The sequence below is a fragment of the Hypanus sabinus genome, chromosome 12 (genome assembly GCF_030144855.1).
Source record: "Hypanus sabinus isolate sHypSab1 chromosome 12, sHypSab1.hap1, whole genome shotgun sequence".
In the NCBI taxonomy this organism is placed as follows: Eukaryota; Metazoa; Chordata; class Chondrichthyes; order Myliobatiformes; family Dasyatidae; genus Hypanus; species Hypanus sabinus.
Window position 1 is genome coordinate 65,113,377 of NC_082717.1, and position 72,089 is coordinate 65,185,465.

General features: G+C 40.8%; 1 protein-coding gene across 9 annotated transcripts; it reads left to right on the forward strand.

Annotated features, from left to right (window-relative positions):
• Window positions 1-1,472: 1,472 nt before the first annotated feature.
• Window positions 1,473-35,106, forward strand: LOC132402960 (uncharacterized). 9 transcript variants are annotated; one of them, XM_059986118.1, is made up of 12 exons: window positions 1,480-1,781; window positions 5,234-5,270; window positions 10,261-10,311; window positions 15,026-15,126; window positions 15,197-15,258; window positions 15,863-16,023; window positions 16,189-16,341; window positions 19,501-21,063; window positions 21,395-21,504; window positions 21,602-21,666; window positions 25,375-25,535; window positions 34,288-35,106. In XM_059986118.1, the coding sequence occupies exons 1-12, from the start codon at window positions 1,650-1,652 to the stop codon at window positions 34,548-34,550; spliced, it is 2,859 nt and encodes a 952-aa protein (XP_059842101.1). In that variant the 5' UTR covers window positions 1,480-1,649; the 3' UTR covers window positions 34,551-35,106. The 9 variants fall into 9 exon arrangements, with proteins under 9 accessions (XP_059842109.1, XP_059842101.1, XP_059842102.1 ...); XM_059986119.1 differs by having other exon boundaries at window positions 15,908-16,023; XM_059986126.1 differs by lacking the exon at window positions 25,375-25,535 and having other exon boundaries at window positions 1,473-1,781; window positions 34,288-34,451.
• The last annotated feature ends 36,983 nt before the right edge of the window (window positions 35,107-72,089 follow it).

Here is a 72,089-nt window from a genome sequence, read left to right on the forward strand (position 1 = left end):
TCACCTCTATAGATGTGAGCACTACTGGACATTAGTTGTTAAAGCAGTTTACCTGCTCTTTTCGGCACTAGTATGATTTTTGCCCTTTTGAAGCAGGTGGGAACTTCCAATGTGGCCATTGAACGATGGACTGAAAATGTCTTTGAACAGACCCATCAGCTGGTTAGCACAGTTTTTCAGAGCCCTACCAGGTACACCATCCGTTGCCTAGAAAAGGTTTACCCTCTTGAAAGATGTTCTGACATTGGCCTCTGAGACTGAGATCACTGGGTCACTGGATGCTGCAGGGATCCTCATAGCTGTATTTCTGTTCTCCCTTTGAAAGTGTGCATAAACGGCTTCGAGCTCATCTGTGAGTGAAGCAACAATGCCATTCATCATGTTAGGTTTATTTTATACGAAGGCCTGAAACCCTGTCAGAGTTGATGTGCATCTGATTCTACCACTAACCTCAATCAAAATTGTTCTTTTGCTCTTGAGATAGCCCTCCATATGTTCTACCTGGCCTTCTTGTGTATTCCTGGATCACCAGACTTGAATGCCTCCGAACACTGCTTTTGATTCAGGGTCTCCAGTCCGCTCCCCTGGGCACACACTCATCTGCATAGGTTTTAATGAAGTTAGTTACAGCTGTGGCATATTTATCCAGCCTTGAAGATGAATCCCTGAATACTGTCTAGTCCACCGACTGAAAGCAGTCCTGTATCAAACATCAAGGTCAATTTTAAGTATGATGAACAGCATGTTTCCAGCCTTTACACCCCGAACATGTGCAGATATGTTCTCTCCATGCAAACAGAACTGCTGTTGTGTTTCTTTCTCTTCCAGTTTAACGTGACCCCCGTGCCTTTTCTTTATCCACACGTTCTCCCTGGAGAGGGAGCATGTGGATTTGCTGCAATAATGGAGGCCTTCCACAGTCAGTGGGCAGGTTGGGATCTAGTCTGTGTGCATTGTCCTCAGAATGAGAATATGTAATTTGCACATCTGCTTTCTTGGGTTGCTGATACTGAAGAAGCAGACAAGGCTTCAATGACATCTGGGTCGGTCCATTCTTGTAGCTGCCGAGGAAGGAGATGTCGGAGCCAGCTGTATGCTGCTGGATTGGAGGTCAGCCCCTCCCATCAACGCTGCTTCCCAGTGTTCGCTCCCACGATTGCCTTTGTCTGTAGCTGCACTATGTGATAATAGGAACCGCTCTGAGCTGTTCTTGCAGAGCTGTGGCTCCAGGACAACATCCATTCACCATCAATCTACAGACCACAACACTCAGGGACTTGGCTACATTATTCTTAATTTTTTAAAGTATGTTTTACTGCTATCCCAATTGTACGTGTTATATTTGCTGTGTGCTTTGTGTAGCTGTTGGTTCTATGTTTTGCACCTTGGCCCCAGAGGAACGGTGTTTTGTTTGACTGTATTCATTTGCATGGTTGAATGACAATTAAACCTGAACTTTGAACTTAAGCCTCTCTTCATGCAATGAGGAGTTAAACATTGAATTGTTTTTAATTGGCATTCCTCTAAATTAGTTCCTGCTGACTGATCTCATTTATCAATTAGTCAAATCATAATTGGGAAAACAATTATATAAACCAGTTCAGTGGTGTGAAATGTCACCTTGAGCCTTGTAGTTTCCAACTGCTGGGATGGGCAGTTTGGCTTGTTCTAGTTTCAGTTTGTTTGTGTTTTGTGTAGTTGTTTCCAAGTCTGTGGCTGATCCTGGTCCTAAATGGCAAAATGAAAATACTGCAACAGAAAGCAGAATGTCTCCTGTGGAAGTGAGTTGGTCTCTTTTAAACCCTTCTAATGATATAAAGATCAGTTATTAATGAAAAGTAATTGTGTCAATACTTGAATCTAATGGTAAGAAAGTATTAACAAAGCATGAACTAATTTTATAAGAGTATTTTATTGAACAATTATGTGTTCATTTTAACTATGTTGAAAAGAATAGAAACACAGAATAAGTGTTTAAATGCAGACTGTGTAAGGGGATGTCTATGTATTTATACACAAAATGAAGTATGTAGATACCACAATCAATTAGGAAGGGACTGGAATGTTGGCCTTGATACTTCACAGGTGATGAAGCAGTAAACTAGAATATTTGCTGCAAACTTACAAGGAACTTGTGAGATAACATATTGGGATTATTAGTGTTTTGGTTGCTTAGTTGAATAAGGATGTGTTTGTTTTCTGAGGTGGAATAAAGTTTAATATATTGGTTCCTGCAATGTAGTTGGTGCTTGGAGATGAAACATTGAACATGTTAGGAATATTTAAATTGAAGATCTTAAATTAAAAATCTTCTATGAGTTTCTATTGTCTTCAAATTTCATTGTATTTGTTCTAGAGATGTTAGTTTTGCATTGATTTATATGCAGTTATGGACCTGATTGCCACAATTGAAGATAAAATTCAGAAGGAATCCATCTTGGAATAAACTGATTTAATTTTTGTACAAAATGCCATTCTTGTCTTGATACAATTAGTGGAAAAATATTCTGCTAATATTTCCGAACGCTTTTTCTAACTTTCTGCAGTTTTAAAAAGAGCCTATGCAGATGGAAGTGGACTAATTGTGACACCTTTTTGTCTCTTTAACATTGCATGGAATATGAATGTCAGTGATTGGAGTTTTGGGTTTGTACAGAGTCCAGGGGTCAGCAATTATATAAAGTATATATGAAGTCCTGCTTATGTTTCCATCTATTGAGTTAATTGCAATGAAGAGGATGGAATTTCTTTGAGCTTTGCTGTTTAGAATTTAAGTGTTAATGGTATTTAAGAAATCTTAAAGAAAATTAAGCTTTTGGTTTGTAACTTTGAAAGTCGGGTAAGCTGTGGCTGTGTAGAATCTTGTTTAGATCATATTGGAATATTGTGCAGGCTCTGGTATTGATCTATTAAAGTTGGGGGGGAAATTAGAGAAATGAATATTTGCATGGATAGCAATACTCATGCATGTGTTAGGAAAATTTGAAATTGGTTAAGTCTTCCATGTAGAAGTGTAGGCTGTTACGAATTCCCGTAACAGGATCACTTACCAGCAAAGATAGAGGTCCGTTGAAGTCTGATGGTACTATTTTAAAAAGTATTTATTGATAAAGGGCACAAAAAGATTAATGCAAACATACAGATAATATATGTCGTCAATACTAAATCTGAACACGAGTATAATAACCAATAAGAAATAGCTCTTATCGTTGTCTAGGGATTACTGTCTTGTCCGATGGAAAGATAAGTCACTATCAGTTCGTTCAAGCTGCAGTGTTGTTGGGTTTAAAAGTGATGTAGTTTAAACTTGCCCCAGGTCTTTTAAGATGCCAATCCATTGAGTCAGGGGAGCGGGCTTCCTCGTTGTTAGCTAAAAGCTGTTTTCCGTGGTTCCAGCCACCAATTCCAGCCACGGAATCGGACGCACGTGGCTTCCTTCAGATGACTTCCTGCTGTTACGTGGTCGCTTAACGTTTCTTCTGGTGCGTCTGAGGGGCTGTTCCCCAGACCCTCTTTTATCCTGACTCACAGGGTCTCAGATGTCAATCAGGTTGAGATGATGCAATCTCTCCACCAACCTCCCCCTTGGTTCATCGCACAGTATGCAATACACAAGGCCGTCTCCAAGAGACAATAGCCGGTATCAATGGGTCCGCCTCTCGGAGGCCAGGACACATTCCACTCTTTGTGAATTCTGCATGTCTTTCTATCATTTCCTGGGGCTCCTGAACGGACTCAATAGTGATCTTGTGATTCTCACAAAGGAGGGGGCTACCCCGCACCCTTCGGCCCCTCAGAGCTGTGGCACATTCATAACAAGGCCGAGGACCTGAAAGTAGATGAAGGGTTTCAGATATCGTATTCTTGGTGTGCAGGGCAAAGGGCCATTACTAATTCCACCAAACAATTGTATGAAACACTTGACTCAAATGGCAAGTATGTGGATCTCTTATCTGAAGGTTGTGGACATAGGAAGGAAATGAGCACAGGAAGAGATGTGTGGATACTAATACTAGTATTGACCAACTGACTCGTTTGTTATGTTGGCTTTAAGTAGTCCCACATTGTTGAAGCATGATTAATATCCCAATATCAGATTGATTTATTTTAGACCAGCTACTGAATTTAAAAGGTACTAATTGGGTTAAATAGTATCTGGAGATGGAAATGGAGCTGATGATTTTTCATTAGAACTGAAGAAAACTTCAATCAAACTTTGTGGGTTACAGAGCAGTGGAGGGCAGAATATAGCAATGTCTGTAAATGGTTGAAGACCCAAAAACTGAGTGATGCACCATCAATAACTCACTCTGAGACGTAAAGGCGAGATATTGGCTTTTATTGACTGGAAGATGGAACAAGTAGTGAGTGACCACCATACTACATCCTGGAGACTGAGAGGCTGGGCTCAGGCCTTGATCGCCTTTATATAGGGGTCTGTGGGAGGAGCCACAGGAGCAGTTAGCAGGGGGCGTGTCCAGACAGGTATATGTAGTTCACCACACTGAGTGACAGAAATGAAAGTGGTGTAGACTTGTTAAAACATAGCTTGTGTTTCAGTATGTCCCACTTGAACAGCTATTGACATATTTTGGGAAAAAAAAGTACACATTCCCTGCATCAAAACACAAGGCATTGCGTAATAAAAAGATGGACTGCAATTTGGTTTCATTGTTTTCAATTTGCAATGGTTTTGGATAATATTGATAGAATGGAAGCCTGAGGGGTAAATGTAAATGTTTCAGTAGAGTTTTGGACTGTGGACTGAAACAAATTAGTTTACAACTGTTTTTGGGGCATTTAGGTGCCAACATTGCTTCCTGTGAGTTTTTGACAAATAATGAAGTGGTTTAGACACAAGACCTTTAGTGCTATTGGTGTGGAACAGTGATTGCGGTCCACGTGGTGTGGTATGTATGCTTTTGAAGTAGTTTCAGATGTGCGCTTTCTTGTACTGTCAATTAAATTAGATATGATTACCTTTTAATCTGCTGCGGGTTAAAATGTTGTTTTCAAATCTATCTGGTGAATTTAACTGTAAATTAAATGCTAGAAATGCTCATGAATACCTATGGAGAAAAATTGGTCCTGAAAAGTCACGTAGCACTTCATAAGAATTTATGATATCTCCATGGAGGTGTTAACATTGTGAAATTAAGATGATCTAATTTAATGTTGTATTGATGCAATTTTAGTTAAGTTTATAGAATTGTTTTTTAACTTTTTTATTCAGGGATTTTTGAACAACTGGACTGCAAAACCAAGGCATGGTAAGAGTTTAATGTGATTTCTAATCTTTAATGTGATCTTCCGGTTTAGTTGTTTCCTGAGTGTGGAAAATCTCAATTTGTTCCCCTTGGACTGTTCAGTTTGGTTGATCCTAGGCTTGTGCCTCCATTGTTGCTGCTGGGCACTCTGTGGGGCTCTGACTCCTCCTATCAGAAATAGGAGTTTTGCTTCTAATCTTTGCTGTGAGATGAGCCTTTGTTTGGGAGAAAGAGTTCAACTGTCAAAGCATATGTAGTGACGTGGGTATTTCCGAGCATAGATTCATGGTAATGATGGTCTTGCACTCAATGTTGGTGACTGCACCTTGATCACTTCATCTAGTGGAACTCTCAGCACCCTGTGTATCTCCTCATACATTAGACCCAAGATCCATTTGATGCCACCACAGGGAGTGGATGGTTTTTGGTTACGCCTTGATGTTTGTCTCTAACTTTGTGCAGCATTTTGTCGTCTTTCCCTCTGCCAAACATGTTGCCTCACTCAAGTCGTTGCTGAATCCTATAGACTGGTGAGACTATAATCTGATGGGTCTTGGTAAGTGGTAGGAAAGCTATTGGAGATGATTCTGGAAGATGTGAATTGGTATTTGGGAAAACTATGATCTAATTGGGGACAGTCAGTATGGCTTTGGGAGGGGAGGTAAGTGTCTTGCATCTTGAGCCTTTTGAGGAGGTGGCAAAAGCGTTTGAAGATAATTTTGCAGATGTTACCAAGCTTCATTTTGTGAAAACCATGGAAGATTACCAAAGTAAACATCGGGATATAAGCCAGCTGCAGATATGGGTGGAGAAATGGCAGATGGTGTTTAAACTGGCCAAGTGAGGTGCTACACTTTGGTACATCAAATGTAAATCACTGCTAATGCCAAAAAAGTGTAGATGAACAGGTGGGTCTTGGGGTTGGAGTCCATAGCTCCCTAAATGCACAGGTTAACAGTGTGGTCCATGGGCAATGACATGCTTGCCTTTTAGTCGAGGCATTGAGAAGTAATGTAGTTTTGTATACTGTACTTGTGTTAGACTGCATTGGAGTATTGCATTGAGCTCTGGCTCTCCCATGAGAGGAAGGATGTGGAGGATTTAGAGGTTGCAGTTTGTGTAGGGTGAAGTGATCACTTTAGCTGGGAATTTAAGTACTTGTTCAATGACTTGGCGTAATATTGTAGGCTGAACAGTATTCCTGTGCTTTGCTATTCCATGTATTCTGGAGAGCAAAGCAGAAAGGTGTTCTGAATGAGGCAAATTAACCATTGTCTGTCCCATGAAATTGAATACACTGGTCCAAACACTTGTAGTACTGCAAGCTCGGTTTTGATGTGTGATTAGCCATGATTATATTTTGAACATAACGAGCCTGCACAAGCTGATATTTTTATTATTGGGTAATGGTAGCTTGATTTAAAATATAAATAATAAATTGCTGGAAATGGCCAGCAGCAGCATTTGTGGTGATAAAGACCCAATCAATGCAATACCATCTAATTTTTTTTTGTCTTTGTATTGATTTGCACCAATTAACTTCAAGCCAGATGCTGAATCTGAGGATCAGATTTTGCCTGAAGGTAACTTGTATTGAAAAATGTTGTTCCTGTGGTTAGCTAGAAAGATTTGTTGGCAAATGCATAAATTGCTCTGGCTACTTGAGGTCCAAAGCTAGGGTACTTTGGACTGTTGAATAAAATGTGATTCCTATTGGAGAGCACTGGTGCATTAAATGTTTACACATAACAAACATTTTGAGGTGAATGGATTATCGTTTGTTAGCCTGATTGGTTAATTTATGACCTGCAGATGAATGGGAACCATGAAATGACAATGAAGACATAGGAAAAACAAATTGGCTGTCCTAGTCGACGAGTATTTTTTTAACTAGTTAAGGCATTTAGTTTTCAGAATTTGAACTGTTGCAGATTGGATTGTCTCCCAGATGCTTGCAGAGCAGCTGAAAATGTAGATGGGATTTGCTCTTCAGAATAAACTTTATTTGCCATTTATATGCATCAAGAATTTGCTGTGGTGTTGGCACAGCATACAGCAAAGAATGACATTCAAACATTGAATCTCCAGCTTCAATTCTTTACGATCATGGATATGGAATGAGTATAATTAGCAGCATGTATTTACAATCTAAGCAATGCTATAATGTGGTTTAGTGTTTACAGTGCAATGCATAACTGGGATAATATGGGTGGGTGGTGGGAGCTAGCTCAAATGGTTGATCAGATTAATTACAGGGGAGAGAAGGAATTTGTAAGATGGTGTATAGAAGCTAATAGCTGCTGTTCAAATAGTGTTGGATAACTTTTTACACCTGCCATATTTGTCTCTTTCCTCTTGATTGTTTATCAAGAGGATGTTGCATATTGGTGGAAAGGGTATAAGAGGAATGGGGGGTGCTTGGGGGTAGTTTCTGGGCCTTGCCAATGGGCTGGTTTCAAACACCATCACAGCCCCTCCCACTGATCTGTATACCTAACCAGTATTGTAATGGTTCTGTCTTAATGAATGATGCTTTGTCATTTGAAGTAGGTAATTGGTATTAGTCTTTCCGCCTGAGTCAGAATGGAAGACCTTTTGTAACAAAACATTTGAGGATGTTGTTGCTTTGCTCTTGAAGTCCAGCACAACCTGTGAGTGCAACCATGGAACTTCCTACGTCATGAATTGTGTGTGTTTAATGCTGCCAAAGCTTTCTATTTTGTACTTCATATTTAAACATCCTTGCTTAGATATAGGAGGAGAGAATGGGTTGTCAAGTGATCATGAAAGGAATTCCCTTTCTCTCTGACTGGAAACTTGCCCTGAGTATACTTCTACAAGAGCATAAGATATAAATATGTATTTTTATCAGAAATGATGAGAATCAGAATAAAATGACCACGCACAGGAAATCTGCAGTATTGAGAATCAGTTATTGACATTGGCTTGTAAACAAACTCACTCACTCACCCCCCCCCCCCCCCAAAAGGCATTAATGTTGCTAACTTTTTTTCTCTAAGACAAACTTTCACTTATTAATGGAGTTTGGATTTGTCAAGGACGACAAAGTACAATATCTTTGGTTCCCTCACTGAACTCTGAGCTGTCATGTGTATTGAAATGAATGTATCAAAATGGTTCTGGCTTGTTTTGAATTTGTTACGTACCCCGTAACTGTGTTCCAGCAGAAATGGAATGATACGTTGGAGTCTGGTGGCACTGTAACTAAAGGTGTTTATTAGTAAACTAAGCAATAGAGTATCAAAAATGCAAATATACATATAAAACAGGTTAGTAATGACAAACACAAGTGTAGGAATAAGAATCAAAACCAAGCTCTATCAAAGTCTAGGGGTAAAAGAACTGTCATAAGAGAATATGGAGTTCAGTTCGTGTTGAGGTAGTTGTGTTGTATGTTGGAGAGAGAGTGAGCAAGAGATGAGCAGCTGCAGCAGGCAAACCTTCTGTCATCTTCCTGTTCCGTTGTACTGTTGGGGTCACTGACAATGACCCTTCTGTTCCAGGCTAGACCCATCTTCAGTGATGGACTCGTCCCCCAGGCAAAGGTGGACACACACAAGTCCCCACTGGTCTGTCTTCATCCACTGTGCTCCGGACTGTTTCTCCAGGCCCCCACCTTCCTGTGGGTGCACAACACTCCTTCAGTGTCCACTGGGGTGTCTGACGCTGTCTCCCCAAACCCATCTTTTATCCCCACTGATGGGGTACCAGCCATCCATCAACCCAACATGACCATGTCCATCAAACTAGTCCACTTCCTGCTATCTCAGCAAGAATGTTAACGAGCAAAGAGGTGTCCTTGTAGCAAAAGATTGTTTACCTTTCCATCAGTGAAGAAGCCATAATACTAAATCATCTGTCTCTCTCTCTTTCTACCCCCCCCCCACCCCAGTGGCAGATGCCTTTTCTCTGTTCTTCATCTCTCTCTCTCTCACATCAGCAGCATAGTTCCCAAGGTTTTGGGGGGGGGGGGGGTCAGCTCTGTGCCCCATTTCCATCTGGCTTGTTCATCACACATAACAAATTGAAAACATTAATGCTTTCAAAATGCCCAAATAGATTATTGGGTCCAGCATTTGCTGATTATCATTGGTTAAAGTTGAGAAACGGCACAGAACAAAAATGAAGTCAATAAAATGAATCCTTTTTCTGCATAAGGTATATTTCACTGCAAAACGCAAGGCAGTTTTATCTTGGGGGCAGTTCTCAAGCCATTCCTTACTGATGTGAGTGAAACTAACCTCCCAGAAAGGAATCTTTTCACGTTAATACAGTCAGAGGATGGGTCTGAATCCAATAGACTTCCACAATTATTCCTGTCATCATTTCTGGCTGCCCAAATTTAAAACAAAAGGCAAATGTTAAGTTGTGAAAGTAATTACTCGCTCAGACACAGAATTCTTGCCCTTTATGAATCTTTCTGACTAGTATTTGGTAAAGTACCTGCAGAATGACTAATGTCATTTTCATTTCTTCACAGTAAGGCTAAATTCAGTTTTCAATCAAGTGCTTGTGGAGGTAAACTTGTGTTTTTAGATTTGGACATGCCTAAAGTGTAACTTTTGATGCCTTGTTCACACTACCAGTAAGTGTGAAACATGACAAATGGTCATTTTACATATTGTACCTTTTTATATTCCTGTAATGTGTTGAGTTGGCTCTAATTGTGACATGTTAACAATGTGAGCTTTTAACTGCCTTCTGAAATGGCTCGGTAAGTATCTGGTCCTCTGAGGAGAAATAAATGGAGCGAAGACATTTTGATTTCAGTCTAAGACTGCTCTTAATGCACTTTATTTGTTTTGTCATTGTGCAGTAATTTATTTTTGATTCAATGTAACAATCTGGAAAACTTAATTTTGCTTTTTAAATGGCCCTCTTGAAGCAAAGCCACATCTTGGCAGAATAATGTTTTGTCATGGTAACCGTCTAAACTCTGCATTAAGTATTGTCTGAAATGGTTCTTTTACAGATGGAGAGATTGCTCATGAATTATCAGATCCACTGAAAGTGTACGCTGGAGGTAAATGGATGGAATATCAGATAGTCCACAATATTGTAGCAGTCTCTAAGATTTTTACAGGATACATGGTTGTCAAAATATTGGTCCAAATCTTAAATTGGGAGTGATGATATTTGATGGCAAATTGTGAAACTGAATTCAATGTATCAACTTGTTTGTAGATAAATAACAAAATAATTGTTCCTATTTATAAGCAAGGGAAGTCCTGGATCTTGCAGAATTTGTGGAGGGGAATGGACAGTTGATATTTGAGGTCATGGCCCTCCCTCTGCACTGAAAGAGGTGAGACGAAGGGCAAGTGTGGGACAAGAGCTGATAACTGAAAGGTGATTCCAAGTGAGCTGGGAGGTGATGGGCAGATGGAGGAGGGAGGAGTGGAAATAGAAACAAGCTGTAAGGTAATTGGGGAGAGAAAGTACAGGGAGAAGTGGGTAACCTGAAACTGGAGAACTTGTGTTTTTGTCATAGCTTTTTAGATATGAACTCGAGCTGTCTGCCTAATTCAAAAATACTGGAATTGTGGAGTGTGTTCAGTTCTTAAAAACATCTGAATGACTTTGTCCATCTTGTCTGATTCAATAATAGACCATTTAGGAGCAGAAGTGGGCCATTTGGCCCAATGTGTCTGCTCCACCATTTCATCATGGCTGATCAAATTTTCCTCTCAGCCCCAATCTCCTGCCTTTTCCCAATATTCCTTCATGCCTTCATTCATTCCCAAGATCACTTCAGAATCTATCAACCCCTGCCTTAACTATTCATAGAGTTGGCCTCCACAGCTGCCTGTAGCAAAAAATTCCACAGATTCACCATTCTCTGGCTAAAAGAAATTCCTCATCTGTTCTAGACTCGTCTGTTTTGAGGCTGTGTCCAGAGGTGTTGGACTCTTCCACCATAGGGAAATCCTCTCTATATCCACTCTATCAAGGCCTTATACCATTTGATAAGTTTCAGTGAGATCACATCTCAGTCTTCTGAATTCTAGTGAATATAGGCCCAGAGCCATCAAATACTCATATTTCAAGCCATTCAATCCTGGAATCATTTTTGTGAACCTCCTTTGAGTTGTAGCTCTTGGGTTTCGCCGGCAGCATTAGTCTAGGGAAGACTGTCTCTGGCTCTGCCAAACATGTGAAATCTGAGGTGCAAAACCTGCTGCGTTATGTGTTACCCTGTTTAAAAATGAGTACCATGAAATAATAAGACAGTACACCATGTGCAATTTAGCTTTATAATTAATTTGACTAGAGGGTTAGTATAGAAAAGAGCCCATTTTAATGGAACAGTCTAACTTGCACATCGGAGCTCAGTCTCCCATCCATTAGTCCTCCCTCCACTGTCACCCCCCCCCCCCCCCCCCCCAGGACTTCATTCACTCCCAGCCCCACTCCAAGTCCACTCTGTCCTGTGGTCTATGACCTCCCCTTCCTCACATCTTCTCCATCTCTCGCTGAACGAAAGACCTAGAACACCTCGCTCTTGGGCAGATAAGGAAAAAAACACTCCCTTCATTGGAAAGCACACATTCCAAAGTCTGATATTTCTTGTCATAACTTGGACACTGCTGCTTCAGAAAAACCATTGCAGAAGCAGTAAAACCTTTCCCAGGTTGTTACAGAACCATCTCCGGTTTTAGCACTGTTATGAATGTACCACAGCTCTGAGGGGCCGAAGGGGCGGGAGCAGCCCCCTCCTTCTGGAGAATCGCAAGAGCACTATTAATTTGGGTCTCGGACCCAGGCAAACGAGAGACAATGTAACGGTTTTGGCCATTGCTCTTAGAGACAACTGTGTGAAGGGCATGACCCTGATCCGTGGTAGCTGTCACGTAGATGGACACCCTCGGGCAATGTGGGGGTGGGGATTGCATCACCCTACTTTGATGGACATCGACAACTCTGCAAGTCAAGATAAATGGGGACTGCAGAAGGCGGTACCCCCAGAGAGACGCACCAGAAGGACTCGATTGCTCAATGCTCCCGTGATAGCTGGAAGCCATTCAAAAGCCACGTGCGCTCTGTAACTCCTTTGCCTGGGGAGCGGGTGGCTGATAATACTGAGAAGGACTTCAAACTAATAACAGGGAAACAACGCTCCCCTGATTCAACGGAGTTGCTTCATCAAAGACCCGGGCAAGTTTTTCAGTTTCTCCTCAATCTCTCTAAAACACGTGAAACCCAGCGATTCCCCAAAAAGACTGAAGCCTGCAGTCTTCTGAGTGACTTTTATATTTCCAGCGGACAATATATATTCCCCTAGACAACAGTTGAGATTATTTCTTAATGATGATTATTGCTATACCCGTGCTTTAGATTGAGTTTTGCCGATGTATATGTTCTGAATGTTTGTATTAACCTTATTTTTGTGCCCCCCTTTATGAATAAAAACATTCGAAAATAGTGCCATCAGACTCCAACAGACCTCTCTATCTTTGCTGGTAAGTTACCCAGTTATGGGATACGTAACAGCGCATCCTAAGATTAAGGGGCACAAACCTGTTCACAATACTCCAAATGAGACTGCAGTGCTTTAAGTTTTAACATTGTATTGTTTTATATTCTAGTCCTCTGAAATGAATGCTGAGAATGCATTTGTTTTTGTCACCAGACTTAACTGCAACTTAACCTTTAGGGAGTCCTACACATGGACTCACAAGTCCCTTTGTGCCTCAGATTTTTGTATTTTCTTTCCATTTAGAAAATTGTCAACCCTTTCATTTCTTTTACAAAAGTGCATGGCCATACACATCTGACACTGTAATCCATCTGATAGTTTTTTGCCCATTCTCCTAAGAAGTCCTTCTGTAGCCCCTTTACTTCCTCAAAACTACCTGCCCCTCCAGCTATATTTGTATTGTCTGAAAAGTTTGCAACAAAGCTATCAATTCCATCATTCAAATCATTGACATGTAATGTAAAAAGTCTGTCCCAACAGAGACCCCTGTGGAACACAACTAGTTTCTGGCAGTTAGCCAGCGAAGGCTATTTATTGCCACTATGTGCCTCCTGAAAATCAGCCACTGCTTTCTTTATCCATACTAGTATCTTTCCTGTACTACCATAGGCTCAAGCTTGTTCAGCAGCCTTGTGTGGCACCTTGTCAAAGACCACCTGAAAATCAAAGTAAAATAGATGAGTATTGCAGAAACCTAAGTGTGAGGACTAGTTGTTTTAAGAGTAAAATAAAACTGCAATCCATTTACTACAGAACATAAACATCAATACAGAATTCCAATGGTCCAGTTTTATTCTCTACCTGTCTTGTGATCATGAATTGGCCCAATTAATCTTGCTCAATATGGCTATATGAGGAATATTGCCAATCATTATGAACCCCATAACTGGGTCACTTATCAGCAAAGATAGAAGGGTCCGTTGAAGTCTGATGATACGATTTTTAACAGTATTAGTAAAAATACACAAAAATATCAATGCAAATATACAGATAATATACGTTGTCAATACTAAATCTAAAAGTGCGGGTATAATAAGAAATGAGCTCTATCGTTGTCTAGGGGATAATGTATTGTCCAATGGAAATATAAAAGTCACTCAGTTCATGCAGGCTGCAGCCTTTGGGGAACTGCTGGATTTGCAATGATTGGGTGGAGAGAGAGATTTTGAGAAACTTGCTGGCTTTCCTTTTATGATTTCGATCTGTTGGAGTCTCGTTGGTGTGGCTGTTCACTTGTGGCCTCTCCTTTAGCTAAGCTGTTCTTCCGTGATGAGCCCGCCACCCTGGCAAGGGAGGATGCACACACAAGCCCTCACCAGCGTTAGCTATAAAATGCTGTCACTGGATTTCCAGCGTTTCTCCTGGTGTGTCTAAAGGGGTTGGTCGCCAGACCCTCTTTTATCCTTACTCACGGGATCTCGGATGTCAATCAGGTTGGGATGATGCAATCCCTCAACCAGCCCACTCTGGTCGTCCCCTGAGGGGCTTCAATGAATAGTACAGTACTCAATACACAGTTCTGTCTCAAAGAGACAATAGCCGTTATCAATGGTTTTGTTTCGCTGAGGCAAGGACACATTCCAAACCTTGTGGATTCTCTCATTTCCTGGGTCCCAGACCTGAATTAATAGCGATCTTGCGATTCTCAAAAAGGAGGGGGCGACTTTGTACCCTTCAGCCCCTCAGAGTTGCGGCACATTAGTAACACAATAGATCAGGTCCAAAAACTAGCTCTGCCAACACTTCTGGGAAGAATGAAAGGTAAAACACTTGTCTGAGATGCCATTAGGGATCTGACTTAATTGTGAGAATAAATTTGGTTTGGGGTTGCCTTTCATTAGAGGAAAAAATTGTAATCTAAAGCCCAACAATATGAGCAATATGGTTACATTTATCTACTTGTAACAAATTGATTGAGTAAATAGTTGTTCGAAGAACTTGTATTACAATGTAAGCAAGAGGCAAATTTGGATTCAAGATGTTGGAACTCTTTAATAAACCTTCAAGCCGTGGGACATTAGCCTTCACTGAAGTTGAAAGTTAATGTTGGCTGTTGCCTATACAGTCAACAGTGTAATCAGAGCTTCTAATCAAACAACACAAGCAAATTGATAAAAGGAATTTGATATGAAGGCAAAAGAATGAGCTAAGAAAAGATGCCAGCTCTTTGAAAAATTTGGCACTGGCTGAGGACATTCTGAATGTTTGTTTCTTTTGCAGTATTCATATGGAATATATTTGAATGTATTTCTATCTACAGACAATTTGTTTCAAGTGTCTATTGAAGTAAAGTTTGTTGGTGCAAATTTCAAAGAATTTGAAGGGATGGACAGAAGAATTTCAAGATCGCTCAAAAGGCTGGTGAGTTGTTTACTTGCTGCTGTGCCAAAATCCTTTCTCCTTATTAATTGAATCATTTACTATTTTTCAGCTAATGGAAAAACTTTCAACATTTTCAACATTTAAAGAGTTGTTCCCGCTAACTGTTAAGAGGTAAAATTCAAATGATTTCTATGCATTTTGTAATTTTCACACATTGAGATACTGTGTGCAATAGGCCCTTCTGGTTCTTCATGCTACCCAGCAACCCTTGGCCAAATCATGGGACAATTTACAGTGACCAATTAATCCACCAACTAGTATGTCTTTGGGCTGTAGGAGGAAACCCATGCAGTCACAGGGAGAACACAGAAACTTCTTGCAGACAGCAGTGTGGATTGGAAATTGTATTGATCAGTTTATGATTCCAAGAGATTTTGAAATGATTTAAGAATTTCTATACACTACTACACAAAGCTGAGTGAAGTTTCATCATGTGCTTGTTTAGCAGAACAATTTGAAGTCCACAATGCTTAATTGGAGTTGCTTAGTATTTGCCTGATCAGTTTTCATCCTTTTTAATTGGATTGATGCTGGGCAGAATTTCACTTGGAGACTGCTGTTTCTCATGGAGCACCAGAAGTTCTGAAACTTGCAAAGGGAATTAATTATTGATATCTGTTGTACAGGATGTAAAGTTCACTCTCCAAGAGTTTCCTGATTTATTTTTTTCCCCCCAATGTGTATTTACTATAATTTACTTGTCCTTCAACTTCAGGATTAATGCTCCAGGCTTGCTCTTTGCCTATTGGTTATATTTCAGTCCGGGGCAAGAAAATGTCTACATTCCCCTTGAGAATAGGGTGAAGCAACTACTGTCTGAATCTGTATCTAATTTGCGCTATGGAAAGGCTGCAGTAGTTTTGACATCTGTTGAAGGTAAAAGAAACCTTTCTCAAAATCAATCTTTTAATAAATAATGCAAAAGATTTATTATTTTTAGTTTATGAACTGGTTGAACATTCAAAACAATTGATGGTTGACTTGCAAGTAACTTGAATTTTACCATTTTGAGAATCATTAACTGCTTGATACATCCTACAGATGTGGATGAATGTGTCTCTGGGCTTTCCATGTGTGATCCTGAAGCCAACTGTTTGAATACTTTTGGTTTTTACTTTTGTCAATGTGCCAAGGGATTCAATGACCCATCTTCAATTGCTTCTGGCATCAGCTGTGTCAGGAATGTGAAATCAGGTAGTTATGAATTGGATCTATGCAAGTTATTATTGCTCTTGGGTTCCTAACGGACATCCTAGCAAGTGAATTCCATTGCTGTGAATTTCTTTTTTGGGGAAATTGATATTAAAATATAATGGCTTCCTAGATGGGTTAGGCTTCTGAAGAGCTTGAGTAAGTGTCATAGAATTGTAACTTAAGACAATTTTTAATGCACTTTGAAGATTTTGTATTAACAATAGTTGCCACTTGAAACATCTGTGCCTATTGGAGGCTGTACATGTTAATGTTGAAGATTGTAAATTAACACTGCAGTGTTATTTAGAGGAAACCCCATTCTTGTAAAAGGTAGAACAGCGAGCTTCCCCGCAAGCCTGCTAAGTACTAGTTTTCTGTTGTTTAAATTAACTTTTGCAACAACTTGGATGCTTTCCTGCAGAACTTAATCTTCTGTTTTATTGACATGCTGCAAGAAGATCCTACTGGAGATGAACAAAAATACTAATGATGACAGAATACTGTTATGTGGGAAGGTTGGAGAAATTGGCTGAAATTAGCTTGGTTATATTTAATATCTGATGCACAATTTGGATCTGTCTGAATCTGTAGTATTCTGCCCAGTATTTTCAGATTCCTCACATGTAATCTAACATAAAGATGATGCTGCTGGATTAATAGAATCAGTCTTGGATGTTTTTTTTAAACGAGTGTATTGTAAAGTTGTAGGCTGGGAGGTGGGGTTGGAAGCTGTTGCCAACAATGTACCTGACTGGAAGTATAGAATAGTGGAAACTATTACATTTGTATTTCAATATGCTATTTGGAATTTGGTCAACCATTTTCAGTAAATATAGACTTTCTCTTTACAGAAGTTGGCATTATGTCCTCACTTGGTTTACACAAAATCCTAGCTGGTGTTACCACGTGTATAATTTTGATCCTGGCAATAACTTTAACTCTCCTTTTTGTGATGAGTAAAGGGCAAAGTAAAAGAATCTTATGACTGGAGTTCAGATGACTTGCTCCCAATGGTTGAACCATTTTTCCCCTCAAGAAATGAGAAGTGAAGAATTAGTAGTGCTTAAATCTGAAACAAAAAATAGCAGAGTTGTCTTCAAGAAAGTTGAACAAGTTGACGTTGTGGTTGCACATCAACTTGATGGCTCTGAATGTAAATCAGTGCAAAACAATTGATTGTGGAAACTCCATGCTTAAAAACAGAAAATACACCCCAAACGCTGGGGTGGGCTGGTGGGAAAAGCTTGCTATATGCTAATTGGTTTTCCTAACTCATAAATGCATTATATCTTGATGCCTTACAGCAGTGCTTTTGACATTTACTATTCATGTTCATTTGTGCTAACTGTAAAAAAATATAGATGCAAAATTGAAGTTATTACCAATACTGTAAATTGTGTTCTAACTTCCCTTAGATGGTCTTTGATTATAAAACTTTTTAAACATGTCTTCAAACATTATGAAAACTTCATGTGTCAAAAGTCAGAATATTCTTGACATGGGTAATGTTAGTATGCTGCAACTGCTAACCTGAGTTGGTGAACATTGGGGAAGAATGGTATCAATGAAGGTTGGTTAATTGCTAATGGTATGGAATAATTTCACTGGTTTTGATTATGTAACAGTCAAGAGCTGGTGTTGAACTTTGGATATATGTGCTTCTGAGTTGGTTTTCAAAATAACAAAGCTCAATAATGCATCCAGGAGGCTGAGAGCCAGAAAATCTTCTGTGGGCATGTCTTGTACCATTTCATTGTGATTTTTTTGTTTTAAACAATTGAATATAATGTTGAATACATTCCTGTTCAGATTGGGAATTCTTGTATTAACAATTCCAAATGTTAATTTTCAAAATGTATTTCTGGAAATGAAAATAAATTGCATTCATCAAAAGACTTGTTTGTTTTTACTTCTGAGTCATCCAATTCTGTCCTGGAGTATGGGTTTTGTTAATCCAAGTATTTATCATTATTGCCTGCAGTGAGAGTACTTGCATTTCTAAGTCAGTTCTTTATATGGGTCTCAAGTGAGGTAAATTCAATATTTGAGTTGATTTACTGAGTCGCAACTCTTCTGCTAATTTGTTTTTCATAATTTAATATTCTACTTGTGATATTATCCAATAAGGAAGTTGCTATCCTGGTAGCCTCTAGTTTTAAAAGCTCACCTGTACGCACTATAATAACTTTTTCAAGGCATGGAAAAGTAACTATTTTGTAGATAATTTGGTTCAAGTCCAGTTTTCACTGCAACCTACAGCAAATACATGAATATTAACTGACCAGTTTAGAATTTGTCGAAGCCTGTACTATGAAAGAACTAGGACTGTCTTTAAGAAGAGCAAGTTCTCATGACCAACATGAAAAATAATTCCATTTTCCTTCTCTGCTGTTATCGGTATTTTATCAGATGTCCATTCTCAATTTTAAAATTGTTGCTGCACTTAAAATCTATGAAGAAATTTTAAGATGAATTGTACTCATCACAGGCTCATGAGAATTTATAAACTTGTAAATTTTTTCATTCTATTCAGTTTTAATGTATGTCATTTGATGAGTGAAAACAGGCCTGGAGAAATAAGTGGTGTATTTAAGTTGTCTGTGGTAAAACTAACTACGCTAAAGGTTCTTGGGTGAATGATTCTTACAACTTGCTGTAGATCTATAACGAGAGGAGGAGATACTTCCATGCTTTTGATTTCCTTGATAACAAGTTACAGATGCATTATCTTGCTCAGTAAAGTCTTGAGGTTTTGCAGCGTATCTTGTAAATGGCAGGCACTGTAATTACCTATGATATAGTATTTGGCTTGAAAATACATCAGTCCCACCTGTCTCAATCCAAAGTTCTATTTTTGTAGAAGTTGACTAGTGTGCTGTTCTCTTAATAGCCTCTGACTTGGTTGTACTTTCTGGGTTTTTGGAGATTAGCTGCATCATGCTAGCCTTCTCCACACAATCACAATGTTGATCTTGAGCTGTTGTAGGAAAAGTCCAGGAATATTTACATTTGGCCCAGATTGAACATTTGTGGAGCTCTTAGTGACAATTTTAGTGGGGGTGGGGACCTGCTAATTAACTAGAATCTCCACAATTATTGCTCAAGTTGAAATTTTTAGAGAAAGTATAATGTACATCTTTTGATTTTTTTTCATTTCAGAAATAGAAAGGCTTTCTCAATTCATCTCTGCATTGAAGAACTGTTACATGACCATTGAGGGAGACTCTGATAAATGTCTCTCTCCAGTCTACCCTTGTATATTTGAATACAAATGGTGCAACTGGACTGTTGTAGCAAGTCACTGGAAAGGTGTTGTAGTGCAAATACATGTCGTCTTGTCACCAGAAGACTGCAACCAGAATAAGGATGAAATTTTAATTTGCATTTCACAACAAATTGTTCAAGTGGCACAAACCTGTCTCAATAAAACTGAAAACTTTGCCACTAGTGTGTTAGCAGTGTATGCCACCTTTGAGCAGGGAAGCTCAAACCAAGCTGGAAAATGTTTCCAAGTTGAGCATCATATGTTGAATGAGATTAAGACTTCAAGCCCTTCACTTTATGCTGTACTGATGCTATCTAATTTTGGATTATCCCAGGAAATTAATGCTGCTCCTGACAGTGAAGATGATGAAAAGTCTCACGTGATCCAGCCCAGCAATTTGCTCAGCAGTGAAGCTGCAGAACTGGTATTTTGGAACTGTGAGGGAAGATGGAGTGATGCTCATTTTCAGGTGTTTGCCCAACTAATGGCTAAAAAACACGGAGTTTGGAAATCCACTGAGCAAAGTGATTACTTTCTGGTTTCCAGCCATGGAGTGCAGTTATCTGCTCAACAGCATGCATCAAATTTAGAACATGTCCATTTGTGGAATTCTCTTTGTGCACAGCTACTCAGTAGGACCTCCAAAAGGCTTCCTTCTGCTCATTCTGAATTCTCCAGTCTACTGAGCCCATCACTTGTAGGTTTTCCTGGAAGCACCCCTTCAGAGGAAATGCAATACAGAGGGAATTCTGTGCAGTTAGATGTATCGGGAGGAATCTCAATGGGTCTTGTGAAATCATTTGACCCTGCTGACAGGTGGACGGCACTGGAAAGTAATCTTGTATCTGATGACTGGGTTTCACCTAGCTGGGATGTGTTTGAAAATCCTGAAAGTGGACATTCTGTCTATAAAAAGACATTGCCAGTGCAAACATTACAGACATATAAATGCATGCAAACCAAAACTGATCATCAGGAGCCAAGGGAGCCTCAGAGTTCAGTGGAAATCATCAATGCTGGAATGAGGGAATTTGAAACGGTCTACTCCATTAGTCTGGGTCGAATGGTACTCTCTTCATTAACTACCTCATTTCATGACCAAGCGTGGATGAAAACTAAATCCCAAAGTTTATTTGCAGTTGAGGGTGGTTTGCAGACTTTGTATCAAACTGATGAAACCGTGCCATTGATTGCACCAAGCCACGTGTACACATCATTGGAAACAAACTCCAGCGTGGTGACTGAAAATGAACCCAGGAATTCTGAAGTGAAGTGGCTAAAAACACAAATGTTCAGTAGCAGGACTTTCATTGAGCCAGTACAGCAGGATACTGAAGCTACTGAGAAGGAGATTGATAGGACCAGTTTACTTGGTGCTTCACAGACAATTAATCCATCTATTTCACAGCCACCTGTGTGGATGACATTAGTACCAAAACTTCAAGATGAAGATGTAGGTAAGTGGTGTTTATTGGCAGAATGAAACGTTGGGGGAGTTTATCCAAAGAGGTTTAATCCCTTTGCTGTTTCTAATAGATATTCAGATTAGGTATGATTTTTCCACAATTTTTTTTCCAGCCACAACTTCATTTTCTGTTCTGTAGTGTCCAGCAAAAATGTAGGTAGACCTAGCAAGTCCAAATGGTGGCGCAATCCTAAATTGCTGCAAAATTATTGAACACAGGATAATGACATAACAGATGAGAGTATTAATGGTGGAAATGAATGCAAATTACCACTGATGCAAACTATTGCCCTCTGTTTATTTTTAAACTTCAACTTTTTTAGAAAATACTGGTCATTTATTGGAAGTTTCTGCCAGAGTGGACTTGGCAAATCTTGTTTACAAGAATCTTCGTCATTTGGAAAAACGGCTCCTGCAATCTGTTCAGAATCTGGTAGGAATAATTGGGACTTGTTCTTTTGACTCTGCTAATGCTCCCAATTGTGAGACAAGGGAAGTTTGTTAAATGGTCTTTATTTTTCTCTGTGCAGATTATGAACAATCTAATGTCATTTTACCCACCTCTGCAGAAAATTCTCCCCAAAGGAACCAAAAGGTAAAGATCAATATAACCTGAAATGTTGCCTTCAATGAAACTAAAGACACAGTGGAACATTAAGGTGCTACACATATGCCTGAGAGGTGTAAGACCCTTCAGGATTCTTGGACACTAGCAGAGGTTTAGGAAGAACACAAATTCTACATCCCCACCTCAACCATTCCTGTAGATCCCAGTATTTTGGATTTCTAAATACTTGTGTTTGGTTCAGATCAACATGGAAGTATGGGTGGAGGGAAAAGAGATAGAAGGGTTGGCAGAAATGAGCAGCTTGAGGCTCAGCGGATGGACTTGGAAGTATCATTTGTAACACATTGCCAAAAAAAAGTACAACTGCCTTTGTTGCGTATTTAAACTCCCATGAAATGCACAAAATGGGAGCCAGGAGTTGGCCATCAAGCACCTCATGGCTGATCTATGCTGGTGTCAACTTTTCTCTGGTATTTCTCCACATTGCCCTCTCTCTTGATCCACCAAATATTGAACAACCTCCCTTTTAAAGACTTTGAATGCTCCAGCTCCCACCAACTGCTCACAGTAAATTCTAGCTTGGGTATAAATTTCTACATTGATTTTTAAATGACTGGCTCTTTGTTATTGTGTCGTCCAGTTTGAGACTTTCCTATTAATGAAAACATCCCAACATTTAACCAATCAAGACTCCTGAGGATCTTGTATGTTTGAATAATGTCACCCTTTTGAACTTCAAGGACAGGGCAAAACAATTTTCTCTTCAGAGGACAATGCTCCTTTCCAGGAATTCACCTGATGGACCTCTTGTACTGTCTCCAACTTTACCATTTTTTTTTACATAAGCTGACAACTGTAGGCAGTATTGCAATGGAGGCTTGCCCAATTGCAAAAATAAAACCCACTGCATCCTTTGCAACAACTGCTAAAAATGGTGTTTGCTGTCTTACTACTTTTTGGACTTGCCCTTTAGCTTTTTGTGATCCGTACATTAGAACAAAAAGCTCTCTGTACTTTGTCTTTCTCCATTGAGATAAATATGGTTTGAGCAGTAATGCAGGAGAGGGTTTTGGATTCCTGGGGCATTGGAAATGGTTGAGAGAGATGTGAGACCAGTGGAAAAACCAGATAGTCTGCACCTGGGCAGGACTAGGACAATTTCCTGGGGAGGGGGGAGTATTTGCTCGTGCTGTTGAGATGGGTTTAAACTACTATGGCAAAGGGATGGGAATCCATGCACTAAAAAGCAATGCAAAAGTTAAATGAGAAAAAGGAGTACAGAAAAGTCAAAGGCAAAAAGATTACAAGATGCTTGTAGACAATGAGTGTAAAAACTGTCTGTAACTCCTGACTTCCATTTCTGAAGTCCATCAGAATCAGGTTTGTTTATCACCAGCATGTGACATGAAATTTAACATGGCAGCAGTTCAATGCAATACATAATCTAGCAGAGAAAAAAATAAAAATTAAAATAATAAACAAGTAAATCGCATATTGAATAGATTTTAAAAAAATGTGCAAAAACAGAATTTTTTTTAAAGAAGGTGAGGTAGTGTCCAATGAGTCAATGTCCATTTAGGAATCAGATGGCAGAGGGGAAGAAGCTGTTCCTGAATCACTGAGTGTGTGCCTTCAGGCTTCTGTACCTCCTACCTGATGGTAACACTGAGAAAAGGGCATGCCCTGGGTGCTGGAGGTCCTTTATAATGGACGCTGGCTTTCTGAGACACCGCTCCCTAAAGATCAAATAGCCAAGCAGGCTCTATGAGAAACTGCTCTAAAAATAATTCAGTCAAGATTGTTGTACCATATTCTAGCCAATTTAGTGTCCAGTTGGTGTGTAGATTAAAATCTTCCATGATAATTACTGTTTCCTTCAGTTATGCCCTTGATATTTTGTCATTCGTGCTCTGACCTACTGAGAGTCACATTTAAGGGCTCTATAGGTCACTCTGACTTGTCTTTTTAAGACAAAGAATCAGAATTAGGCCATTTGACCCATTGAGTCTGTTTTGCAACTTCATGGCTAATTTATTATCCCCCTCTAAACCCTCCACCCCTTTCTCCTGCCTTCTCCCCATAACCCATATTTATTGTAGGTTTATTTTCTGTTCTTTAAGCTTAGTGTATTTTTATGCTGTTTTGGATCTGGAGTAACAATCATTTTGCTGTTCGTTTACACCAGTGTACTGAATGACAAGAAACAATCCTGAATCTTAATTCAAATATTTGAAACCAACCATTGGGCTAAACTCGTATGCAATGCACAAATGTATTAAGGGATAATTGCCATCCTAAAGAGAGAACACTCTTTGGAAAGAATAGTTTAATGACAACTATTTTCCTGAGAGTCTGACCTACACCAACATAATGACAATCTTCATTCAATTTCAACCCAAATGTGACTTGGCACAGCTCTGGCCTCTTTAGTATGCTATCCCCTTGCTCTTTAAGTTCTCTTCCCTTGTTTGCCACTACTGAGTGGACATTAAAATCATAAAATTTGGAATCGGAATCTGTTTATTTAGCAATACAGTGTAAAGTATGCTCTTCTGGCCCTGGAGCCATGCTACTACCCCTGCAGTCCCTGACAGACAATTTTACAATGGCCAGTTATCCTACCCAGTATGTCTTTAGCTGAGAGGAAACCAGAGGACCTGCAAAAAATCCACCCATCCCACAGGGAGGATGTGTAAAGGCTCCTTACAGAACGGCACTGAAATTGAACTGTGAGATACCATTGTGCTAACTGCTAGATACCATAGTGCCCGATCATCACTGATGTGTCGTTTTGTGGCAGTAGTACTGTGCAGGAGATGAAAGTTGCGAGAAGTTTCAAAAATGGTGGAAAAGACAAATAACAAAGTGGTGGTCATGGGCTGTTCAGGAATCCTTTAGTGCCAGGGAAGAAACTGCTCCTAAAATTGTATTGGGCTTCTGTGCCATCTCCATGCACAATTTTCCTTAGTCATTTTCTGTTAATCAGTCAAAATGTGTAGACTGATTAGTAATAATTGTCAAACAACAACATGCCTAACATTTCAATGAACTCAAATATTTGCTGTGCCAATCTTGTTAACTGCTATGGGAAACAGTACTTCAAAGTAAAACTAATCTCGATTAAACTCGACTGGTGAATGGTGTCTGGCTCCATTGCCTTTGCTTGTTATAGGCATATGCAACATGTATGAACATTCTATGACTCAAGAATAATTGATCAAAAGCTTAAAGTTCTTGCTTCAGTCCATTCTCGCAATTTGAAAATTTACCTGCTCTATGGAAAATAGGGAAAACTGCAACTGTTCTTTATTTTTAGCTCACTTAGTCTAATTTTGTTAGTTCTTTGACTAGTCACTGTTTGACTAATTTGGACCAATTAAATTTTATTTTTGAAGTCAAGTAGATCAGCAGTGAGCTAGTGAAAGAATTCAGTAAGGTGCTGTGCAATGATTATAAATTAAGATGCGAAATATTTTTTATGAAGCATAAACTAGTATTGATCACATTAAGCAATGTGCACAACATCTTAAGGTGTAGGAAAAAAATAACAAGGTTTGGAATTTAGTGAGGAAGTAAATGGACAAAAAACTTAAGTGTTGGCCAATCCAGTTTTACAGTGACTGTTAGCAATGCAATGCTGGAGGAACTGAGCAGGCCAGGCAGCATCTATCTGTGTTGCTTTGGATTTCCAGAATTTGTAGACTTATTCATGATGTTAGTGATGGTTCATTGCAGGATCAGTCCTTCAGGATTCCATTTTGTCTATGAACTGCACTTTGGTCCAGATGGAGAGAATGTCAAACACAATCTACAGATGCATCTGAACAGCTTGTCAAATAAGTTGGTAGCTAACATGCATAACGGACAAGTCTACTTGGTGTCGATAACAGTGAAAGGTAATTAAAATATGCTGCTTGAAAGCTAGGAAATGAGTTTAAAATTTTTGGTGCCAAAGTAGCCATAGCTGCTGACTGTACTAAAGACACTCATCTATTAGATATAACCTTGTTCCCTTGTATTGACAGGCTATACTATTCCACAAAACTGAAGTCCTGAAATTCTCCCTTTGTTTTGTTCTATGGGGGCACAGAAATGAACTAAATCAGATCTTTGTGTCTGAAGTGAATGGGAGGTGATATTGGTCTCGTTCTGTAGTTTTCACTATTACAGAGGCTGCGTATGGAGGAACTAATTGGAATTCAATAGGTTGAGCAGTATCTATGGGGGAAGGGTGGGGGATGGGAAGGAATTGTCGATGTTTTGGGTCAAAAACCTGTATCAGGACCTCCCAACAGCTTCACTCCAGATTCCAGTATCAACAGCTTTTGGATTGCTGAAGTATGAATTGTTCATATTGCAGGGTCATACAGAAAAATTAATCTTTTTGGGGCTACATAAAGAATCCAATAATATTGATACAGTCTTGTAATTTGGGAAGGAGCTTCATTAGAGTTTGAATACCAACAGGAAATGGATACTTTTTTTTGGTTATCAAATGTGGAATTGAAAGCTAGTCTACACACCAAAGGTCAGTGTAGAGGGATGTGGAAAGACTACTTTCTCATGGGTCTGTCTCATTACATTTGTTTTTCCTGTTCATGGTGATGACTAAAGCACATTAATTGTGACAATATTTCAATTTGTATGTTGGTGTGAAGCTGTAGGTTTTTAAACTCCATTTTTGTTCAGATGATGCATGTTTTTCCAGTTCTTTAATTAACCAACAACCTCCGTTCTCTAAGTGCATATGTAAAGTTGAATAGATGTGATCTTTCACTTAAGGATTATCAACATCTTTACAGAGCTAACTTGAATTAAGAAAACAGTCTCCTTTTAATGGTGGGGGAAAATGTAGCAAGGTTTACTGCTACAATATCAAAATATTAAAATATCCATGGTGCAATATCAAAACAGCATTTCTGCCATTTGCTTGTTTTACACCAAGGGCACTTGTAAACTACCAAAGTCAGAATAAGTTGCAGGAAATAACTGAGTAGCTGGAAAGCAATTCCTGTTCTGGGACTATGGTGGGGTATTGTGTACAATACAATGAAGTACTCTGCCATTCACTGTAGTATGGAACTAGGTATGAAACGAGTATAAACTTGGACCACATTATATGGCCGTGAAACTAATTGTCAAAAATCCTTTGCACTACATGAACAAATGTGTTATTGTTTGCACATTTTCATGTGAAAGTGGTATAAATGTTTAGGATCACTTTTTAAAAACTAATTTTATACGGTGTTTGACACTACCAATTGGATTTGTTCAGCTTTTCTTGCCTGCCAGTTCTGCTCTTCACCTGCCTGACCAAAAAAAAAAATCCCCATGCTTCCATGTGTGCACAAATATCAAATTCTACCAAATGTTACAAATACCCTGTTCTTCACTGGGTCTTTATTCAAAAGTAACTGGTTTAAATGTTTTGCAAAATTCTGCTTGAGGCGGCTTGGTCGGCAGATGGTAGTACTGGGGGAAATTTTCTCCTTTTGGAGAAAACAACTACTTTCCAAGAAACGTGAGTGGAACTGTCAGCTTATTTAAAAACTTGGTCTGTAGTCTGCTTGAATCTTACTGTGCTGTTTGCTAATTCAATAACCTTGTTTTCAGAAATGTTAGTAAAGTACTGTGCTGCTGCTAATTTTCATGGTATTTATACACGAGTATACAAAATTGAGGGTATAGATGGGGTAAATAGATAGGGCAAGCAGGCTTTTTCCACTGAGGTTTGGAGGGATGACAACCAGAGATAGTTTTAAAGGTGAAAAGTTTAAGGAGAACTTGAGAGGTGACTTCTGAGTCATGAGTGTGGTACAAGCTGCCAATGCCCAGTGGTGCATGTCAACCATTTCAACATTAAGAGAAGTTTGGATAGATACATGGGTGGAAGGGATATGGAGGGCTGTGGTCCAGGTGCAGATCGATGAGACTAGACATTTTAAAAGTTTCAGTACTGACTAAATGGACTGAAGAGCCTGATTCTGTGTTGTACTTTTCTATGACTCGACGTATGCATGCCCATCACAAAAACTTGAACTTGATTAATGCCTTACGATTTTTCATCATAGTTTTCCTTGAGGACGCAATCAAATGATGTGGTAAGAGACCATAAAGGAAAGTTTATTGAAAAGGGCATTGACTTTTTTCAGGGCTTTATGTTCTTGGACTGAAACAACGAATTTGAATTAATCCTTGAATCAAATTATTCATAAGTGAGTAATCTACAGAGATTTATTATACTCATTATGCAATTGGGTGGCAAACCAAAGGCGCACATGCCCAAGTTGACAGAGCTGCCCTTGCATTTTTTAAGCCCCACCCATAATGAAAAGATGCATGGCTATCCCTCTGCCAAATTAACCATTTTGGAGTTGGCAGCTCCGTGCATGTCGTACAACACTACACCACAACACAGAAGCTGACCCTTCAGCCTGTCTAGTCTGTGCTGCACTGGTCCTGCTGTCTCATCCAATCAACAAGATGCAGACCGAAGACGTCCATACCCCTTTTGAATATACTTATCCAAATGTGTCTGTTGAAGTCCAACCTGGTTCTACTGCTCCTTGGCAGCCTACTCCACACTTTCTCCACCCCTTGAGTAGAGAGATTCCTCCTTGTGTTCCCCTTAAATGTTTCACTTTTTCAGCCTTAATAGATAACCTTTTTACTTGACCTCAGTGGGGAAAACCCTGCTTGCATAAATTCTGTCTATATCCTCTCAATTTTGTACACCTTTTATCAAATCTCCTGTGCTTCAGGGAATAAAGTCCTAACCTACTCATCCTTTCCCTGTAACATGTGTCCTGGCAACAGCCTTGTAAATTTTCTCTTGTCTCTTTCAATCTTATTGATGCCCTTCCTATTGGCATACAGGTGATCAGAACTGCAAACAGTATTCCAAATTTGGTCTTGACAACATCTTGCACAATTTCACATGACATCTCAGTACTTAATTTAATGTAGGCCAGTGTGTCAAAAGCTCTTTACAACCCTATCTGTGATGCCACTTTCAAGGAATGATGGATCTGTACTCCCAGGTGTGATCATCAAGCAAGATGTGGGAGATGGTCTCATCTGTGAGCAGTGTATCAAAGTGTAGCTTCATACAGACAGTGTTGGAGAACTGGAGCTGAATGGCCTTCAGCTTGGGAGAAGAAGGAGGTGATGGACAAGAACTTACAGGATGTAGTCATACCCAAGTTGCAAGAGGCAGACAGCTGGGTGACCATCAGAGGGGAAGGGAATAGGAAGATTGTGCAGAGGACCACTTCGGATAGTGTGAGTGGGGTGGTGGGAATTGCATACCAGAGGAAAGCTACAGTGACCAGTTATCTGAAACGGAGTCTGGCTCAGAAGGGAAGGGAGGAGAGTGGTGACAGGGGAACAATGGGACATCCTGTGGACATGCAAGACTCCTGGATGCCATGTTGCCTTCCAGATTCTATTTGGGGGATGTCTTGGGTTAGGGCCACAAAATTCCTAAGGGGGAGGGTGAGCAACCAAATGTTGCATGTATTAGCCCCAATCCTTTGGAAAGGAAAAAGGATGCGGTCCTAATAAGGAGTTGGGCAGAAAAGCAGTACCTCAAGCATAGTAGTCTCTGCATTCTTGCCTATGCCACAAACTGCTGAAGGTAAGAATAGGCAAATGTATGACTGCAGGGAAGGATTTCAGATTTGTGGATCATTGGGATCTCTAAATGGCCTGTGAGGAAGTGGAAGGGTGGGTTAGCAAGTTTGCAGATGACATGTGTTGGTGGTGGTGTGGATAGTGTAGATTAGAAGGTTGTTGTATGGTAGGTCACAACAGAACATTGACAGAATACAGAATTGGGCTGAGAAGCAGCAGATGGAGTTCAATCAGGAAAAGTGAAGTGAGGTTGAATTTGCAGGAAAATTACAAGGTTATTGGCAGGATTCTAAACAATGTGGAGAAACTGGGATCTTGAGGTTCATATTAACGGCAAAGTTGCAGCACAAGTTCAGGATCAGAATCGGGTTTAATATCACTGGCAAATTAGTTCACTTGGTGATAGCAGTACAATGCAATACATGATATAGGATTTACTGTAAGTATATGTATATTAAGCAGCTAAATTAAAAATATTAGTGCAAAACTAGGTAGTGGTCACTGGTTCAATGTCCATTTTGGAATTGGATGGCAGAGAAGCTGTTCCTGATGGTAACGATGAGAAGAGGGTGATGAGAAGTTGATCAGGTGGTTGAGGACTGCATAAAAGCCAAGCCAAGGGCAAAAGTTAGCCAAAATGAATGGGACATTGGATGGTTTGGAAGCTTTTAAAATCTAACTAAAAAGCTGTAAGTGAAAAGATGAAATGAGGGGAAAACTAGCCAAAATAAAGCAGGATACTAATTTTTTCAGTTGTGTAAAAGGGAGGTGAGAGCTGACTGGAAAATGATGTTGGTGAGGTAGTAATGGGGGACAAAAGGCAGATGAACTTAAGTACTTTGCATCAGTCTTCATTGTGTAAGACAAGCTGTATGCCAGAGGACTGAAGGGGGAAAAGTGCTCAGTGTTAAGGTGGATAGACACCTGGACAAGATGGACTACATCCCAGAATCCTGAGAAGCTACTGAAGAGGTGACAGATGCATTAATCATGATATTTCAAGAATCACTTGATCCTGGCATGGTCCTGGAGAACTGTAAGATTGCAAATGTCACTCCACACTTTAAGGAGCGCTAAGAGGAAATTGTAAGTCAGTTAGCCTAACCTCAGTGGTCAGTGTTGGAGTATTAAGGATACATTTTGGGGTACTTGGAGGCTAAAGATAAATCAGTCGGCATGGTTTCTGTAAAGGGAAATCTTGTCTGACAAATCTGTTAGATTTCTTTGAGGAAGTAACAAGCAGGTTGGACAAAAAGGCAATAGATGTCATTTATTTGAATTTTCAGAGTCCTCATTCAAGACTCCCAGAAGGTTTACAGGGTGAGTCTGTGGTAAAGGCAAATGCAATGTTAGCATGTATTTCAAGGGGAATAGAATATAAAAGTAAGGAGATAATGCTGAGCTTTTATAAGACACTAGTCAGGACGCACTTGGAGTATTGTCGATTATTCTTGGGCCCCTTAATCTCAGAGGATGTGTTGTCATTGGAGATGGTCCAGAGGAGGTTCAAGAGGATGATTGTGAGAATGAAGGGGTTAACATGAGGAGCATTTGTCAGCTTTGGGCCTGTATTAACTGGAATTTAGAAGAATGCGGGATATCTCTTTGTAACCTACTGAATGTGGAAAGGTCTAAATGGGGTGGAGTGGGGGTGTTGAGCATAAAGTTTCTCTCTATGCTGATGACATTACTCTCTCTCAAATCCATCTACATCCTTACCTCTAATGTTTTCACTTCTTGACCAGTTTAGCCAGATCTCTGGCTATAAACTTAATTTACATAAGAGTGAACTTCTCCCAATTAATAAAGAAGCACAAGAACTAACATTTCATGATCTCCCTTTTAAAGTAGTCCATAATCAATTTACTTATCTTGGAATTACAGTCACAAGGAAGTTTAAAGATATCTTTTGTGAAAACTTTGCCAACCTTTCATTTGCTATAAAACAGAGTCTGGTACAATGGTCACCTCTATGTCTTTGGTCGGTCGTATTAATGTTGTTAAAATGTATGTTCTCCCCAAATTTTTATACCTATTTCAATCTATCCCAATTTTTATTCCTAAATCTTTTTTTGATTCCTTAGACTCTATTATTTTGTCATATCTGTGGCAGAATAAGCGCTCTAGAATTAATAAAAATCCATCTCCAAAAATCTAAAAAAGAGGGTGGCATGGCTTTACCTAACTTGCGTTTATATTATTGGGCAGCTAATATACGTTGTGCTACCTTCTGGTCTTTCTTCCATGGCCAACCCGAGTGCTCTAACTGGGTGGCGATGGAGCTGAGCTCCACTAAAGAATTATCTATCTCTGCACTTCTTGGCTCTGCACTCCCTAGTAGTCTGCCCAGATCAATAGCTAATCCACTTCTTAGACACACTTTGCGTATATGGGCTCAGATCAGGAAATGCTATGGTTTCCAGGGGTTTTCCGTTTCCAGCCCTATTGCTCATAATCACCTTTTTTAACCTACTACATACGATTCAGCATTCCAGGTTTGGTATAGGAAGGGCATTAGACATTTTGAAGATCTTTTCATTAATAATCGCTTCGCTTCTTTTCAGCAGCTCTGTTAAGTTCAATCTGCCCAATGCTCATTTTTTCAAATATCTCCAAATCCAACACTTTATTGCTCCTTTAATTCCTAACTTCCCTGAAATGCCTGCAAAAAATGCTATGGACCTATTTCTTTCCATGAATCCACTAGGTAAAGGCTTAATATCAATCATCCGAGATAAACTAGCGGCCTTACGACGGGCCCCCATGGATAAAATCAAAATGGCCTGGGAGCAGGATTTAAATATCTCCTTATCTGAGGAGAGCTGGGATTCAGTTCTCAAATCGGTTAACTCAACCTCTCTTTGTGCTCGCCACTGCCTTTTACAGTTTAAGATAGTTTGTTCATAGAACCCATATGTCTAAATCTAATCTCGATTCTACCCTAGCGTTGGTCCACTCTGTGATAAATGCAAGAGGGGCATGGCTTCTCTCATCCATATGTACTGGTTCTGTCCTAGTTTGGAGAAATTTTGGAAAGATGTCTTCACTATGTTATCATGTATTCTGAATCAGCACCTAGAACCAAACCCCTTAATTGCTCTGTTCAGTTTTTGGGGCGAGACAGATTTATGTCTGGGTCTGACCAAATGCCAAATATTATCCTTTGCCTCTCTCCTGGCTAGATGCTTGATCCTCCTCAGATGGAGAGATGCTGCCCCGCCCACTCATGCTCAATGGCTCAACGACATCATGGCCTGTTTGGACCTCAAATTCATTATTCAGTTCTCAATTCAGGTCTAAAGTTCCACAAGGTCTGGAGACCTTTTATCGAGTACTTTCATAACCTTCCTCTTGACTAGGGTTTTTTTTTCTTTTTGGTCCCTTGCTTTCAGCTCCTTTTTTTTCTGGTAGAAGGCATTATTATCCTCTGTTGCTGAGTGTATTCACAGTCTGGGAGCTTGGCTGTCCTGACTTATTCTCTCTATATTGTGTTGTGGTTGGTCTGGAGTTGCTGTTGTTTTTTCTTGTGTTGAGGGGCTTGGGGAGGACACTGAGCTTACTTGTCTTTAATTTAGGTGCTTTTTTTTTTGCTCAATTCTCTTCCTTTGTAGCATATTGTTATTGTATGCTTAATTTTGCACTGTTTTAATGTTCCTCATTGGGATTTGGGGTTTTTAATTTGTAAAATGTTTTGAAAAACTAATTTTAAAAAAAGAATTGAGATTACATGGATTTGCAGACAGTTTTGCAGATTGTTCCTCATTCAAATAACTTGCACCAAATTACAGGGATCTGGCAAAACGCTGTTTAGTTATGTATGATGTAAAAACTCTTTGGAAATCAAATGAAGTATTTAACTGTGCTGAAAATAGCACTTCAAAATATTTCTCAAATGTTTTTTAAAAAAACTCCATGAAAGATTGAAATTCCTGGAACATCTCATTCTGGGCTTTCCAATACAAGTTTCGAGCATCATTGGCTATCTACTGAACAAGTTTCTTTAAGATTCACTAAGTTCAGGCCATTTAAAGAAACTGCAAAATTCATAATGTATGCCAGCAGGATAACATGAGGAAACTTGAAAATGTTGCAGTGGATTGATCTGGATTATTTTGAAATGCGATTGTTCTACAAAGCAGCTCAATTTGGAGCCAGAAATTTGACTTAAAAGCTGAGCTAGAAAATACTGGCAAGAGATCAATTAGTGACTGGAACAAAGCAAAAAAAAAAGAGTTAAAATGGAGGTTCTGAAACTCTGGAATTTGATCTCTGAAACTTTTAACTGTTTAGAAAATCTTGCAAGGCATTATGAGCACCACATTTATTGATGAGTCATTTTTAATGAACTTGGTAAAGTCTAACTGCAACAGTAGCCTTGCTGATGAAACTGATGCTACATACATGACTCTCAAACAACAATAGAAGCCAGATACAAAATATTGTCATTATTGTTGCGGTCACAAGTCTTGATGTAAATTGTTTACTTTTATGCATATAACCAAACTATATCATCTTCACATTTGTGTGGTACAAATAGAAGGGTTTTTAATTGACCTTAAAGATTAATATTTCTGAAGATTTCTAACATGATTTCAATCTATTTGTTATACTAATATAATGGTACTATAATAAAACAAAATAAGCAACTAGACTTGGACTTTATCCATTTAGTCCACAATTATTCTTAATGCATTAATAATGTCTGCTCAAAATTACCATGGTGTGTGTGATCAGCCATGATCTCAGAATGGTGGTGTAGACTCGAGGGGCCGAATGGTCTACTTCTGCACCTATTGTCTATTGGTGTGTGCCCAAATTGGCAATGATCTCAGGTTCACCATTACTTTTCTATGTAGTTATCAGAAAAGTGAAATATTCTGTTCAGTTCTTGGGGGAGAAATTAAATGTTTCCATGTTCTATCTTTAAACAACATTCAACCAAATTTAATGTTATTGAAGTAGATTAACTTTTTTGGGTAGGAAAGTAAATTAGAGTTCATGTTTGATTTCTTTCAGATTCTGGTTTTCGGTCCTCGTTTGGCATTAAAGAAATCTTAACTGCATCTGCTGTTGGTGCATTCTTGCTTGTGTCACTAGCACTAGCCCTCTGCTTTGTGATATTTAAAAGATCACACAAAAAGAATTTCAAACCTCAAAACCCATATGCAGCCAGTATATCAGGAAGAAATTCAACTTCAGAGGAATTGGAAAGCGAGGAACTTATTGTGCGGCGTGGAAGTGTAAATTATATCATTCAGAAAATTTCAACCAATATCTGAAGAAGTGAGTGATCAAGAAACTGATTTTGATATGACCAGTTCACCTTCGAGAAAAACTTGGCCTGTTGTTAAGATGTTTCCTTGATGAAAGGAATGACAGAAATTGGAAAGATGCAGAGATTCAGTTTTGAAACTACATGGGAAGAGTTGTGTGCAACACCTGGCATTCCTTGAATAAGATGGCAATATTCTATATAGTTTGAGACTGGTTCTGGGAGTAAGTGCTCAGAATATATCTTCACTGCACTCTATACACTGTTTCATACAGCAATGCTATTAAAAACCTAAATGATAGAAAGGAGCTGGATTCCATGTTTTTGTTCTTGTGCCAGTTCTTTGCATTAGAGTGAAAATATTTGAACCTGTTTGAGCAATGACTGAAATCTGATATTCCATCAGCAACAGACAATTGAAGTCACTCTACTTTTAGTTGCTTTAGTTTTGTTGGTAACTAAATAATTTAATATTTTTCTTCAACCATTGGGTTTAAAGACAGAAGTTTTTATGGTGGATCATGGTGTATGAAAAGCAAAAATAAACCCTGTTACTTATCTCACATCTTGTTGGGTTTTATTGAAAACTTGATTTGCATTACCTTGAGTGAATGGATCACCTGATGGAATTTGTATTGTCAGAGGTCCAGGTTGTACTAGCATTTTATCAAAGACTTTTATTCCCTACTTTGTTTTTTCCCTAATGAATGAAAAGTGCCCTGCTCCTTTCAGGATTGCTTAACTAGGTTTGTAAACAATTTTGGCACATCTTTGCTCCAAACATCAGATAAAGTACAGCATCCAGTAAATCATAAACTCTTCTTGCCAATTAGGAGGTAACGGGATGAGGTGAGGTAGGTTTACCTGTGTTAAGTGTGGAAAGGTGGTATGTGTGAGGCTGGTGTTCTGTGCTCAGTGTCAGATGTGGGGGAGGTCCTGGAGTCTCCCAGCCTCCCGGATGGCCATACCTGCACCCAGTGTGTCGAGCAGCAGCTCCTGAGGGATCGAGTTAGGGAACTGGAAATGCAGCTCGATGACCTTTGCCTGGTCAGGGAGAGTAAGTAGGTGATGAAAAGGAGTTATAAGCAGGTGGTTGCACTGGGGCCATGGGAGACAGACAGGTGGATCACAGTCAGGAGGGGGAAGGGGAAGAGTGAAGTACTAGAGAGTACCCCTGTGGTTGTACTCCTGTTTGAGTACTGTTGGGGGTGGGTGGGACAGCCTACCTGGGGGAAGGGGCAGTGGCCGTGCTTCTGGCACAGAGTCTGGCCCTGTAGTTCAGAAGGGTAGGGAAAGGAAGAGGAAGGCAGTAGTGATAGGGGATTCTATAGTTAGGGGGTCAGAAAGGCGATTCTGTGGATGAAGGGAAGAAGCTCAGATGGTAGTTTGCCTCCCAGGTGCTGGGTCTGCAACGTTTCAGATCGCTTCCAAGACATCCTGCGGTTGGAGGGAGAACAGCCAGGGGTCGTGGTACATATTGGTACCAATGACATGGGTAGGAAAAGGAAAGAGGTCTTGAAAGAAGACTACAGGGAGTTAGGAAGGAAGTTGAGAAGCAGGACCACAAAGGTAGTAATCTCGGGATTACTGCCTGTGCCCACGCGACAGTGAGTATAGGAATAGAATGAGGTGGAGGATAAATGTGTGGATGCAGGATTGGAGCAGGGGGTAGAGATCCAGATTTCTGGATCATTGGGACCTCTTTTGGTGCAGGTGTGACCTGTACAATAAGGACAGGTTGCACCAAAAGCTTTGAGATATGTCTATTTTAACGCAAGGAGTGTTGTGAACAAAGCGGATGAGCTTAGAGCATGGATTAGTACTTTGGGATATGGTGTGGTGGCCATTACAGAGACTTGGATGGCTCAGGGACAGGAATGGTTACTTCAAGTGTTGGGTTTTTGATGTTTCAGAAAAGACAGGGAGGGAGGCAAGAGTTGGGGGAGTGGCTCTGATCAGAGATCGTGTCACAGCTGCAGAAAAGGTGGAAGCCATAGAGGGATTGTTTCTGTGGGTGGAGGTTAGGAACAGGAAGGGGTCAATAGCTTTACTGGGTGTTTTTTGTAGGCCGCCCAATAGTAACAGGGATATCGAGGAGCAGATGGGGGAAAAGATCCTAGAAAGGTGTAATAATAACAGTTGTCATGATGGGAGATTTTAATTTCCCAAATATCAATTGGCATCTCCCTAGAGCAAGGGGTTTAGATGGGGTGGAGTTCGTTATGTGTTCAGGAAGGTATCTTGACATAATATGCAGATAAGCCTACAAGAGGAGAGGCTATACTTGATTTGGTATTGGGGAAACGAACCTGGTCAGGTGTCAGATCTCACAGTGGGAGAGCATTTTGGAGATGGTGATCACAACTTTATCTTTACCATCGCATTGGAGAGAGATGGGAACAGACAAGTTAGAAAAGCATTTAATTGGAGTAAAGGGAATTGTGAGACTATCAGGCAGGAAATTGAAAGCTTAAATTGGAAACAGATGTTCTCAGGGAAAAGTACAGAAGAAATCTAGCAAATGTTCAGGGGATATTTGTGTGGAGCTCTGCAGATGTACATTCCAATGTGACAGGGAAGTTAGGGTGAGGTACAGGAACTGTGGTGTACAAAGGCTGTAATAAATCTAGTCAAGAAGAAAAGAGAAACTTACAAGGTTCAGAGCTAGGTAATGATAGAGATCTAGAAGATTCTAAGGCTAACAGGAGGGAGCTTAAGGAAATTAGGAGAGCCAAAAGGGGCTGTGAGAAGTTCTTGGCCAGCAGGATTAAGGAAAACCCATGGCATTCTACAAGTATGTGAAGAGCAGGAGGATAAGACATGAAAGAATAGGACCTATCAAGTGTGACAGTGGGAAAGTATGTATGGAACTGGAGGAAACAGTAGAGGTACTTAATGAATACTTTAGTATTCACTATGGGAAAGGATCTTGTTGATTGTAGTGATGACTTGCAGTGGACTGAAAAGTTTGAGCATGTAGATATTAAGAAAGAGGATGTGCTGGAGCTTTTGGAAAGCATCAAGTTGGATGAGTTGCTGGGACCGGGCAAAATGTACCCCAGGCTACTGTGGGAGGTGAAGGAGGAGATTACTGAGTCTCTGGTGGTGATCTTTGCATCATCAATGGGGATGGGAGAGGTTCCTGAGGATTATGGATGTTGTTCCTTTTATTCAAGGAGTAGAGATAGTCAAGGAAATTATAGACCAGTGAGTCTTGCCTCAGTGGTTGGTAAGTTGATGGAGAAAATCCTGAGAGACTGAAGTTATGAACATTTGGAGAGGTATAATATGATTAGGAATAGTCAGCATAGCTTTGTCAAAGGCAGGTTGTGCCTTATGAGCCTGATTGAATTTTTTGAGGATACGACTAAACACATTGATGAAGGAAGAGCAGTAGATGTAGTGTATATGGATTTCAGCAAGGCATTTGATAAGGTGCCGCATGCAAGGCTTATTGAGAAAGTAAGGAGGCCTAGGACCCATGGGGACATTGCTTTGTGGATCCAGAACTGGCTTGCCCACAGAAGGCAGAGAGTGGTTGTAAAGGGGTCATATTCTGCATGGAGGTTGGTCACCAGTGGGGTGCCTCAGGGATCTGTTCTGGGACCCTTACTCTTCGTGATTTTTATAAATGACCTGGATGAGGAAGTGGAGGGATGGGTTAATAAGTTGGCTGATGACACAAAGGTTGGAGGTGTTGTGGATAGTGTGGAGGGCTGTGAGAGGTTACAGTGGGACATTGATAGGATGCAAAACTGGGCTGAGAAGTGGCAGATGGAGTTCAATCCAGATGAGTGTGAAGTGGTTCATTTTGGTAGGTCAAATATGACAGAATATGGTATTAATGGTAAGACTCTTGACAGTGTGGAGGATCAAAGGGATCTTGGGGTCCAAGTCCATAGGATACTCAAAGCAACTGCACAGGTTTACTCTGTGGTAAAGAAGGTATATGGGGTATTGGCCTTCATCAATCGTGGAACTGAATTTAGGACCAGTGAGGTAATGCTCTGGCTACTTGTGGTGTGGTGCTAGTCCTGATGATTTTACTGAAGTGACATAACTTAGCCACCAGAGAGCAGCATTCCCCATACAAGGAGACCCGCTGAAGTAATCGGTGAAATTTTCAGCTCTGTATTGGAAGTCAAAACTTGAATAAATTCCAAAACTGCCTTTTTAAAAATCTTTCAGTTTAAAAACTATTTGCTTTAATTTCTTTCCATTCTGAGGGAAATCTGATTGGAAACTTGATTTTGGTTACTTATTCCTTTTGTGATTTTTGTGTTTAATATTTGCAAATGAAACAGAACAATAACATCTTTTGTTTTTAAGCTGAAATCTTTTAAAGTTTGCCTACAGCATATTTCTGCTGCTGTTTAAGGGAAGTGGGATGAGATGCAGCATGTTTTTTTAAAAAAGTATATATTGCTAGCATCTACTCTTGTCTCAGCTCTATGCTGTACAGTAGTGAAATTAACTCATTGTGCTTTGGGTCACAATCTTTGCCATTCCATCATGCTGGGTTAATGCTCCATGCAATTCCAATTCCAAATGATTTTATCTAACCCAATATATCATCCTTCTGCTCTTGACCTCCCCCCCCACCCCATCCTAGTCTGTTAGTTCATCCCTTTCCTCCCACCTAGCTGAAGTTTTTGCAAGATAAAATTGAAAAAGGGTCTAGTGCCAATTTTGCCCATGCTTTTTTAAGATGCAGAAAGGGGAAGTTCTGAAGAAGTGTCCTTAATCCAAATTGACAAAGACCAAGACCTATTGCAATTTGCCTTCCACTGCAACAGGTCTACAGCAGATGCAATCTCTATTTCACCTTGGAGCACCTAGACAATAACTAAACATGTCAGGCTGCTGTTTAACAATTCTAGCATTTGTTCAATGCTGCCATCCCCTCAGTACTAACCAACAAGCTACAAAACTTCATTCTCAAGTACCTCCCTCTGCAATTGGATCTTAAATTTCCTCTCAGGAGATTGTGAGTCAGTGCAGACTGGAAATGACATCTCCTTGTTGATGAGCAACACAGGTGTTTTGAGGATGTGTGCTCTGTTCTGTAGACACATGATTATTTGACTAGGTACAGCTCAAACATTATCTATAAATATGCCATTAGCACTACAGTAGTTAGTACAAGCTCAGATGGCATTGAGGTGGCAGAGAGATTTGTGTGTTGCAATGATCTTGATCTTGGACTCAACATTAGCAAGACCAAGGAATTGATTTTGGACTTGAGGAGTGGGAAGTCAAAGAACACATCCAGTCCTCATGGGTCAGTGGTAGAAAGAGTATGTAGCTTTAAGTTTCTGGTGTCAATATCTGAGGATCTATCCTGGTCCCAACATGTTGATGCAATCACAAATAAGACATGCCAGCAGCTTTACTTCATGGGGAGTTTGAGAAGATTTCAGTATGTCACCAAAGACACTTACAAATTTCTGTGAATATACAATAGAGAGTATCCTGCCTGGTTGAATCACAGCTTGGTAGGGAGCTTCCAATGCACAGGACTGCAATGCAGGAGAATTCAGAGGGTAGTAAATTCAGCCTGCTCTATCATGGGCGCAACCCTTCCTGCCACTGATGACATCAAGAAGGTGACGTTCATCAGTGAAGACCATCACACTCAATTAGGTTAATTGAGCAGGTCATATTATTTGTATCACCGACAACAAGTCAAAAATCAGGTGTACTATTTCCCATTGCAATAGATTACCAGGCTGACAAATCAAAATAAGGATGTTCTCAAAGTCTTCAGAAAGTATTGCGTTCCTTTCAGAGGTCAGAATGGAGAAGAACCATTCTGTAAAAGCAATGAGAATCTTGTGATCTCTTGTAGAATCCACACAGAAGCCCAGCCGAGGCAGTGGAAGAATGCACCACCTGCCAAAATAACCACCCAATCCATTGAGCACTAGATCTAGTAAAGTCTTTAGGTCTCATATTGGTTACATTAGCCACTGCAAAGACAATGCTAGCCTGAAGTAATTTGTTGATTGTGGATCAAAGGACTGAAGAATGAAAAGATGTACTTCAGATGACATTGCTCTAGATATTTAATACTGTGCACAGTTTCAAAAAGTGTGGTTTTGGAAATGTTTCTAATCATGGATGAGACAGGAACCAGAGTCCATGAATATAATGTTTTTGCTGAGAAATCTTATGCCTAATTCAGCAGAAATACCTAAACATGCCATCTGGTCCTGTGTGATTTTAAAATGATTTTGCCAAAGGTATGTTGCTCTGATCATCTAATTTTACATACGCCTTTATATTTTACCCAGGATGTACTTTCAGGTATATGTTGGCTAGGCATATCTTGGAGCAGGATTTGCCACACAAAAAGCCTTTCCCACATGCATCTGTGCATGAGGAAATGGCTACATCTGATGGACACTCAGCCCTGCTGGAACTGGTGCTGGCCTTGAATTAAGTGCTGATACTGTATGTGCTGGTCACTGTTGCACTGTGCACTGTACGATAGCTTTACAGTCCTTTGTTCTGAAGCATAACATTTGAAACATATTGAGTGCTCTTTTAGAAAGTGCCTCCAGTCTGAATTTTCTGAGTCCTCTGCATTTCCTTAAGGGGTGAGAAATTTTAAGGATAGGGCATTGTCTATTGGAGTTCATGATGGAGTTTTCTACTTCAGTTTTGTTCCCTATGAGCTGGTTTCTGGTGCTTTTTGCTAAAGACCTTTCTTTGAATGATGTATTACCAGAAGTTGGATTGTATATTCTACAAAGAATGAAAATGGTGGACAGTGGGCACATTGCTTTGTTTTGTATTTGAACCCTCCAGTTATCCATTGTTCTTGCATATTATTACTTTATTCACTATAGGGTTTATTCCTCTTACTGTATCCAAGAAACTCAGTCCTAGTAGATAACCCTTATGTTTTGTGCCTCGCAGTTCTGACAACAGATCTGAAGGCTCCAGTAGCTTCTTCAGCTCTTTGTGTGAGAGCTTTGGAAAATTAGTGAGTCTGCTGAAGAGAGATTCTTTGATTCTCTGAGGAGCCATAGCACTGTCCAGCCTCTGCTACAGCATTTGCAAACCTGTAACTGGATTATTAATGTGCATCCCACTAACCTTTGTTGCATCTTGTAATGACTCCCCTATCAAGCCACTTACAGAGAAGATCTAACTCTTGACGTGGTTTGAGACTTGGTCCTTTCATGGCATTGCAAAATCTCTATTCCAGGACAAATAACTAGCAGACTGATTGCTGAACACTCTGTCCTGCTGTTGCTTGGTTTAGTTGAGCCAGATACCGAGCTAAATCTAATGCACCTCAAGCTCCTTGGAGATGGCATTGTAGAGACTAGTTTGCCAAATGTGTGTCCTGGGGATGGATGGAAGCTCAGTCTGTCTGTGTCTGTGCAGATATGATTGGCATCCATAACAAGTCTTGACTGAAGTCTTTCCAGTGATGAAACTGCAGAAGGGGTGTTATGGGTCTTTGCGGTTATGGACCTTGACTGCCAATACCTGGACTATGTGAATTCATGTTGGCTATGTCGTGTGGACAGCCTCTCCTTGTAGAGCTGACGTGCTGTCTTTCTCATAGCCAAAGTGTGCTTGGAGAAATATTCTTTAGTGAGCTGCATCGGCTGTTGTGACAGCAAAGCATGAGTGATTCTGGTTGTAGACTGGCCACTATTTCAGCCATCTGCTGCTTCATACACCTTTGCCTCTGCTGAGACAGCCTTACCTCCATTCTCTTCCCTGAGTGCACTTAACATAACCTCTACGTGTTTATACATGCTTTCTCCATATTGATAAGAGCAGTCTCTGTTTGTACCTCAACTTTGCATTTAGCATAAGCCCTCATTCTTGCCACTTTGGCCTTCTGTGAATTTATGCTGTGGCTACTAACTCATGGATTTGTTCAAGCACTGTGAAGATGTGATCGAAGCACCATATTCTGACCTCACCCCCCAGGTCTTGGCAATCAACATCGCTCAGGTCAATCGCATAACCAGGACTTGTGTATGCACCAGTTGCTCATACAACCATCCACCACCTGCTTTCCTGGCATCATGTGACCCTGATCAGGTACCCTAAGCAGGTACTACACCTTGCCCAAAGGTGACCTGCAGGCAAGCAGAGGGAAGGAGTGCCTTACACCTCCTTCAGTAGAGATCCTGCTGCCCAATATCTACTACATGATTACCAATATTAACAAAACAAGATTTACAGATACTGCTGTTTTAAAGGCAAATGAAGAGGAATGGAGATGGATGTAATTTCAAGTCAAGTCACTTTTATTGTCATTTTGACCATAACTGCTGCTACAGTACATATTAAAAATGAGACAATGTTTTTCAGGACCATGGTGTTACATGACACAGTACAAAAACTAGACTGAACTACGTATAAAAAAAAAAACAAACAAACAACACAGAGAAAGCTACATTAGACTACAGACCTACACAGGACTGCATAAAGTGCACAAAAACAGTGCAGGCATTACAATAAATAATAAACAGGACAGTAAGGCAAGGTGTCAGTCCAGGCTCTGGATATTGAGGAGTCTGATAGCTTGGGGGAAGAAACTGTTACATAGTCTGGTTGTGAGAGCCCGAATGCTTCGGAGCCTTTTCCCAGATGACAGGAGGGAGAAGAGTTTGTATGAGGGGTGTGTGGGGTCCTTCATAATGCTGTTTCCTTAGCGGATGTAGTGTGTAGTGTAAATGTCCGTGATGGCAGGAAGAGAGACCCAGATGATCTTCTTAGCTGACCTCACTATCCGCTGCAGGGTCTTGCGATCTGAGATGGTGCAATTTCCAAACCAGGTAGTGATGCAGCTGCTCAGGATGCTCTCAATACATCCCCTGTAGAATGTGATGAGGATGGGGGGTGGGAGATAGACTTTCCTCAGCCTTCACAGAAAGTAGAAACGCTGCTGGGTTTTCTTTGCTATGAAGCTGGTGTTGAGGGACCAGGTGAGATTCTCTGCCAGGTGAACACCAAGAAATTTGGTGCTCTTAATGATCTCTACCGAAGAGCCATCGATGTTCAGTGGGGAGTGGTCACTCAGTGACCTCCTGAAGTTAACAACCATCTCTTTTGTTCACATTATGAGACAGGTTGTTGGCTCTGCACCAGTCCATTAGCCGCTGCACCTCTTCTTCACCATGTGCTTCAAATTGAAATCCAAGTTAATCCACACAGGAAATGATATAAAACACATAGGACGTTGTGTTTATACAAATGACCTGCACACAAAACAAATTGTAGCTCTAGAGGCAGGAGTTCCTTTAATTCCCATTGACTATTAGGAGACTGATAGCACAATTCCCAACAAGATAACCACCCCCTTATTTCTCAGCTGCACCCACATAGCCTCACTGGATGATCCTTCAGGAATGACATCTTGGACTACTGACATTCATCTTTGTCAAAAATGCAACTCCTTCCTCCTCTTTCCTCCACTCCTATCCTGCCTATCAGCAGTTGTGCCAGCCCTGTCCCTCCAGTCATATTCCTGTAAAAGCTACAATATCCCAGTCTCATGTAGCTATCCATGCCCCAGATTCATTAACCTTACCTGTTTGAATATAATTAGACAGTCTTGTCCCTTGGGGCCCTGTTGCTGTTTCAAAGTCATGGCTTATCTTAGATCAAATTCTAAATGCCTGCCTTTTCCACAAATCTACTAAGAGCCATGTTTTAAAAAAAAATCTTTTTGCTTCATTTAAAAGTAACACAGCATCTGCTGTGGCTTGTCAGAAAGAATTTCAAACTTTGACCATTCTTTGCCTGCAGTACTTTTCTGAGGATTGTCTCAAATCTTTAACATTTTCCCAATGATTTGGGTATCCAAGGAAATAGAGTTTCTACTTTTCCATCTAAGTTCTCACTTGTATCTTGAAACCTTCAATAAAATTGACTTTGTCCTTCCAGTTTTCTTGAATGCAATCTTAGCTTGCCTAAACTCAACCAGTATTTTAATGCTTGGTGTCAAAGTATCATTTTGTTAAATCTATGAGGCATATTCTTGAAGATGAATGTACCGTTTCTTTATCAGTTCTCTGTACTCCAAGTTTGGACAAATGGACTCCACCAAGCAGTGGTGCTCCTGATGACTGCACGATGTTCAATTCTATTTTTGCTCCTCAGCAATTGAGCAGTCGATGCCTGGGTTCAGAAAGACCTGGATTTTTAATATTCAGATGATGACCGCTTCTCCACAAGGGGAGAACTTAATCATCCGTGTTAAACAGCATTACTATAGCGAAGTTCCCAATGATCAATGTCCTCCTTATAAAGGTTAGCTTGATTTGACACATGTATGTTGAAACATATTGCATCACTTGTATCAATGACCAACATAGTCTGAGGATGTGCTGGAGACAGCCTCACTTATTGTCATGTTTCTGGCATTAACATAGCATGCCCTTAACTTACTTGTCCAAACCTGTAAGTCTTTGGAATAAGGGAGGAAACGTACACTGGTGGGAACTGGACTCTGATTGTCTGATCGCTGGCCCTGGAAATTATAAATCTAGTCACTATGCTACCATGCTGTCATGGGGTTACTATTGATAAGAAACCCACATAACACTGTGGATGTAAGAGCAGGTCAGAGACTGGGTATCCTGCAGCAAGTGACTTGCCTCCTGACATTGCAAAGACAGTTACAATGCACAAGTCAGGACTGCAACTCCAACTACAATTGAGTTGAGTGCTAATCAAGACAGCAACCTCTTTTTTTCGCAGTCCATCAACATGACTTTTCTCTTTCCTGCTATTTTGTAACAATTAGTAAAGGAAGCACAGATTTTGACTCTAAACTCTGACTTAAATCTTTTACCTCCACACATGTTGCTTAACCTACTGGGTTCTTTTAGCACGCTGATTTTCATTCTAGATTCCAGCATCTGCAATCTATTTTGCACTCGCCTTATTCCTGTTTCTCTATTCCTGGACTGGCAAAAGCACTGATCATTTCTTGAATATTTCAGATATCGTGTGCTGCTTTCACTTGCTAAACCTATTTATCTGTTTTCAAGTTCTGCAGCAAATTTTCTCCTGTTTTCTTTTATCCTCCCATATGAATATATCAAGAACCAGAATGGTTAAGAAGATTTGCACATGAGATTATTCTTCAAAGGACCCAAAGGAGGGGAAATATGGAGAAGTTTAGGCAGGGAATCCTAGAGCTTTGGCCCAAACTGTTGAGGGTCTGACCAGTAATGGTGGAGTGATTAAAATCAGATGTACAGAAGAAGGTGGAATCGCAGATATGCAGGGAACTGAGGGTTGGAAAAGGTAATAGACATGGATGAGGAAATTTTAAGAAGAGATAGACATGATGGAGAAGTGAACAGGAGAACTACAGACCAATTATAGTTGACATAAAATTACTAAGCCATAAATACCATGAGTGAACCCCTTAAAAAATTTCAGTTGCTAGGACCTGCCAGTGTCCCTGACAAAACTGATTGAACTTTTTAGAGCAGCAGGAGGGTAATAGTCATTCTGAAACCTGCTGGACTGAGAGCCACTACATACAGAATAATCCTCATTTCAACAAGGATAGTCAGACATCAAGCCTGGTAATTGAATTGCATCTGCCCTTTTCTTACACAGTATGCACAAAGCTCCACTTCAACTCTGTCACTGCTTCTTGGTGACTTCTCACCACCACAGATTTGTACAATGTACTGTGTATGTTAATCAAAATGGCTTCTTTGGTTTGCTAGAGTAGGAATGTTTTTATGTTTGATAAGTGTTTTCTCTCGCAGTTGTTTAGCTTTGGACTTGCTGATATGGGGATTGTATTCATTTGTTAACCAATGGGGAATGTTATTTTGTCTTGTGGGGCTGGGAGCTTGGGGGGTTTCGCGGTCTTTTCAGGGGAGGCGGGAAGGAGACGCCGAGGAAGGTGGACGTGCGCTGCACTGCTCGGTCGACCACCCAGGTGGTCCCAGGTGCAAGGACGTGGAGGTCGGAGGGAAGTGACGAGGGATCAAATGGTTCGATGGTTGATCTCCAACGATGTGCACTAAACTGACTGAACTTTGATAAGTTGGCGTCTTTTACTTTATTTTCTTTTCCTTCATATATACTGTATTGCATCATACTCTTTTAGTTTTAGTAAAATCTTTAAAGTGTATTCCATAACGGTATCTGGTGTGAATTTGATATTGTGTGTGTACGCGCAGCATAAACTTGATTCCCACAGCACCTGCGTGCACAGGAGGTGGGGTTGGTGAGTGGCTGGATCTCTTTTTCCACTAGACATATACCAGCCTGTTGGGTAAGTGTTACAGATTTTTGGATTTATAACAACCACACATAGATAGTTGCAATATGCCTTCTCCATTAAGTAATTTCCAAAGCCTCTGAGGAATCTGCATTCACAGCTATCGTGGTGGAGGGGGCTGTGGATAGTGGGAAGGGAGTGATAAGTGACAAGCAGTTCCAACGAAATGTCAACTTGAATGCTTATGCTTGTACTTTTTCCTCCCTCCCTCAAACTCTTCATAGCACTTGCAGTTTTTTCCTGATTTCCAACATTTGCAGTTATTTTTGGAAATAATTCCATGTCTATTTGTTTTTCCCCCCCAGAGTAGCTTGACATTACAGTGCTGGTTGCAATTTTTCTCTCTCTGTTTTTCTGTCTCTCTTACTCTTCATGTGGACCATTCAGACATCTCATCTTCAACATCACTTCACCTTTATTTGGCATTTTAGGTCATTGTACATTCATAATAAAAATACATGGATTAGCCTTTTGAGTTGTCAGCCTAAAATCTAAATATAACTGGGATAATACTATTTAATTCTACTCACACAGATTGGAGTACTGAACCCCGATATTAACATGTCTGAGAAAAATTAAAGACACCCGCAGTCACAGTTAGAAGCCAAGATTTATATAGAATAATAACTACCTTTGGAACAAGAGGCATATAATTTGCAGCTGTTTGCAAAAACCAACTGAATGCCAACACTCAACTGCAAACTTGACTCACTCCCAGGTATGTATCCTCACAAGGACAGTCTTTTAGAAAAACAAGATAATTTCCTTCAGTCTTTTGACTATGTGATTAAAACAGCACAACTTGTTGACAGGCAAATGTGATATTGAAGGTGTATGGCATCACGAAATAGCTACCGTGATATCAACCGGTTTGTCCCTTGCAACTGATCATGCTGTTTGATCAATTAATACGTGCATTCCAAAGATGACTCACAAGGAGAGCTTTGTACTTTGTGATTGCAGCTTCATGAAATGCAGTACTGGAAAGATGCCTGGTACGAACAGCGAGGGGTTATTTCTAATCGGAAAATCAGCACATTAAATCCAATGGAGATATTGTTCAAACAATTAAGAATTCACGACTCAGACTGAAGTGGAGGTTGAGTAGGATTTCCAGTCCACTGAAGATAATTTGCATCTGCATCTTTCCAGCAAAATTTACCCACTGTGATAATTCATGCTGCTTCATTCCTATTTCAATGCAGAATGCTCTCTCTGCTCCCTCACATACCAAGGGCAGTGTAGGTAACATTTTCAAAGCGGCCTTTCTATCCCTTGTGGGTATCACCATCCCCATTTCTAGGCAACATTACAAGCTGCAAGAAGAGGGGAAAAGTATAAAGGCCTGAAAATAAATGTCAGGAATGGCCACAATTCTTAACATGACGTTCAGAAAACAAATTTGCAGCTTCCTACATATATGCCAGCATTAAATTAATGGATGTTGTAGAACATGGCAATTCTCTTGTACAGGGGCTAGTTATCACTATGTATAGTTTAATCCCTTTTACTGACCACTATGATGCTGCAGTAAGTCAAAGGCAGGGCCACTGGAAATGATAATGGGAAATATAAAGGTAGTGTTGCATATGTACGTTATGACCAAAGGAAAAAATGGCTGGAGTCACTGAACAAAAATTAGCAAAAGAGAACTGCCATAATGTAGTTACAATCATATCACAAAATCAACAGAAGTATCTACCTTAAATACAGTATACAAACAGCATTCCCATTACTGAAGAAGTGAAATATTCCACTGAGTATGGGAAGAAAGGCACCATAAAGCCAACTTGAGCACATCAGTTCAGTTTAGGACTCGTTCTCAGGATAGATCAGGGAAGACATCGAAGTGTGAACACAACGCAATGACAGCAAGGTGACAAGGCAATGTTGGTGTGTCTGTGTTTACTAAGTGTTCTCACTCAGAGGTAGCAGCCACGTCTTCTCATACAATGAAAGAAGATATACAGCATATTCGTTAGTGATAATCTGATATTAATTATATTCATACTAATTATATTTTTAAACATTTAATGCCCTGACAAAATACTATGTTGTAAAGACAGGTGTCAACCATGGCTGCGTCATTGAGAAAAGTGTTGCACTTATGCTACTCAAAGGCCAATCCACAAGCATTGTTTAGCAGAGCGTGTATAGGAATGGCCTTAGTCAACATCCTGAAGACCAAGCTCCTTCACCAATTTGCCCACACTTCCCTCCAACAATGAACATTTACAACAAGACCCTGGAAAACATGAAGCAACAACCACAAGAGATTCTGCAGATGTTGGAAATCAGAGTAACGTATACAAAATGTTGGAGGAACTTCACGTATCTGCGGGAGGAAAGAAATTGCTGATGTTACAAATTGAAGCCATGAATCAGGTCAACATGGACCACTTTCCATATCAATAATAAAATTCAAAGTTCACTGTTGCAAGTAAATGTATTATCTAAATACTACTTTGTTACCATATTCTTGAGATTCAGTTTCTTGCAGGCATTTACAGTAAAAGAGAAATAACATTTTATGAAAAACTTTGCATAAACTGTGTCTGGTATGGGGGTGAGGGGACTGCTGCACGGGACCAAAAGAAGCTGCAGAGGGTTGTAAATCTAGTCAGCTCCACCTTGGGTACTAGCCTACAAAGTACCTAGGACATCTTCAAGGATTGGTGTCTCAGGAAGGCAGCATTCATTATTAGAGACCTCCAACACCCAGGGCATGCCCTTTTCTCACTGTTACCATCAGGTAGGAGGTACAGAAGCCTGAAAGCACACTCAGCGATTCAGGAACAGTTTCTTCCCTCTGCCATCTGATTCCTAAATGGACATCGAACTCTTGAATACTGCCTCACTTTTTTTTTTAATATACATTTGTGTTTTGCATGAATTTTAATCTATTCAATGCACATATACTGTAATTGATCTATTTATTATTTTTTCCTTCTATATTGTGAATTGCATTGAATTGCTTCTGTTAACAAATTTCATTACACATGCCAGTGATAATAAACCTGATTCTAATTCTGATCAACAAAAACTGACAAATCATCTCCCTCAATGCACTTGCACAGCTTTGATTGACTGAGGGAAAATGTATTTGAAGATCAAGGTTTCAGATCAGGTGAAAATCACATAGTCTCCCAAGAGGCAGAGAACTCTGTCCTTCCATTTATTTCTGAGAATTGGATAAAAACAACTGGTGCTACTGGAAAAGTACCAGCAATGCTGTCTCTGTGAGATCCTCCAAGTTCAATGAAGAACAACTGAATGCATCAGCATGCATTGCTGGGCGAACATCCCCAGCACTGAGGCCCCTGTTACGTTCAGTTGGTTTCTTTGGCTGACTAGATCATTCACATGCCTGACACGAGACTCCTGAGATGATGGAGATTATCAACCAGTGACAGGAAAAGATGTAAGGATGTGCTCAAAGCTTGTGTGAAGAGATGTGGAAACTTGAGCCCATGAGTGCTCAAAGGGAAGAGGAGCATTCAGGATGGCATTGAGGAATGCTGCTGAAGTGGCAAAAAGTGTACATCACCTCACTGCTACCCAGAACCTGCATCACTGGCCACTCCCTGCCCCATTTGTGTAAGTCTGCGGTTCCCACATTGGCCTCGTTAGCCACCTTACAACATACAAAAACGGTGGAAGCAATTTATTCTCAATCACAAAGCAAAGTCTGAGAAGAAGTCTATTGTGTGTACTCTCTTTCCAAAGTATACATTAACTCTTGTCTGCTTTTCAATGAAACATTTACTAAATGTTGCTTGCTGCCTGAATACATTGATATATTTTACTGTGTGAAAACATTAAGCATGGATGATTCAATATAGCTCTTTGGTCCAGTGTTTATTGACTTGAACATCTAGTATGCCTGCTAACTCAACAGCTCCAGTGATCTGAGCTCAGTCCTGATCACCAGTACTATCTTTATGGAACTTAACGTCCTCTCTTTGAGCATGTGGGTTTGTTCTGGCCATTCCCGTTTTCCCATACATGACAAAAATGTGAATTGGTGGCTGTAAATTGCACTTGTGTGAAGGTGAGTAGCAGAACCTGTGGGGTGACTAATAGGATAGTAAGGAGAATAAACTGGGATTGGTATAGTATTGGTGTAAAATGAGCTCTTAATGGACTCAATGGACTCCTGTTTCTATGCTATATAACTCTGTCTCTATTGCCTCAATGATGCAATACGTTCATGGAAACTTACAATAAGTTCATCAACATTGGCCCTAAACTGTCCAAACACAGCAACTAACCCCCTATCCTTGGTTTATGAACTCCAGGATGGACTCCCTGTTTTATATCCTGCATATATGTCTATAAATCCAAATAACCTGTATATCTTTCTCAAACACCTCTTTAACCGTTCTTGCAACCTTTAAGAATCACTCTGTGGGGAAAAAGGATCATTTGTTCTCATGTTTTTGTATAAATTTTGCCATGATGACATGCTGCCTCTACATTATTTCTCACGAAGTATTCACAATTTCCTCTGCAATTGTGAAGGAAAGATATGCAGGTTTTAAGAATTCAAAATGAGGGAGAAGGAACACTCCAAGGTTATAGACACAAGAAAGTCTGCATAAATGAGGACCCTCTATCACTGTGGATACAGCAGGGATATCCGAACAGAGTGAAGAGCTGGCGCAGGTCTCGTCCACTGCATGCATCGTTGCTTTGGTAATGTCCCCTTTAATGCGGCTGAAGGCCTCGCGGGCCTCAGCTGAGAGGGAAAATGTGGTGGACTTGACCAGGGGGCGGGCCTTGTCTGCGTAGTGAGGGACCCATTGGTCATAATAGGAAAAGAAGCCCAGGCACCGTTTGAAGGCTCTGAGGGTGGTGGGAAGAGGGAGTTCTAATAGGGGGCACATACGGTCGGGGCCAGGGCCAATGACTCCGTTCTCCACAACATACCCAAGGATAGCAAGTCGGGTGGTTCCGAACACACACTTGTCCCTGTTATAGTTAAGGTTAAGAGCTTTGGCTGCTTGGAAAAATCGTTGGAGGTTGGTGTCGTGATCCTGCCAGTCATGACCGCAGATGGTGATGTTATCCAGATATGGGAACATGGCCTTCAGTTGGCACTGGTCCACCATCTGGTCCATTTCCCTCTGGAAGACAGAGACACCATTCGTGACACTGAAGGGGACGCGCAGGAAGTGATAGAGCCTGCCTCCCGCCTCGAAGGCAGTGTAAGGGCGGTCCTCCGGGTGGATGGGGAGCTGATGGTAAGCGGATTTTATGTCTATGGTCGAGTACACCTTGTACTGAGCTATCTGATTGACCATATCTGCGATGTGGGGTAGGGGGTACACGTCAAGCTGCATGAACCTATTGATGGTCTGGCTATAGTCCACGACCATCCTATTTTTCTGCCCGGTTCGAACAACGACCACCTGGGCCCTCCAAGGACTTGTGCTTGGCTCAATAATCCCCTCCCTGAGTAGCCGCTGCACCTCCGACTGAATGAAGGCCCTGTACCGCATGCTGTACCTCCTGCTTTTAGTTGCCACAGGTTTACAGTCGGGGGTCAGGTTGGCGAACAGCGCAGGGGGAGGGAGCTTGAGGGTGGAGAGGCTGCAAGTGGTGTCTGTAGTGCGGCTGTAGGCATGGTGTTGGGTGGGACGTGCGGGTCGGTGTGTGTGTGTGGTCAGTAGCGGGGTATGTGACGAAGTCCCACAGAACTGAGGATTCCTGACTGGTGGGAGGGGCCCGTCGTACTCCATTGTCACAATTTTCAGGTGGCTCTGGAAGTCGAGCCCCAATAGCACAGGGGCACACAGTTGAGGCATGACCAGTAACGCAAAGTCCCGATATTCCGTGCCCTGCACCACCAATGTTGCTACACAACCCCCCCGGATGTCTGTGGAATGCGATCCAGAAGCCATGGTGACCCTCTGGCTTACTGGCTGTGTCACGAGTCTGCAGCATTGCACTGTGTCTGGGTGAATAAAACTCTCAGTGCTGCCCATGTCAAACAGGCGGTTAGTCTTGTGCCCCTCCACCAGGATGTCCATCATTGACCTTGCGAGCTGGTGTGGAGCGCTTTGGTCGAGGGTTACGGAGGCCAGAGTTGCATCACTGTCTTGGTGCCCGGTAAGCACCCATGGGTTGGAGGCCGGGCAAGGTGGCACCGACAAAGATGGCCGCCCCCATGCCTCGCGCGCAGTGGGGAGGCAAGATAGCAGCGACCAAGATGGCGACCCCCATGCCTCGCACGCGGCGCTGCTTGACCCCGCTTGTGGTTTGGACTTACGGGCCTTGGCGAAGTGGCCTTTCTTTCCGCAGCTGGAGCAGATAGCTTCTCAGGCCGGGAAGCATTTTTGGGGGTGCTTTTCAAGTCTGCAGAAGTAACACTGCGCAGACTTGCGACTGGCAGCAGCTATGGTTGACTCACTGGCGGGTTGCGGGGAGTTCACGGACTCGTGACTGGCAGCAGCCGTGGTCGACTCGCCGGCAGGTTGCGGGGCCTGCAGCATCCACGGGGCCAGCGGGAGATCGCATGCCTGGACAGCGTCAGCATCGTGCAGAGCGGCCTCCAGCGTGTCAGCCAGCTCGATCGCCAAATGTAAGGTAAGATCGGCGTGTTCCAGCAGCCGCTGCCACATGTACACTGACCCGATCCCTGTAACGAAGGCGTCTCTTACTAGCAGCTCCACATGCTGTTCCGTTGTCAGTCCCTTGCAGTCACAGGCCCACACGAGTGTCTGTAGGGCTACTCAACTCTCAACTCTCTGGCCCGCTGCCGCCATGTCGCTAATTGATGTCTTGCGAAGACAGTGTTCACCGGCCGCCAGTATTGCCTTTTGAGGGCATTCATTGCACCCCGGTAGTCCGTTTGGTCTCTGATCATGGAGTAGACCCTCGGACTGATTCTGGAGAGTAGAACCCTGTGCATCATGGCAGGATCACTCACATGAATCTCCTCCAGGTACGATTCGAAGCATGCTAGCCAGAGTTCGAAAGTGTCGCCGGCTCCCTGGGATCGAGGGTGGAGATCCAATCTGTTGGGTCTTAAAATGCTCTCCATGTTTAAAATTGCTGCTAACAAAATTGATGCACCATCAATAACTCGCGGAGGCAGGAAGTGAACGATAGGCTTTTATTAACAGCAAAAAAGGGAGCCCACTACATCTCGGAGACTGAGGGAGGAGCAGTGCCCCAATCACCTTTATACAGGGGTCTGTGGGAGGAGCCACAGGAGCAGTCAACAGAGGGGCGTGTCCAGACAGGTATACATAGTTTACCACAAACACACACAAAATGCTGGAGAAACTCAGCAGGTCAGGTAGCATTTATGGAAATGAATGTTTCGGGCTGAGACCCTTCTTCAGGACTGGAAAGGAAAGGGGAAGATGCCGGAATAAAGATGTGGGGAGAGGGGTTAGGGGAATAGCGAGATGGTGGAAGGTGAAGCCAGGTGGGTAGGAAGGTAAAGGGCTGGAGAGGAAGGGATCTGTTAAGAGAGGAGAGTGGACCATCAGAGAAAAGGAAGGGGGAGGGGACCCGGTGGGAAGAGGTAAGAGACCTGAGTGGGGAACAGAAGAAGAGGGAGTGGGAGGGAATGTTTTTACCAGAAATTTATATTCATGCTATCAGGTTGGGGGTTACTCTTAGTTCAATAACTTGAAGTACATTTATTATCAAAGTTTGTCTATATTAAACAACTTTGAGACTCGTCCCTCAACAGGCAGCCACAAAACAAAGAAACCCAAAAGAACCCGTGAGAAAAAGACTTTCAAGCACACTACATGCAGAAAGCAAAAAACACACATCATGCATACAGTAACCACAAGCAGAGAGCATTCTGAACCGAAGTTCACAAAGTGAATCCATAGTTCAGCACAGAGCTGAGTCATGGAGCAGTGATGTGAACCAGCCCGTCCCTCACCTCTAGCCCCGACACGCTGACCTTTTCAACCCGACCCGCACCTAAACTGCCATCCAAACAACGGGTTCAATCTCCTTGACATGCTCTGGGGCCAGAACTCCACTGTCCTGATTCAGCCTGTGGCCGACTTTTTCAATTGGGCCTGTGCTTAAGTCCCTGTCCCAACATTGATTTCTGTCAAATCAGTACGCTCTGGTGCCCAGATCTCACCGTCTTGAGTTGACTTTTGGCATGCCACTTGATGCACCATCAATAACTGTCGGAGACTGGAAGTGAACGATAGGCTTTTATTAGCAGCAAAAAGGGAGCACGACATCTCGGAGACTGAGGGAGGAGCAGTGCCCCAATTGCCTTTATACAGGGGCCTGTGGGAGGAGCCACAGGAGCAGTCAGCAGAGGGGTGTGTCCAGACAGATATACATAGTTTACCACACCACTTAAATTGATCGAACCACAGGTCTTCCTCGCTCTTGGTGATGGACCCACCACGTCACCTTGCCTTGGTTCTGCCACATCGGATTGCCTTCAACTCCAAAGGGAAGCTACAGATTATTAGTTGTGATGATCGTTTGCCAGAAAAAGTGTGATTAACAAAGTATTTAGTTGTTCTCCTTGTTTCATTAGCCCCCAGCCAGAATTCACAGAGGTTCACCAGTGCCATCTTAGACCGGAAATTGGGGGAACCTAGATGGAATATCAGGTGTTCCTCCTCCATCCTGAGGGTGGGCTCATCTTGGCACAAGAGGAGGCCATGGATTGACATGTTAGAACGGGAATAGGAATTGGATTAAAATACTTTCACCAGGAAGTCCCACTTTTTGGTTAATGGAGCAAAGTTACTCCATGAAGCAGTTCCCCCAATTTGCAACGCTCCAAAGTTGGTGCAGGGTATTTTATCAGAACATGACAAGTGATCAGAAAAACATACAGATATACAAAAAACTAAGTTCAAAACAATGTAAAATAATTGACAAAACAGCAAGTACTATGCCATGCAAAAGATTAACAGAACAAGAAGTCTATAGCAGAGTACAGAATATTTGATTCAGTAGCAAGACTCAGGCCCTTTTGCTCATCGAAGATTCTGATTTGCGACGACTGGCCTGTAGAATCATAGAGGTCCTTGACACAAATCGTGATTCTGATCCCAGGACAGAAGTCTGGTGAGCTTGCTCACTGTTCACACTTACAGAATCAAGAAGACCCACACTTCTTTTCTAACTATGCATGCCATACAGCTACAGTTCTAAAATGATTTCCTAATGATAGGTGTTTCGGGAGGATTTTACATTTTCCACTGAACTAGATTTTCTTGTTTCTGAAAATCTTATCAGTCAAAATTTTGCCAACCAAAATGCTTTAGCTCATCTCTAAAACTCTGGTTATCACATTCCTTAGTGGTTTACATCTGAGTGCATCAAGGCATCATGGACCTCATGAATCACAACCTGGTGTTTCACCTATTTTCTGAATAACAGGCTTGCTAATTGTGAGTACTGTGAATAGAAAACTCCATGACAAAGAAAAAGATCTGTTTTTAACCTTCTCACTATAGCCATGCTTCCACTGCCTTCATCATTCTGTCACGGTTATCTTGAAAGCTACTATTCCTAAATTATTACTTATCACTTCACACATTTTCATACCATCTGCAAATTCAATCAAGTTGTTCCTTGCACTAATTCTGGGTTATTTATAAAGGTTCAAAAGAGAATCGACCCAAAACTTTTCATAAAGCCCATTCTATTCATGTACTTTCTCTTAATTCCCTGGGGTCTGTCTTCTCCTTAATCCTTCATGGTATGATTTGGTCATATCAGACTTTTTGAGTCAATATCCATTGGTTTCTTACTTTAACCAAATGAAAGTTGATTCCTTCCCACTAGCCATCCCTTCCCCTACTATACCCCATTTCTTCAGTCATTTTCCTCTTAATGGATTGTAGCAAAACCATCAAATACTGATAAACAAGTCTAACTGACTGCAAAGGTATATTGAACACAGTAAATGTGAAGTATGTTTTGTCCAAAGTTCTCTCCAGTCTCACTGTAGACACCACTGCAGATGGTGTGCAAAGCTCTAACGTGATCAACAGAGATATCCCCTCATGAAATATGTGCAAAAAAATGAAACGTCTCAATCCCAACTATTTCAGTCACCACTACACGTGTTGCTTGATAGCAAACCTTGGTGCTGGTGACATGATGGCTAAAGTGGATGCAAAGTATCTATTTCACATACTATCGCTGTATATACTATACACAGATACTGTCAATAACCACACCTCTGAGCTTATTGTCAGTATGGGAAAGATGCACTTGTCGCAAAGACAGAACTTAGTTATAGTTTCAATGCTGGAGTGTCAGATCTGCCTTCCCAGCTGTTCCATTCAATTGTGAATACTGGGAATCTTTTCCTGTAACTTACCCAGCACCAACGTTAGGCAGGTTAGCTTGATTTTTTCTGGTTTATTCCACACCTCCCACCCTTGTGCTAATTTTACATTTCTGTTTTCAGATATTGTAGAATAAATACTAGAAAATTACTTAATAATGCGATCTATTAAATATTAATCATGTAATGGAAAAGGAAGCGCAGAATCATTACAAAACCTAACAAAAAAGCTAAAGCTTTTTGTCAACTATTCCAGACATCAAGCATTTTTCATTACTTGCCTTTATATTGTTCACATATAATGATCAATCTGTTCTAAGTTATTTTGGGTGAGAAGCATGACCATTATGTAACTGTTTTCTTTAGCCATATTTTTGCTGATTAACTACTTTTTCCAGCCCTTCAGCTGGAAGATATTGTGTGGTGATTGAAGGCATTCACTTGTGGGAGTTTAACATTTTTACAATTGGAGTGTATTTTATTGGAATGCTGGTTCTGGTTTCAGTATGATCAAGCACAAGGTGTCCTCTCTGCATTTTACAAATCTTGGTGCACTTTTGCTCTCCACAGGCTGCTGGCTAATTTATAATTGAGACCAAATCGAACTGGGTCTAGATAGCTTCCTGGACTCTCTGCATTGCATCCCTGCCTACCCATATTTACTTGGGTTGGATGTACAGGGTCAAATTATCTAACTTACTGAATCCCAGAGGTATTCTGGGAGGCATCGTGAGACTTCAAAGAGCCTGCCCCCAAACACCCTGCCAGCCTTTGATAAGAGGCAAAGCTTGGAGCCTCATTTTCCTCCAGAACTCTCAACATCTTTTAAATGTTTCTGACATCCAGAGTCATTTAAAAACTATTTGTATTATTTTAAATAATCAGAAACATAAAACATCAAAAATAACATTAACAGTAATAAATAAATACATTAAATATTGTCAACTAAGCTTTTAAAAATGAGTAACAAGTTTCTGTACATAAGTTTCCCTATTGAAAGTACAGGACTGGAAATCCAAAGGAAAGAGAATCAGAATCAGGTTTATTATCACTGGCATGTATTAACTTAGCAGCAGCAGTTCAATGCAATACATTAGCTAGCAGAGAGAGAAAAAAATAATAATAAATAAAATAAAACATAGTAAGTAAACAAGTAAATCAATTACGTATATTGAATAGATTATTTTAAAATGTGCAAAAACAGAAATACTATATATTAAAAAGTGAGGTAGTGTCCAAAGATTCAAAGTCCATTTAGGAATCAGATGGCGGAGGGGAAGAAGCTACTCCTGAATCACTGAGTGTGTACCTTCAGGCTTCTGTACCTCCTACCTGATGGTAACAGTGAGAAAAGGGCATGCCCTGGGTGCTGGAGGTCTTTAATAATGGATGCTGCCTTTCTGAGACACCGCTTCCTAAAGATGTCCCTGGTACTTTGTAGGCTAGTGCCCAAGATGGAGCTGACTAGATTTACAACCTTCTGCAGCTTCTTTCAGTCCTGTGCACTAGCCCCTCTGTGAGGTGGATCTCCCAGTTTGATGCAAAGAAATCACAGCATGATTGGCTCTGCTGTGGAACACCACAGCTTGCACAACTTGACCCATTAATAGCAATATGCACTATTACCCTTCCAGCAAATACTGAGCATGTCTCAGCAACACATGTCAATAGATCCAATTGCAGAAGCCCCTTTAAAATTGTTCCATTCTGATCTCAGATGAAAAATAAAAATGAGAATCTAAATATTATGGATTTCAATGTTTCAATATTTTTAGGAGTCAGAATAAAATATTTTGAGACAAATGTTTAAAGTTCAAAGTTCAATGTATTATAAGGACATATATGTTTCCATATAGAATGCAGAGATTCATTTTCTTGCAGGCATTCACAGTAGGTCCAAAAACCACAATAGAATCAATGAAAGAAGGCAGAAACATGAATGGAGAAACAACTAATGTGCAAAAGGCAACAAACTATACAAATACAAAAGGTAAATAAATAAATAAGCAAACATAAATATCACAAACATGAGATGAAGAGTCCTTGAAAGTGAGTCCATAGGTTGTGGGAACAGTTCAGTGATGGGGTGAGTTGAGTAAAGTTAGAACCATAGAACATTACAGCACAGAAACAGGCCTTTTGGCCCCTCTTGGCTGTGCAGAACCATTTTTCTGCCTAGTCCCACTGGCCTGCACCCGGGCCATATCCCTCCAAACCCCTCTCATCCATATAGCTGTCCAAGTTTTTCTTAAATGTCAAAAGTGAGCCCGCATTCACCACTTCATCTGGCAGCTCATTCCACACTCCCACCACTCTCTGCGTGAAGAAGCACCCCCCAATGTTCCCTTTAAACTTTTCCCCCTTCACCCTTAACCCATGACCTCTGGGTTTTTTCTCCCCTTGCCTCAGTGGAAAAAGCCTGTTTGCATTCACTCTATCTATACCCATCATAATTTTAAAACACCTCTATCAAATCACCCCTCATTCTCCTACACTCCAGGGAATAAAGTCCTAACCTATTCAACCTTTCTCTGTAACTCAGTTTCTCAAGTCCAAGCAACATCCTTGTAAACCTTCTCAGCACTCTTTCAACCTTATTAATATCCTTCCTGTAATTAGGTGTCCAAAACTGCACACAATACTCCAAATTTGGTCTCACCAATGTCTTATACACCTCACCATTACATTTCAACTCTTATACTCAATACTTTGATTTATAAAGGCCAATGTATCGAAAGCTCTCTTTACGACCCTATCCACCTGTGACGCCACTTTTAGGGAATTATGTATCTGTATTCCCAGATCCCTCTGTTCTACTGCACTCCTCAGTGTCCTACCATTTACCTGGTATGTTCTACCTTGGTTTGACCTTCCGAAGTGCAATACCTCACACTTGTCCGCATTAAACTCCATCTGCCATATTTCAGCCCATTCCTCCAATTGGTCCAAATCCCTCTGTAAGCTTTGAAAACCTTCCTTACTGTCCACTACACCTCCAATCTTTGTATCATCAGCAAATTTGTTGATCCAATTTGCCACATTATCATCCAGATCATTGATATAGATGACAAATAACAATGGACCCAGCACTGATCCCTGTGGCACACCACTAGTCACAGGCCTCCACTCAGAGTAGCAATCCTCCACTACCACTCTCTGGCTTCTTCCATTGAGCCAATGTCTAATCCAATTTACTACCTCTCCATGTATACCTAGTGACTGAATCTTCCTAACTAACCTCCCATGCGGGACCTTGTCAAAGGCCTTACTGAAGTCCATGTATACAATATCCACTGCCTTCTCTTCATCCACTTTCCTGGTAACTTTCTTGAAAAACTCTAATAGATTGGTTAAATATGACCTACCACGCACAAAGCCATGCTGACTTTTTCTAATAAGTCCCTGTCTATCCAAATACTTGTAGATCCTATCTCTTAATATTCCTTCCAATAATTTACCTACCACCGATGTCAAACTTACCGGCCTATAATTTTCCGGCTTACTTTTTGAGCCTTTTTTAAACAACGGGACTACATGAGCTATCCTCCAATCCTCCGGCACCTGACCTGTGGATATCAACATTTTAAATATTTCTGACAGGGCCCCTGCAATTTCAACATGAGTCTCCTTCAAGGTCCGAGGGAATACCTTGTCAGGTCCTGGGGATTTATCTACTCTGATTTGCCTTAAGACAGCAAGCACCTCCTCCTCTTTAATCTGTATAAGTTCCATGACCTCCCTACTAGTTTGCCTTACATCCATAGACTCCATTTCAGTTTCCTTAGTAAATACAGATGCAAAAAACCCATTTAATATCTCTCCCATTTCTTTTGGTTTCATACATAGCCGACCACTCCAATCATCAAGAGGACCAATTTTATCCCTTACTATCCTTTTGCTCTTACCATTCCTGTAGAAGCTCTTAGGATTATCCTTCACCCTGACTGCCAAAGCAATCTTATGTCTTTTAGCCCTCCTGATTTCTTAAGTATTTTCTTACTCTTTTTATACTCCTTAAGCATCTTATTTCCTCCCTGTTGCTTATACATGTCATACATCTCTCTCTTCTTCTTTATCAGAGTTCCAATATCCCTCGAGAACCAAAGTTCCTTATTCTTATTCATTTTGCCTTTAATCCTGACAGGAACATACAAACTCTGCACTCTCAGAATTTCTCCTTTGAAGGCCTCCCACTTACCAATCACATTCTTGCCAGAGAACAACCTGTCCCAATCTACGCTTTTTAGATCCTTTCTCATTTCTTCAAATTTGGCCTTTTTCCAGTTTAGAACTTCAACCTGAGGACCAGACCTATCTTTATCCATGCTCAAGTTGAAACTAATGACATTATGATCACTGGAACCAAAGTGTTCCCCTACACACACTTACGTCACCTGCCCTAACTCATTTCCTAATAGATCTAATATTGCATCCTCCCTAGTTGGTACATCTATTTATTGATTTAGAAAACTTTCCTGAACACATTTTACAAACTCTAACCCATCTAGACCTTTACAGTATGGGAACTCTAGAAATCTAGAAATCAATGTGTGGAAAATTAAAATCCCCTACAATCACAACTTTCTGTCTCCTGCAGTTGTCTGTTGTCTCTCTGCAGATTTGCTCCTCCAATTCTCGCTGACTATTGGGTGGTCTATAATACAACTCTATTAATGTGGTCATACCTTTCCTGTTTCTCAGCTCCACCCATATGGCCTCAGTAGACAAGCCCTCTAACCTGTCCTGCTGAAGCACTACTGTAATATTTACCCTGACTAGCAAAGCCACCCCCCCCCCACCCTTCATCCCTCTGCCTCTATCACGTCTGAAACATCGGAACCCTGGAACATTGAGCTGCCAGTCCTGCCCCTCCTGTAGCCAAGTTTCAGTAATGGCTATGATGTCATAATTCCATGTGTCAATCCAGGCCCTCAGCTGGTCTGTCTTTCCCACAATACTGCTCACACCGAAATATAGACACCTCAGAAGATTATTACCACCACAACCTTACTATTTATGACTTTGCATGAACTACTAACATGATTTATTTTTACCCCCGTTTCACTATCTACTCTGGCACTCTGGTTCCCATCCCCTTGCAAATCTAGTTTAAACCTTCCCCAATAACACTAGCAAACCTCCCTGCAAATATATTGGTCCCCTTGTAGTTCAGGTGTAACCTGTCTCTCTTGTACAGGTCCCACCTGCCCCAGAAGAGGTCCTAATGATCTAGAAATCTGAAACCCTGCTCCCTACACCAGTTTCTCAGCCACGTGTTCATCTGCCAGAGCATCCTACTCTTACCCTCACTGGCACGTGGCACAGGCAGCAATCCAGAGATTACTACCTTTGAGGTCCTGTTTTTCAACTTCCTACCAAGCTCTCTGTACTCACTCTTATGGACCTCCTGACTCTTTCTACCGATGTGTACCACGACATCTGCTGATGACCCTCCTGCCTCAGAATGCTGTGCACGCAATCAGAGACATCCCTGACCCTGGCACCCGGGAGGCAACAAACCATCCAGGAATCTCCTGTTTGTACCCCTGACTATGGAGTTCCCTATCACTACCACTCTCCTCTTCTTCCTCCCTTCCTTCTGCACTGCAGCACCAGACTCAGTGCCAGAGATCCGGCTGCTGCAGCTTGTCACAGGTAAGCCATCCTCCCCAATAGTATCCAAATCAGTATACCTGTTTTGGAGGGGAATGGCCACAGGGGAACCCTGCACTACCTGCCCTTTTCCCTTCCCTCACCTGATGGTAACCCAATTACCTGAGCCCTGTTCCTTCGGTGTAACTACCTCCTGGAAGCTACTATCTATAAACTGCTCAGTCTCCCGAATGATCCAGAGGTCATCCAGCTCCTACTCCAGTTCCCTAACGTTAGGTCTGTTAGGAGCTGCAGCTGGATGCACTTCTTGCAGGTATCGTTGTCAGGGACACTGGAGGTCCCCCTGACTTCCCACATCCTGCAAGAAGAGCATTCCAACATCCTGCCTGGCATATTCTCTAGTCTGAAAAAAAAAAGAAAACAGAAACTTACCAGAACCTACCCTCGCCTCTGCCTGTTTCTCGCCAAAGCCTGATTGAGCCAAAGCTGTCCCACTCCGACTCAGTTCACTCCAACGATGGCTGCTGTATATAGTGGTCTTTCTTTTAAACCTTGGCGTGCTACGTCACGCGCCTGCACAGACTAGCCTCTTTTCCCCGAGCTGTTAAAGAAAAACAACCTTCTCTCCTCGATGCCTTCAGTCTTCCACTCTCAGCCTCTTGCTTCGATTGAAAAGCAAGTTACGCGCTCTGATTCAAAAATTTGATGATTGAGCAGTAATAACTATTCCTGAACCTGATGGTGTGGGTCCTGTTATGTTTTGTAACTCTAAAACATGAAACTAATAGAACAGAAAAACACAGGAGCCAGGGGAAACTCGTGTATGTTTAATTTTGTTTTTACTTTAGCAAGTAGTGCATATGACGTGGTGGAGTAATGACAAGTGCCACTCACGTACTTTTACATATAAACCTTTAATGAATCATGTAAAAACAAAGAATGCTTAATCATACAATACATTTACAATATTACTCAAACACTACTGCAATATTAAACACACTACAGTCCTCCCTGCTTAGCTATAAACTCCAACCCAATATAGAGTGCGCGCGTATACACACACACACACACACACACACACACACATCTCCACCAGCACAGGTGCACCACAAGAAAGTGTGCTTATCCCACTGCTCTATTTGCTTTATACTAATATCTGTGAGGCTAAGCACAGCTCCAATGTCATATTCAGCTTTGTTGACCTAATCAAAGGTGGTGACAAATCAACATATAGGAGGGAAATGGAAAATCAGGCTGAGTGGTGCCACAACAATAACCTCTCACTCAATGTCATCAAGACCGAGGATCTGATTATTGACTTCAGGAGAAGCAAACCAGAGGTGCATGAACCTGACACTGAGGGATCAGGGTGGTGAGGGTCAGCAACTTCAGATTACTCTGTGTTATCATTTCAGAGGATCTGTCCTGGGTGCCATTATGAAGAAAGTATGGCAGTTCCTGTACTTCCTTAGAAGTTTGCAAATATTTGGCATGACATCTAAAACTTTGACAAACTTTTATAGAAGTTTGATGGAGAGTATATTGACTAGTTGCATCACAGCCTGGTATGGAAGCACCAGTGCCATTGAATGGAAAATCCTACAAAAAGCAGTGAATTGGGCCAGAGCATAGCAGGCAAAGCACTCCCCGCCATTGAGCACATCTACACAGAGCACTGTCGCAGGAAAGCAGCATCCATCACAGGAACCCTCACTATCCAGGCCATGCTCCCTTCTCGTTGCTGCCATCGAGTAGAAGGTACAGGAGTCTCAGGACCTATTGTGTATTCAGTTTTTCAGTACTCTTTTATTGTAAATACATTGATTGAGCATTCTTTGTTGCTACATAATTCATTATGGGTTATTCGTAAACTTACATGAATGGCATACATAATTACACCACCACATTATATGTGCGCACTTTGCTACAGTAAAAATTAAACAAATGCACATGAGTTAAACCCAAGGCTCCCATGGAGATTGTGGAGGAGATGTTTTTGCCAATCCAACTTGGATCTGCAAGCAAGAAAATTGAGGATCTAATTGCTCAAGGGGGTATTTAGGCCAAGGTCTTGAACTTTATTGATTAGTTTTGAGGGGATGATAGTGTTAAATGCCGAGCTGTAGATGATGAGGAGCATCCTGATGTACAGTGTGCATCTTTGCTGTCCAAGTGATCCAGGGTTAAGTGAGGAGCCAATGAAATGCCATCTGCCATTGACTTATCGTGGTGGTAGGCAAATTGGAATGGATCAAGTTTCAGGCAGGAATCATCTATGTTTCATCACCATCCTCTCAAAGCATGTAATCACTGTGGATGTAAGTGCTACTGGACAATAGTCATCAAGCAGATTACCACGTTCTTCTTAGGCGCTGGTATAATTGAAGCCTGCTTGAAGCAGGTGGGTATCTCAGACTGCCGAAGCGAGAGGTTAAAAATATCAGTGAACACTCCAGCCAGCTGATCAGCACAGGTCTTTAGTATTCAGCCAGGTGCCCCATCTGGGCTGAATGTTTAACATCCTTCACCCTCCTGAAGGATGCTCTCACATCAACCTCAGACTGAAATCACAGGGTCATCTGGGCTGTGGGAGTTCAGGAAGGTTCCTCCATGTTTTAATGGTCAAAGCAAGCATAGAAAGTACTGAGCTCATCTGGGAGATTAGGATTTAAAGGTTTAAGTTGATACTTCCTTGTATATTTTAGGAGAAAAGGTTGGGCACATCTTAATTGCAGGAGCTTTGCAACTACTGTTCAATTGCACAAATTTCCCTCTCCTACTAAACATGTCTCTGGATGATTCTCTTGGCAGGGTTATTCACAACTGGAAACAGTGGGTTGCATTACTTCCCCATTGATATGAACATTTGGGAATTGAGTTGGAATTATCATCTTGCAGTTTTGGGACAAAGATCCATTTGTTTGATTTCATTATGTTCAAAGACATTTCATGAGAATTCAATTGACTTCCATTATTGACAATGTATTTATAATGCAGTAACACTATGGTTTCAATTTTGTTTAATTTTTTTTAATGTGATTTCAAAAAATATTACTTAAATCCATGACATCTAGATTCTAATTTTAACCCAGGTTTTGAAATCAAAGTTGAACAGTTTTAAAGAGATCTCTGCACTTGTGAACTGTAGAAACCTACATACTGAGCAACAGCAAAACAACACTGACTGATTGAAGGTCAAAATAGTGTAAAGATTAACCCAAATCATTTAAAAGATACAAAAAATTAGAACTTGGAAATCATATAAAAGACAGTTGCACATGGCTAAAAGAAACTGTAAAAGGTAAACAAGAAATGGAATGGAAAACATCAGCAGATATTTTTCTGACAAATTTAGCCAGTAGGCACATTATTAAAGACCATATTCACACTTTGAAATGAGCTGTTAACTTGTAATGTACCAGTTAACAAGACAACTGAAAAAGTCTTTTGGTCCCATCAAGCCCATTTCACTGAGATATGTTGAAAATGTTCACAGCATCAACTTCCTTGCAAACCACAAATCTATTTTTTTTAAAATTGCAAAGGATCTGGTCCATAATGGATAAAAAATTACTTAATCTTATATCATTGATGGAATACTTTTCACTTGGCTGGATGACTTCTACTGCAATAACAGGAAGGTAGTTTTATACTATTCAAGGTAGATCAGTCCATTTGATTGGTACCCTATCTTTGCCTTAAATATTCATTTTCCCCACCACTGGTGCATCATTATTGCAGAATTTATCATGTGCGTTGTAGTAACTTGCCAAAACTTTACAACAGTAAACCTAATGTTGTAACATACTGTAATCATGCATAAGGACATGATCACCTCCAATGATTTCTCCTTTAAATTTTCCTGCTGGGAAATTAGCTGAATCATGCTGACAGTCAGCAAACAGCTTTGTAGAGAACTTCCATCTACCTGCAAAATATGTACCTCAGCATGTTCTGGACTGCCATGACAGTACACTGTATAACAGAGGAAAAATAAAGGGCACAGGAAGACAGACAGAGGCACCTTTGATACTCACTGTCAGAATCAGAATTAGAATCAGATTTATTATCACCGACATGTGACATGATGTTTGTTGTTTTGCAGCAGCAGTACAGTGCAAGATATAAAAATCTATAAATTACAAAAAATGTATGGCGAAGCATTGTTCATGGGTTCATGAACTGTTTGGAAATCTAATGGTGAAGGGGAAGAAGCTGTTCCTACATTGAGTCTGGGCTGTCAGGCCCCTTATAGTAGTAAGAAGAAGTGCGCATGACCCAGATGGTGAGAGTCCTTAATGTTGACTGCAACCTTCTTGAGGCACGTCTCCTTAGGATGCCCTTGGTGGTGGGGAGGGTTGTGTCTGTCATGGAGCTGACTAAGTCTACAACCGTCTGTAGTCTCTTGGTGTTCTGTGGATTGAAAGGTCCAGACCGGGTGGTAATGCCACCAGTCAGAATGCTCTCCACCGTACATCTGTGGAAATTTGCTAGAGTCTTTGGTGACATACCAAATCTCCTCAAACTCCTAATGAAGAAGAGCCACTGATGTGCCTTCTTCAAGGCTGCACTAATATGTTGAGACTAGGATAGATCCTCTGTGATATCGACACCCAAGGGATTGAACCCTTCTACCCCTGACTCCTCAATGATGATCAGTGCATGTTCTCCTCACTTTCCCTTTGTGAAGTTCACAATGAGTTCCTTGATCTTGCTGACTTTAGGTATGAAGTTGTTGTCATGTCATGACTCAATCAGCCAACGTATCTCACTCCTGTAAGCTTCCTCATTGCCATCTGAGATTCAACCAACAACAGTGGTGCCATTGGTGAAGTTGTGGATGGTGTTTAGAGCTGTGCTTAGCCGCACACCCATGGATGAAGAGAAAGTAGAACAGAGTGCTAAGCATGCATCCTTGAGGTGGACCTGTGTTAGTAGTCAGCGAGGAGGAGATGCTATTACCAATTACACTCACTATGGTCTCCCAGTGAGGAAGGCGAGGATCCAGTTATGGGGGGGAGGTACAGAGCCCCAGGTTTTGAAACATGGTTATTTATATGGGGGGGGTGATTACATTAGGATTTTTTCTATAATCAATAAACGGTAGCATGAAGAAAGTTTTGCTGTTGTTTAGGTGCTCCAAAGCAGAGTGGTGGTCAGTGAGATTTCATCTGCTGTAGACCTGTTGCAATGATGAAATTTATCTACAGACTTATCACAGAGTTCAAGGGCATTCTTTAATGTCCTGAGCTGAAGGTTCAGATGTACTTCATACCCTAAACCATTGGTGTTTTTGGCATTTTCACAGCCGCATAACATTATTGCAATAGAATAGGGAATTAGTGAACAACATCATGAGTGAAAGGGGCTGTTCCTGTGTTGTAATGTTCTAATGTTCTAAGTGTACGCAGTGACTCCAATTAAGTACAGTTTGCTGAATCAAGACCATGTGTATATTCTCAGTTGCTCAGAAAATACCTTTTTGAATTATTTTGAAGAGAAATATGTTGTCCAGTGCTGAGCAATATTATCCTCAATCAGCATCACAGAAACATTGCCTGTTTTGTTGTTCCAATGACATATATAAGAGTTTGCTTATTTTCAGATTGATGTTTCCTGAATTCCAACAGTGATTTCAGATACAAATTGGTTATTAGTTATACATACAAGTGCTTACTTTCTTTCGTATCAATCTGTCCTTTACTATAAATATATCACCATCTCTTCACAATCATTGGGTTGAAATCTACCTACAGACCTCATGGAGGGAATAATTTCACTGCACAAATGGTGATGGTTCGAGAAGTTAACTTACGACCTATGTTTCAAGATATTTAGGTATGCTGAGTAAATTCTCATCCCCCACTGAAATTCAGAAACTATGGTGAATAAAATGTTTAGTTTCTATTATTTCCGCTACAGGATTAGAAAAGGAATCTATGAGTAAGAGTTTACCGAAGAATCTCCCAGAATGCGGGAACGATTTCAAATAAAAAGGATAAGCTTCCACAAGAAGGTGAATGATCTTTTGAAGTGTGCAAATGATTTTGTGGAACAGATAATTGATTTTTCAGAATATGTAATCTGTTTTACAAGGTAGAAGACCAGTTTCAAGGAACGGAGCATTTACGCTTAATTGCTCGGAAAGGGAAATCGATCGTTTAGAAATGGATCTCTTAGAAAGGCCATTGAAACAGAAATTGATTTATTTCACTGGGGAGTACTTTATTGGCTGTTCTGACTGAAAATCTGGGAGAAACGTTCCCCCTGAATTTAGAATATAGAGCTGCCTGAAGGGTATCACATCTCTCCTATCCTATAGTTCTGAATATTTGTGTTGGTTTGCATTCCAAAAGTTCCATTTTTTCCTGAAGGAATAATCTGTGTCTTCCCTCAATCATCACTGTAGAGGGACCATTTTTCTTTTATTTACATTTGTTAACCTATATATCAGCAAAGGGGGTCTGTTAAACAGAAGGGATGAAGGGCTGAGGAAGGTGAAAAGATTTTTGATTCTCCATCAAGTCTGGTAACAGGTTGAGGGCCAGGATGTCTCACTCATTGGAAGTATGTGTCAAAGAGCCAAAAACTCCCCATTTGAGCTTTGCAATAATGCTAAGATTAATGATAATCTAATAATGGTAATAATGATAAGATTAATATAGTTCAGCAAGACCACCCAAAAAAAATTACACATAACCAGCAGATGTATCAGGCAATTGCTCCACACTGAACTGTCTGTTTCTTCTCAAAATAATTGGTACATGTTATGCAGAAGTTTTGTAATTAATGTTAGTTGTAGTAAAGGAGGTATAAGGCGCTCCTTCCCTCTGCTAGTTTGTAGGTCACACTTCGGCAAGGTGTGGCACCTGCTTAGCTCCCCGAACAGGGTTACATGAAGTCATGGGAGCAGGTGGTGGATGGTCGTATGAGGGGCTGGTGCATATCACAAGTCCTGGTTATGCAACCACTGATGATCTCTGAAGAGAATTGATCATGGCTGGGGTCATCTGTCTTGTAAAGACACTGCCCAGAAGAAGGAAATGGAAAACCACTTTTGTAGAAAAATTTGCCAGGAACAATCATGGTCATGCACAAATGGAAGACCAGGACTGCCTACATCATATGACACAGCACATAATAAACAAATGTGTAAAGGTTTGATTTATGCAAATAATCAATTTTAATGTGACCTTTTCAAATGCTGAAGAATTTATTTAGTTTACTCTATAATTTTAGATATTGAATCATTGTAACCATTTCATTTTGTAAAATCTAGACTTTAGCATTATTGATTCAATGAGAAAATAAGAAATTTGACAGTCAAGAACAAAATAGTGAATATTCAAGTAGAATGCAGTTTAATGTGTCACAATATCATGTCACATCATAATCTTTGCTTCCAGTTAAAGCAAGGGACAGTTTGAAAAGCAGAGAACTTATGCTGAACATATCAAGCCTTGATTAGTCCACACTTGGAAGTTTGTACAAATATTACAAGTATGTCCTGGAGAATCAACTGCAAATAAGCTTTACTTGAATTATGCTAGAAAGGTGGTTATAACTATCTGGAAAAAAACTGAACAAGCTGAAATTTCTATTGTAGAAAAGGGACCAATCTAAATTTATGATTATGAACCGCTATGTAAGAGTCAATCTGGAGAAAATATTTCCACTTGCAAGGGAAATCAGAAGCAAGGCCAACAGATAGAGGTTGATTACCAAAAGGTACAATAAGGTATCGAAGAGAAATCTCTTCCCCAAGAAGTGAGGAAGAAAATTGAACAAAAAATTCTCTAACTTCTGGTCATCTGCCCCCACTCTGTCCCTTTCTTCTCTCTTCCTGATGTACCCACTTCTTCCTACACTCACAACTGCCCCATTACCCAGTTTCTTTCCCCTTCTCCATCTACTCAATCTGCCCATCAGCCACACTCCGCTATCAGATTCCATCCTCCTTAGTCCTTTGTCACTTCCCAACTTCTGTTATTTCCATTTTCTCCTCTCTTTGTCTATCATCCCTCCTGACCAGGATCCACCTATCATTTACTCATTCTTGTTCCTCCCATTCCCTCCACAATTTTATATCGCCTCTCTCCCTTCTATCTTTCAGTCCAAATTGAGGGTCTCAACCCAAAAGGTCAACTGTCTATTTCCCCTACAGATGTTGCCCGACCCATTGAGTTCCTTGTGTGTTGCTCCAGATTCCAGCATCTGCAGTTTCTTGTATTTCTAAGAGAATGGAGCTCACTGTCACAAAGAGATGTTGAGGTGAGCAGAAGGTTTAAGTGGGAACTTGATTAGACATAAATAATGAAGGAATGAAAAGCATGCTGACAGTACAAGATGAAGAAAGTTGGTGAGAAGCTTGGATGGAGTGTAAATATGAGAATCACAGAGTCATAGAAAAGTACAACACAGAAACAGGCTCTTTGGCCCATCTAGTTCATACTAAACCATTTAAACTGCCTAGTCTCATCTACCTGTACCCAAACCATAGCCATCCACACCCCTACTATCCAAGTACCTATCTAAACTTCTCTTGAATGTTGAAATTGAGCTTGCATGTACCACTAGCGCTGGCAGCTCATACCACACTTTCATGGCCCTTTGAGTGAAGAGGTTTCCCCTCATGTTCCCTTTAAACTTAGCATGGACCTGTTGGGCTATATGGCCCATGATTATGCTGGAAATACTGTGCAATACGCAATATCAGATCTATTAACTAATACAACAATTCATTTGATACAATCTGCACAAAACAACAGTTCTTCCTCAAGACATCACTGCACTTCAATGATTAAATACTTTTGATACCTGTTGCTGAGGTACTGAATTGACCATTTTGAAATATTATTTTCCATTCACAAACTGAATATTTAGCTATTTTGCACACCAATTTTTTTATCATGTTCAATTTTCCAGTGTATCTAGGCCATCACTGACACAATGAAAGAAGTGTGAGCTTAGCTATCAATATGTAAGAATTACATCATTGATGTGTTAAAAATTAGGGTATGACAGGAATGTAGTAATAAACAATTCTTATTTAAGCAAAGGTGTCTAAATTCAGTTGACTGTGAAATGAGCATCATTAGCACATTCTCGATTATTCTGGATATTTCAAATAGTTATTTGTACATATAAAAAGCATAAGTAGTTCTTGGAATATTTCATTATACTTCTCATTGGAAGATTCTGCCCTTTGTTTTTTGCGTATTTTGGGCTCCTGTCTGTGTTTTGTAGTACTTTGTACTTGATTTTAAAGGTGCACGGGGCCAATCTGCGGAGCTTCAGATCACCGTGGTTACTGAGCATTTGGCAAGGGCCAATAAAAAGGAGCTAGGCTT

What these genes read in the sequence shown, in the direction of transcription:
- LOC132402960 (XM_059986118.1), top strand. Translation starts at nt 1,650, where the DNA reads ATGGGCAGTTTGGCTTGTTCTAGTTTCAGTTTGTTTGTGTTTTGTGTA. An exon ending in GCAGAATGTCTCCTGTGGAA is followed by an intron (nt 1,782 to 5,233) that starts GTGAGTTGGTCT and finishes TTTTTTATTCAG; the next exon opens with GGATTTTTGAACAACTGGAC. An exon ending in TGTCAGGAATGTGAAATCAG is followed by an intron (nt 16,342 to 19,500) that starts GTAGTTATGAAT and finishes TTTTCATTTCAG; the next exon opens with AAATAGAAAGGCTTTCTCAA.